Source organism: Grammomys surdaster, unplaced genomic scaffold (genome assembly GCF_004785775.1).
Source record: "Grammomys surdaster isolate TR1022 unplaced genomic scaffold, NIH_TR_1.0 252, whole genome shotgun sequence".
Lineage (NCBI taxonomy): Eukaryota > Metazoa > Chordata > Mammalia > Rodentia > Muridae > Grammomys > Grammomys surdaster.
The window spans coordinates 521,691-593,575 of record NW_021604693.1 but is presented as its reverse complement, the minus strand read 5'-3'; the positions used below and the strand labels follow the sequence as shown (position 1 = coordinate 593,575).

At 40.6% G+C, this 71,885-nt stretch overlaps 3 protein-coding genes and 1 pseudogene across 8 annotated transcripts; 3 read left to right on the top strand and 1 right to left on the bottom strand.

Moving 5' to 3' along the window:
* Positions 1-5,222: 5,222 nt before the first annotated feature.
* LOC114627319 (leukocyte immunoglobulin-like receptor subfamily B member 4) lies at positions 5,223-7,810 on the top strand. Of its 3 annotated transcripts, none has more exons than XM_028775048.1 (4): positions 5,223-5,329; positions 5,470-5,505; positions 5,700-5,984; positions 7,244-7,810. In XM_028775048.1, exons 1-4 carry the CDS (start codon positions 5,296-5,298, stop codon positions 7,387-7,389), a joined length of 501 nt encoding a protein of 166 aa, XP_028630881.1. In that variant the 5' UTR covers positions 5,223-5,295; the 3' UTR covers positions 7,390-7,810. The 3 variants fall into 3 exon arrangements, 2 of the variants coding, with proteins under 2 accessions (XP_028630881.1, XP_028630882.1); XM_028775049.1 differs by having other exon boundaries at positions 5,243-5,329; positions 5,470-5,608; XR_003712356.1 differs by lacking the exons at positions 5,223-5,329; positions 5,470-5,505; positions 5,700-5,984 and adding an exon at positions 6,121-6,427 and having other exon boundaries at positions 7,244-7,352.
* Positions 7,811-25,554: 17,744 nt separating this feature from the next.
* On the top strand, positions 25,555-36,411 carry LOC114627315 (leukocyte immunoglobulin-like receptor subfamily B member 4). Of its 4 annotated transcripts, XM_028775042.1 has the most exons (8): positions 25,594-25,648; positions 25,790-25,825; positions 26,030-26,314; positions 26,456-26,758; positions 27,836-27,871; positions 28,461-28,653; positions 32,305-32,406; positions 34,557-36,411. In XM_028775042.1, exons 1-6 carry the CDS (start codon positions 25,615-25,617, stop codon positions 28,604-28,606), a joined length of 840 nt encoding a protein of 279 aa, XP_028630875.1. In that variant the 5' UTR covers positions 25,594-25,614; the 3' UTR covers positions 28,607-28,653; positions 32,305-32,406; positions 34,557-36,411. The 4 variants fall into 4 exon arrangements, with proteins under 4 accessions (XP_028630876.1, XP_028630877.1, XP_028630875.1 ...); XM_028775043.1 differs by lacking the exons at positions 32,305-32,406; positions 34,557-36,411 and having other exon boundaries at positions 25,555-25,664; positions 28,461-30,575; XM_028775044.1 differs by lacking the exons at positions 25,790-25,825; positions 32,305-32,406; positions 34,557-36,411 and having other exon boundaries at positions 25,555-25,664; positions 28,461-30,575.
* A 21,899-nt stretch (positions 36,412-58,310) lies between these two features.
* LOC114627354 lies at positions 58,311-61,307 on the bottom strand (annotated as a pseudogene).
* Positions 61,308-65,154: 3,847 nt separating this feature from the next.
* LOC114627314 (leukocyte immunoglobulin-like receptor subfamily B member 4) lies at positions 65,155-70,669 on the top strand. The gene is made up of 11 exons (XM_028775041.1): positions 65,155-65,214; positions 65,356-65,391; positions 65,602-65,886; positions 66,023-66,325; positions 67,334-67,369; positions 68,170-68,289; positions 68,506-68,581; positions 68,657-68,694; positions 68,924-68,976; positions 70,154-70,219; positions 70,326-70,669. The coding sequence occupies exons 1-11, from the start codon at positions 65,181-65,183 to the stop codon at positions 70,383-70,385; spliced, it is 1,107 nt and encodes a 368-aa protein (XP_028630874.1). The 5' UTR covers positions 65,155-65,180; the 3' UTR covers positions 70,386-70,669.
* The last annotated feature ends 1,216 nt before the right edge of the window (positions 70,670-71,885 follow it).

The window sequence follows — 71,885 nt, the reverse complement described above, 5'->3', positions numbered from 1 at the left end:
CTATTAACCTTTAACAACCTACTCATCCTGAACATCTAAGAAGATAATTTAAAATGACACTTTTATTCCTGTTAGTTATGCCAACTGTATTCCGTTTCCTGTGGTCTTTAATGACCTTTCTCTTCTGACAAAAAAATGTATGTACTCTATTTACTTTATCAGTCTGATTGTGTTATGTAAAGTTTCAAGTTCTGTGTGAAACATGATGAGGAGTAAGAACACATTACATTCCTCATTATCTTCAGAGGCCATTTCTGACTTTATTAATTAAATATAGCATTACTCCAATGTATTCAAATATGATATCATTAAAAAGATATTCTACATTCCTAAGTTTCTGTGAGGTTTTATGAGGAATGGCCATGTCATAATGAAAAACACTGCTTTTGCTACGACCTCTGCTTTTGTCCTTTTCTACAGTTTGCTGTGATGAATGACATTACTATGTTTTTAGATGTTGAACAGATGTTACAAAGCCATTCCACACATTCATGTTGAATAATTATATTCACAGATCACTGGACACTGTTATATACTCATTGTGCCTCATTGACTTCTAATAGAAGATAGAATTAAAATGTACTATTAGACAATGCTTTAATTCTGCATGTATTATAGATAGGAAAAGTACCAAGAATATAAGAATTTCCACTCCAATCATTTTTTTTAAGCTTACAGGTTCACAGATGGCTAGGGCAGGTAATTAATCTTTTCTCCATTCTGGCATTGCCACCTTCTAATATGAAAGATATCAAGTAGATTCAAAGCTTCCAGAAGAGATTCTGACACTGGACATTTTGTTCCTTATTCTGTGGTGTCTAATATGGCAATTTCTGTTCAATATGCATCAATGTACATATTTTAGGAGGACCCTACAGTAGTACTTTTCTTCCATATGAACCTTCTGAAATGTATTTAGAGATACCCCTCTGTCTTGTCCATGTTCTATCCTATCCTCATATCTACCCCCTTATTAACTCTTCATGTACTTTGATTCTTCTTCATTCTGTGATAGTATTTTGTTTTATCTGCATCCCTTTAAGTTTTACTCACTGACTCATTTCCTTATGTATAGATGCATTCTATATGAAGCAAACACATCTGAGGTTATTCAATGCTAACACCGACAAATGAGAGAAAACATATGGTGTTTATATTAGCGGGTCTTGGTTTGCCCACTCTGAGTGTTTCTAGCTCCATTCATCTATCTTTGAAGTATATCTCATTCTCCACTCTTCCATAATGGAATCTGATGTGAGAGAAGCTGGTAATTTTGTGCCAGCATTGAGAAAAATACCCAAAGAATATATTTCTTTCATATATTTTCAGGTTTGTCTGCAGAAGTCCAAAAATACATTCTGACATGCACTCATGTTGTTGATGATAGTCTTTCCTTATTTAGTCTTCAGAGAGATGGCTTATGTTGAAAACATAGCATTTGTTTGAAAGAGCAGAGAATAAAGGAATGGCTAATGGGCCCAACTTGAAACCGACCCCATGGACAAGCATCAACCCCTGACTCTATTACTGATACTCTGTTATGCTTGCAGACAGGAATCTAGCATAAATGTCTTCTGAGAGGTTCTAGCCAGCAGCTGACTGAAACAGATACAGGGATCCACAAAAAACATTGGACAGAGGTCAGGACTCTTATAGAAGAATAGCAGAAGGATCTATGGCCCAGGAAGGGATAGGAACCTCACAGGAAGGCCAACAGAGTCAAATAACCTTGACACCTTGGAGCTCTCAGAGACTGAGCCACCAACCAAAGAACACACATGGACTGGAACAAGGCCCCCAGCATATATGTAGCAGACATGCAGCTCAGTGTCCAGGATTCCCCAACAGCTGGAGCTGTGGCTGTCCCTAAAGCTGTAGCCTGACTTTGGCATCCATTCTCCAACAGGTCTGCCTTGTCTGACCTCAGTGGAAGAGGATGTGCCTAATCTGGCAGAGACTTGATGTGACAAGGTGAGAGTTACTGGGGGGCTCCACCCTCTCAGAGGAGAGGGGGGAGGATGGGGTGGGGAAGGGCAGGTTGGGGGCAACACTTGAGATGTTAATTAATTAATGAGCTAATTAATTAATTAAAATAGCAAGCAAGACTCCATTAGCTCAGACTTAGATTATATTGATTTTTTTTTCAGTTTTGGTTTCTAAATGCCACTATTTTAAGTTTTTACATATGTTTCACATTCTTCCTCTACAAATTCACTAAGTACAAAGCCCTCAAATAATTTTAATTTTATTCTCTTTGAATTGAATTTTTTCCAAAGAATCACAGAATCTTTTCCATAGAGAGCTATTTTTCTTTGGTTTTGGAACAGCATAAAAGCTGGTGCTTGCTTCCTTGAAGTGAATGAAACTGTAACTTTCAGAGGTAATGAACTTAGAGCTTCTATTAACACCATGTAATGCTATGCAATTTTGAGATCTTAAAATGAAGAAGCCTAGATGAAGGGGATTGGGGGTAGAGAGTTTTAGAAATATGGGACAAGATGTATGAAAAGCCAGTTTTATGAAAGGCAGCAATCCTTGTCCCATCCTGTCTATTCTTTAGTCCTGAGATACAGGGCACCAGCCATCATTTTATCTGAGTCCTTTCAAATAAGCAGGGCTGGTGTCATTTCCTAATTGTTTCCAGTACTGACTGCAACAGTCTCATCAATTTTTATGATCTGCCTTTGACTTATCTTTTCCTGTGTAACAATGTACTTTAACGTTTAAAAGCCCGACTTGACAATTCTCGCATGGCTTTGCTTGGTTCAGGAATGACGTGCTTATCTGGGTATGTCTAGTACATTGTCCTCCTGAAATTGCAGGTTTTCGAAGTCTATGATGACATTTGAAGGCTCCCACAGAAATATTAAGAGAAAAAGCATGAAATTTGGAGCTGCATATTTACTTTAAAGCCTAACATCACTCCATATCTGCCATATTCTGCCAGAGTCAGTAGGTCCAGTCCAAAACTTTATTATCAGAAGGCAGGGTTTTCTGGGAACTCTTGTAGATGCTCACTTTGGTAGTTTGTCCCTAGGTCCTGAGACTTCATGTCTACCCCGTACATGAATAACTTTACCTGCCTGACATCTTTGAGGCGTCATTTCACTTTAGCTGCAGTTCAGATATCAGTAGCTTGTTCTGTCAGGCCAGCTGGGGACAGCGTCTTCAGGTTCTCCTCAGAAGTACGTACTCCATCAAACAGACAAACACCTGTTTTCTCTTTCCTCACACAAAGTATAAGGGTTGGGCAGACACAAGCTCTCTGTTGAAATGTTTCTGCACATAGACAGGGAAAGGGGAATGAATGTAAGTGTCTGCTTGATAGGATTATGAAGCCAAGTTGAATAAACATTTCAAGATTTAATAATGAATAAATAAAAATAAAAGAAAGATGAGATTTGTCATTTTCTTGAAAAAAAATCTATTTTTGGAAATTCCACAAACATAGTATACTTTATGTCTTCTAGGTAATGTAGAGGCTAACAGAGAATGGTGATTGTTTTTAGGCTAGCTTCTTTTTTCTTTTATTGGATATTTTTTATTTATATTTCAAATGTTATTCCCTCTCCACATCGCCCCTCCAGAAACCCCCTATCTCACCCCCCCTCCCTGCCTCTATGAGGGTGCTTGACTACCCACCCACCCACTCCTGCCTTCTCACCCTGGCATTACCCTACACTGGGGCATCGAACCACCACAGGACCAAGGGCCACTCTTCCCACTGATGTCCAACAAGGGCATTCTCTGCCACATATGTGGCTGGAACCATGGGTCCCTTTATGTGTACTCTTTGGTTGGTGGTCCTGGGAGCTCCAAGAGGGCCTGGCTGGTTGACACTGTTGCTCCTTGCACAGGGCTGTAACCCCCCTCAGCTCCTTCAGTTTCTTCTCAAACTCCTCCATCAGGGACACCACTCTCAGTCCAGTGGCTGGCTGCAAGAATCCTTTGTATTTCTCAGGCTCTGGCAGAGCCTTCCTGAGTCAATCCTATAGGTACTCCTCTATTACAAGAATAGTTGAAAGAACAATTTTATCAGAACATTACCTAGAGTAACAGGAACAAACCACCTCATACCCTAATAAGTCACCACTGGCAAAAACAAATAAACAATGTTATCCAAGTGTAGTGCAGTGAACTAATGAATTTATTGTGATTACTCAACCAAAGTATGGGTACAAGGCTGAGAACATGAGCTTAGGCAATTTCTAAACAGCTTTACCACTGAACAAACTTCTATTTCTTTCTCTCTTATCTCACTCTGTCAGCTTATAAATATGTCAGCATGAGGCCAAGTATTGTGAAACCCTCCTGTCTTCAATAATGAAATACTTATATGCACTGAACTGTGAATATCACATGCAGAAATAACAGCTACAGGAACTGAAAGAGGGAAATACTGTATCTATTTTATATCATCCACAGAAGATAGATTTCCCCAGTGCAGAAATATCCCCTAGAACTTGGTGCTTTTATTATATTTCTGGGATAGTAGAAGCAAGTGACCAAAGTTCAGGGGAAAGAATAGAAGTTTCATTTTTGGAACAGAATAATTGAATCAGAGTTGTCTGCATTCTCATTCCTAGAGCCTGAACTTCTGGGCCATGTAGGAATTAAATTGTGGATCTTGGAAGAGTACTTAGACATGGTGATCTCAACAAAATATTAACATTGTAATAATGGAAACAAGTAGACAATAAGGTTGATGTCACAAAAAGAAGTAAAAAGAGTCAAAAGAATTGGAAAATGCTGGTCCTTGGTTGTCAGTGGATCAGGGCATTGTGTGAAAACTTGTCAAACACAATTGGAGCTTAGGGAAGAAAAGATCAGAGTCTGCCCTGACACATGCCTTAAGGAATATTTGATGGTAGTTGATGAAGCCACCTTAGGGTTATGATCTCCAATAGATAGATCATGGAAATTTCTTGTCTTAGAATACTGTGCTGCTTTGGAACCACTTTTGCATAACCAAGATCTAGAATTTCTTTTCTTTGTAAGTTAAAATGCTGTGAAATGTGAATGTTGGTTCTCTGGCTTGGAAAACAGAGAGGATAGATGGAAAACTTTAGGAATAGAGAAAAGACAATTTTCTCTAAAGACTCCTCTGAGTCTTGATTATGTAAACAAGCTTCTGCACAGGAATAAAGAAAAGTTCCCCTTCCCATGATAGTGATGATGTGGCAAACCCAGAACAGGAAGAATCTGCCCTCAGAATGACAACAGCCTGTCTGCTGGTAGTACAGAACACAGTATACTGTCCCAGGAGCACTGCTAAGAACATTATCAAGATTCACCATGATCCCCATGCTCAGAGTGCTGCTGTATCTAGGTGAGATATGAAGAGGGGGGAGTGGACACTAATGTCTCCAAGGGGCAATACTCCACACAGGTTTGATTTTATATGTATTTCCCAGGGAATACACCCTGGTTCTCAGAGTGATAATGCTCTCAGAGAGAATTTTCTTTCAGGTCTTACTGAGGAACAAAGGACTGCAGTACTAGCAGGTGACTGTCTCCAGCCATCACAGTATTTGATACTTCCTTCTGAGGAACAGACCTCTTTATTGATCTCCAATGGGTTAATTCCTTAAAATGGGCATGGGAAGAGGTATTTATGCTGTGATTCCTGTGAATGTTTTGTGCTAAGTGCTGGTCTTAGGTAAGATTATACTGGAACTCGACTTTTGATTTCCTTGCAGGACCCCTCACAAAACCCATCATCTGGGCTGAGCCAGGATCGGTGATTGCTAAAAATACATCTGTGACTATTTGGTGTCAGGGGTCCTGGGAGGCCCAGGAGTACCTTCTGCATAAAGAGGGAAGAGTAGATCCTTGGGACAGACAGATCTCTATGGAAACCAGAAACAAGGCCATGTTCTACATCGAACACACAGAAACCATCTATACAGGATTATATAAGTGTTACTATAATAGCTCTGCTGGCTTGTCAGAATATAGTAGTACTCTGGAGCTAGTGGTAACAGGTAAGAGAACAGTCTGGGCTCCCAGCACAGGATCTCCCCTAAGAAGATCTACTAACCAGGAATACCTCTCTCAGTTCTCAAGCCTAGAGGACAACGTGGGTAGTTTAAGTTCATTTCACACACTGCCTCTCGCATCTTAGGAGCCTACGAAAAACCCAGTCTGTCAGTCTGGCCTCATTTTGCTGTGACCTCTGGAGAGTGTATTATCATGCAGTGTAGTTCATTACTTGGATTTGGCAGATTCATTCTGATCCAGGAAGAAAAATCTAACCTCTCATGGACCATGGACTCACAGAAACTTGTAAATCAGTCATTCCAGTCTCTTTTTCTTCTGGGCTCTGTAACTCCCAAAGACAATGGGACATTCAGATAGTATGGCTATTTTAGGAACCTGCCACAAGTGTGGTCAAAATCAAGCGACCCTCTTGACCTTCTGGTGTCAGGTAAGAACTCTTGACCCACCCTTTCTTAGTGTGTAGAGTCACTTGGGTATCTTTTCTAAGAAGATTTCTAGCCTAGAAAAAGAGTAAGGAAATTGTTCAGTTCAACAAACTTTCATCCCTCCGATAGAGAAAGAGCAACAGAATCTCCAGATACAAGTGCTCTCTTACATGATGCACTATAACTTATCTGTAACTTATATTATTTAAGAACCTGAAGTCACAAACATATGTCTACAACAGGATTATAGACAGCTGGAATTACTTAAGGTCCAAGTTGAAGTGGAAAGAGACAGGTCATAGTGAAGGGCTAAGAGTTCAAATATTCACCTCTCTATCCAGTTCTGACAGAATTCAAGAATAAATTCCTCACTCTCACTGAAAATGGTAGGTGAGGGCTCTCCTGGGAGAGTATATTAACTTGTGATATCATTAGGGGTTGGTGAAGCCTCTTCTGGAGTTGGTAAAGAGAAGCTGGACTTCCACCCAAATCAGAAACAACAGGGAAAATTCATGTAGACTCTACAAGATGAGATGTCATGAGAAAAACATGCTTTTCTAGAAAAATAACTAGCCAAAACATGAGGTTCTTAGAGGAATCAGCGTTTTAAAAGGCATTTCATATAGTCTACAGAAATATTTTATTTGGGGAAGCTCAAACCAATAGTACATGAAAAATTCATGAGCATTTAAGAATCATATAATTCTCAATTAAATATAGACACAAAGGATCTAGTTCTGTCATGACTGGGGACTGGCTGCACAACCATCTGTTTTAATTTCTTTTTTTTACTTGACTTCTTTGAACTCTTTATACAGAAGCCCCAGCCTTACAGCACCAAGGACACACAGTTGAAGATCTCACACAGATGGTAATGGCTGCCTTGGTTCTAGTGACTCTAGTGATTGTGCTGTTAGAGGCTTGGTACAGCAAGAGAGTGGAACAAGATGGAACCAGGACATAAACAAGAAGACCTCTGGTTACTACATTTGAGCAGACCATGGGAAAGAAATCTGATGATCTCACACAATTGTGTAAAGAAAAGTTGACATCCATTAAGGATCAGTACTCAGAGAAAGCTCAAGGAGCAAATGGATTCTGGGTGTAGGGTATTGTGGGGATTTCTGTCAATAACATTTTCCTTGCTCAGCTGTGCTCCTTTCCCCACACTTCACTGTATTTTTTCACTTCTCCTTCTCTTCTGATCTCCATGTGTCATGTATGCCATGGGCCATACAATTCTCTCACCTTCAAATAACATTTCCTTTACATTTTAAGAGTAACTATTGTTCATCCTGTGCCTTTACCTGTGTCGCTCAAGAAAAGAACATATTTCTTTTTTTTAAGATTTTTTATTATTTTAATTAAAAATACATAAAAAGGTGGGCAGAGGTGGCACATGCCTTTTTTTTCTATAATTTCTTTTTTTTTTTGAACATGAAATGCTTTTTTATAGCATGTTTTACAAGGGGAGGGGGTAAGAGGGGCCACGTGGTGGAAAAGTACAAAATCTTCTTGGCCTGTGCCTTGAAACATGTCATGGTCTATACGGTACACTGCCTTGAATTATGATCTACCTGCTGTTCTTCAGAAGATATGGTACACTGCTTGAGTTATGGTCTCCCTGCTATTCTTAAGAAGATATGGTACTCTGCTTTGAGTCTATCTGCAGTTGCTAAGCAGGATCTTGCAGTTGCCAAGCTTCAGAGGACATTGTGCAGGTGGGGAAAGGTAGGGGGTGAGGGTAAGGGCGAGGGTCCTGGCTTCTGGCATCTCCCCCTTCTCTGTTTAGTTAGAGAAGGCGTCTTATGATCAATCCCAACTATGTGAATTTTGAATTTGGATTTCTAATTATGGGGGGTCTTAGACAAGTTCACAACCCCAAAACACTGATTTGAGACGAGTCACATCGATGGTCGAAGGTTTTAGGCTGTTGACGATGGGCAACGTCAAGGGACTCAGATGTGGGTGAAAGGAGGGTGAGAGCCCTGTCTTAGGCCATGTAGGCTGCACCCACTCCCAGCACCACACACTCCTTTTCGGCTGCATTGGGTGGGCCCCTGGGAAGTGGACCTACAATAATCCCGTCATTGGGCTAACTCACAGCCATCCTAGTCTCTTGTAAATGTTCAAGTTACCAACCATTTGTCAGTTTGGGGTGCAATATTGTCATAAAGGAAGGCTCCCCAATGTTAGCGGCCATATCAAGGGCGGCCTTAGTTTAGGAAAAAGCCAATTTTTGTTGTGGTGATCAAGAGGCCAAGCTCTCTAGCGAGAGAAACGAGGGCAAAGCCAGGCATACCAGGAACCCTTCTGGAGGGCATGGAAGTCTAGGGGTCGACCGTAGGGGGAGGCAGGGGAGCTGGCAGCTGTGTCAGTCTCCTGCGGAGTCACTTCTGGATCCTCTTCAATTTTCAGCTGATGGTAATGAACTTCAACCGTCTTCTTGATGGCAGCATCAACCTGGTTCCGAGGACGACAGGTCGCGGGCTACGATCTCTATCTCGATCAATCTTGATGTCGTGCGCACATCCTCTCAATGAGGGTCCGTCCGGAGGGGTCTGTGCCTCGACCCCCACGTCTGAGTGCCACTTGACCTGACCGGCGGGTCCTAGTTATTCGTGGGGGCAAAGAGGACTGCAACCTGCTATTCTTCAGAAGATATGGTACACTGCTTTGAGTCTATCTGCAGTTACCAAGCAGGATCTTGCAGTTGCCAAGCTTCAGGGGACCTTGTGCAGGTGGGAAAAGGTAGGAGGTGAGGGTAAGGGTGAGGATCCTGGCTTCTGGCCCATCTGGATTAGAACTTCTAACAGCAGGCATCATGGGTGATTCATTTTTACCTGGAAAGAAAAAAGAAGGGGATTCTCAGGGAGATTTCTCTTCCCTGGATGTAAATTGTTATTCATTGTATTTATGGTTGGGCCTGGCTTTGTGAGGGTATCTATTTTTTTCATCAATATTTGTGGTAGCTGGTTAGCTGTGCCTTCTGTGGTATTGGACAGGCATATCAGTCCTCGGCTCCATAAGGGAACTGGATCTGGGGCATTCCCTTTACGGGTATGAGGGTCCTTCCCCATATCTGTGGTGTGGGAAGCTATCCTTATCACATCATTGCCATTAACAAGTCTGTGCGCATGCGCTGGAAGGTTTTCCCGCCTTGATTAATCTGACAGTTGGAACATGTCATGTGGCCTGAGGCAACAGGAGCCCATCAGAGACTGCCACGTCCCAGGCGAGCTTAGCTCTCTATATAAGGGAAGGGTTTTAGGCCCTTGGGGTCCCTCCTCGTTTGTGAAGCTTATGCTCTCCCTCTCAAGATGCATTAAAGCTTATACTGCAGAAGGATCCTGAGTGTGACGCGTCTTTCCTGCTGGCGGGAGGTTGTGCGGGACAACTGGTGCCAGAAACCCGGGACACTTGACCTTGCCATCGTCAGCACCTTGGAGGACCCCTCGATAGAGGAGGATTCAGAACTGCAGGGGTGAGTTCGGAGAGGTATGTCTATTCCTGAAATATTCGGGTTGTGCTTGGCTGTCATTTTCATGGTGCTTGTTTTGCTCTGTCTTCGCGGTGGCCATTGTTAGTGACAAAGTAGTCTGAAGTAAATAGCCAGTGACACTGGTCTTGTCTCTTTCTCCCTCCTGTAGATAAAGGTGGGACAAAGTTCCTCTTGACTCCCCGGCCGTTAGTCGGACGTAGATAAGCCGCGGCCGTCATGGGTTCATCACAGTCAGTAATCACTACTTTGGAGGCCGTACTCAAACAGCGGGATATTAAAATTGCTAACAGGACTTTGAGGAACTTCATAAAAGAGGTGGATCGCGTTGCCCCCTGGTTTGCCGTCTCTGGGTCTTTGGCTCTCCCCTCTTGGAATAAACTGGGAAAGGACTTAGAAAGGCACCTCGATGACAACGATTTGAGTAACGGCACAGTTGCGATCTGGAAACTTATTAAGAACTGCCTACAAGATGAAAACTGTAAGATAGCCATAAGGAAAGGACAGGCTACGCTAGAAGATGTTCAGGATAGCATGTCAGAAACCGAACGCAGTGAGAGGATGGGCACGCGTAGGAAAAAGGTACCGAAACAAAAGGAAAAGGAACACCCTTCAGCTGAAGAAAAGAACCCTCCTAAAAAAGGAGAGATACCCCCTAACGGGAAAAGCTCGCTTTACCCCAACCTAGAGGCACTGACTATCGACAGTGCAGAGAGTTCCTCTGGGGACTCCAGTGAGGAGTCATTAGATTCTACAGAGGAGGCGGAGTTAGACGAGGAAGCAGCAGAGTACGAGGCAGAGAGATACCATCCTGATGAGCGTAGAATCAGAAAGCCTCTGAGGAAGCCCCCTAAGAAAACGGTTCCCTCGGCCCCCTCAATTCCTCCTCCCCCATATGCTCCTCACTCGGGATATTCCCTGCTCTCAGAGAAAGTCAGGAAGAAGCTCAGGACAGCTTTCCCTGTTTTTGAAACAGAAAATGGAGGGCGAGTGTACGCTCCTGTAGACTTTACTCAACTAAAAGAATTGGCCGAATCAGTTCGTAAATATGGGCCCAACGCCAATTTTACTTTGGTACAATTAGATAGACTTGCCAGCAATGCCTTAACTCCCGCAGATTGGCAAGTGATTGTTCAAGTAGCCCTTCCCAGCATGGGTCAATACATGGAATGGAAGGCGTTACGGTACGAAGCCGCACAAATACAGGCTCGCGCCAACGCTGTCGCTCTCACTCCTGAACCGAGGGAATGGACAATGGACTTGTTGACAGGCCAGGGAGCCTATGCTGCAGACCAAACCCGTTACCACTGGGGGAGCCTACGCTCAGGTTGCAGCTACAGCCATTAAGGCATGGAAGGCACTCTCCAAGAAAGGAGAGGCCAACACACAATTTACCAGGATAGCTCAGGGGCCTCAAGAATCTTTCTCAGACTATGTGGTTAGAATGACAGAGGCTGCGGGGCGTATTTTTGGAGATACTAGTCCGATGGAGCCTCTGATTCAACAATTAATCTTTGAACAAGCCACACAAGAATGTCGTGCAGCCATTGCCCCACGAAAACATAAGGGGTTACAAGACTGGCTGCGGGTTTGTCGCGAGCTTGGTGGACCCCTTACTAACGCCGGATTGGCGGCAGCCATTCTCCAGTCACAGAGACGCCCAGTTGATAAAACTAATCTTAAGGTCTGTTATAGGTGTGGCAAGCCTGGTCATTTTAAGAGAGATTGCCCCACGACTAACAGGAAACCAGGTGTTCCCTCGCTCTGTGACAGATGTGGCAAAGGATACCATAAGGCCAGTTCATGCCGTTCCATTAGAGACATGAAGGGCCGGCTTCTCCCTCCTTTAGATGACAAAAAAAACGGAGTGGCGGGCCCTCGGTCCCAGGGCCCTCAAAGATATGGGATCCGTTGGACCAAAACCCAGGAAGTTCAGGAGAGAGAACGATCAGAGTCCCCCCAGGGCGACCGTGCCGATTGGACCTGCGCGCCGCCTCCGATTTCCTATTAATCCCTCAGATGGGAGTCCAGCCAGTCCCAGTTGAACCTGTAATGTTAACCCCTGGGGCCCTGGGACTTATATTGGGCCGAGCGTCACTTACACTAAAGGGCTTGATAGTCTTGCCAGGCATAGTAGACACTCAACATTCTACTGAATTGCAAGTCTTGGCCTCTAGCCCAAAAGGAGTGTTCTCCATCAGCAAGGGTGATCGTATTGCCCAATTATTGCTTATGCCAGGTATGGAAGATGAGACAGAAACAGACACAAGACAGATTGGCTCCTCAGGAAATGATTCTGCTTATCTGATGATATCATTAAATGAAAGACCCAAATTAATCCTAAAGGTACAGGGAAAAAGCTTTGAGGGAATTATGGATACCGGAGCAGACAAAAGTATTATATCCACACAATGGTGGCCCAAGACATGGCCTGTTACTGAGTCCTCCCATTCCCTACAGGGGCTAGGGTATCAATCTAGTCCTTCCATCAGTTCTACTGCTTTGTATTGGGAGGCACCTGATGGTAGGAAAGGAAGATTTATTCCTTATGTGCTCCCTCTTCCTGTTAATCTTTGGGGAAGAGATATTTTACAAGGTATGGGCTTCACCCTGTCCAATGAATATCCTATAGAGTCACCCCATATCACCTCGTATTCCTCACAGGCTAAAGCAATGATGACGAGAATGGGATACGAACAAGGAAGTGGTTTGGGCAAGTTTAGCCAAGGAAGGGTCAAACTTATTTCACCCTCCAATAAACAAGATAGAAAAGGTCTGGGTTTTTCCTAGGGGCCGTTGAGGGATTCCTGCCCATACCTTGGAAAACAGAGGATCCGGTGTGGGTTCCTCAATGGCCACTATCCTCTGAAAAATTAGAGGCCATCACAGAATTAATAAAAGAACAGATGACCCTTGGCCATATTGAAGTTTCTACTTCGCCTTGGAATACACCCATTTTTGCAATCAAGAAGAAATCTGGGAAATGGCGGTTGTTACATGACCTCCGGGCAATTAATGAACAGATGAATTTGCTGGGCCAAGTGCAGAGAGGGCTCCCCATCCTTTCTGCTCTTCCAAAAGACTGGTCTCTTCTCATAGTGGACATTAAAGACTGCTTTTTTTCCATTCCACTGTGTGTTCAAGATAGACCTCGGTTTGCCTTTACACTGCCTGCTATTAATCATGCTGGCCCGGTTTCAATGTAAGGTTTTGCCTCAGGGCATGGCTAATAGCCCCACCATCTGCCAGACTTTTGTGCAAGCTGCTTTAGAGCCTTTACAACAACAATTTCCTGCCATTCTTATTCTTCATTATATGGATGATATTTTGATTGCTCATAAAGAGGTTCAGACTCTGAAGAGGGTTTATCCACAGTTATCATACCTGTTAGGGCGATGGGGTTTACAAATAGCTACAGAAAAGGTGCAACTGTTTAGTACGGGAGAATTTCTAGGAACATCTATCTTTCCCACTTGTATACGTCCTCAAAAGGTTGAGATCCGCAGAGATTGCCTCCGCACCCTTAATGATTTCCAAAAACTGCTGGGAGATATAAATTGGATCAGGCCATTTTTAAAGATCCCCACAGTAGAACTTAAGCCTCTGTTCGCCATTCTTGAAGGGGACCCACATATTTCTTCTCCCAGAAGTTTTACCCCTGCGGCCCGTCAGGCTTTGCAATTAGTCGAAGATGCATTACAGGATGCACAACTTCAGCGTATTGATCCCTCTTTACCTTTTGCTCTATGTATTTTAAAAACAGCAAGTCTACCGATGGCTGTTTTGTGGCAACAGGGACCCCTATTATGGATTCACCCTAATATATCCCCAAACAAAAGAATTGATTGGTATCCAGGGGCGGTTGCACAACTTGCATGTAGGGGTGTTAAGGCAGCCATTACTCATTTTGGAATTGAGCCAGCCACCCTTTTTGTGCCTTATACAGCTGCCCAAATACAAATTTTAGCCGCTTCTTCTGATGATTGGGCAATATTAGTGTCTACCTTTCTGGGAAAAATTGATAATCATTATCCTAAACATCCCATATTACAATTTGCATCGAGACAGTCCCTTGTATTTCCTAGAGTTACTTCTACAGGCCCCATCAAAGGAGGGCTTGTCGTCTATACTGACGGATCTGCCACTGGCATAGGGGCATACGTGGTGGATGACAAGGTGGTATCCAAACATTATGCTATGACATCTCCTCAAGTGGTTGAATGCATGGTTGTATTAGAGGTTCTTGAGATTTTTCCAGGTCCCCTTAACATTGTTTCTGACTCTGCTTATGTGGTGAATGCAGTGAATCTCCTCAAAGTAGCGGGGGTTATTAAATCTTCTAGCCCTGTACATGACATCTTTTTGAAAATTCAACAAGCTTTGTTACAAAGGAGAGCCCCAGTGTTTATTACACATATTCGGGCTCATTCTGGACTCCCCGGACCTATGAGCAGAGGCAACGAGCTGGCAGACAGGGCCACAAGGGTGATGGCTATGGTCCTATTGTCCCCCTTAGATCTGGCAAAGAAGTTTCATAATACTTTTCATGTAATGGCAGAGACTCTACGACGCCATTTTTCTATCACCAGAAAAGAGGCAAGAGATATTGTTGTGCAATGCCAGAATTGCTGTGAATTCTTATCAATCCCTCATGTGGGAATTAATCCCAGGGGCATACAGCCGTTACAAATTTGGCAAATGGATGTGACTCACATACCTTCTTTTGGGAAGTCACAATATCTACATGTCTCCATTGATATCTGTTCTGGAGTTCTGTCAGCTACACCATTGACGGGGGGAAAAAGCTTCCTACGTAATTCAACACTGTCTTGAGGCATGGAGTGCTTGGGGCCAACCTAAGATTCTAAAAACAGATAATGGACCAGCTTATGTGTCCAAAAAGTTTTCCCAGTTTTGCAGGCAGATGGGGGTTACTCATCTGACAGGTCTACCTTATAATCCACAAGGACAAGGCATTGTTGAACGTGCACATCGTACTTTGAAGACTTATCTATTAAAACAGAAAGGGGGAATGAAAGACATCCTTCCCCCAGTTCCCAGAGTAGCCATATCTATGGCACTCTTTACTCTCAATTTTTTAAATTTAGATGATCATGGTCGCACAGCGGCTGACCGCCACTTCGCAGAACCTGATCGACCAAAGGATCTAGTGAAATGGAAAGATGTTCTGGCTAATAAATGGAAAGGACCGGATCCTATTTTGATAAGATCCAGGGGAGCTGTTTGTGTTTTCCCACAGAATGAAGAAAGCCCATTTTGGATCCCAGAGAGATTAACAAGGAAGGTCGGAGAACCGGACCAAGATGCTGCCAGCGACCAACAGCCCAGTGATGCTGTGGATCCTCCATCTCTGGGTTCCTAGTATTTTGGGGGTTCAGAGATGGGCCATAATGAATACATTCCCTATTCCTATGCCAGTGATGCATAATGCTCAGGTGTTTCCATGCTTTTTTTCCAATAAGACGCTGTGGAAATTAACAATAGTTATGTTTTGAAGGGGAGCCTATGTTTTATGATCATTCCCTCCCCTAATAAAACCAGTCAGTATATCCAAATTTATAACCAGTCCACAGCATGGTTGCTAATCCCTTTGATCAATGGCTTCTTTGTGGCATTAACAGAAGCTGCACAGATTTATCTTCCATGGTTATGATTAGTGGAAGCAAGGCTGCCAAAGGACAGTTAAAATACGATTGGAAAGGACGGGCAGGGTCAAGAAGTGTTTCCTGGACGACCTCAGTCATTTCTTATTCTCCTTTTAGGGAGTTGGCCTTTAAACCCACACCAGTATGTGTTTGGCCCCCTTTTATCTGGCTTGTTAGTAATGATAGTACTATTTGGAAAGATACCCTACGATGTATTCCTAAAATTTGTTTTTATAGACTTTGTTGGAATGCTACTGCCTTTCCTTTTGCTTTGGTAATTTGGCTACCTAGATTTGTATCTGTGCCGGTTGAGGCGCCTAATAGTTTAAGCACTTTTAGAGTGAAGAGAGATTTTGGTATCTCTACCATTATAGTTGCCATCATTGCCACAACATCTGTGGCTGGCACGGTTACCACCTCTCCTTTGGCCCTTTCCTCTTCAGTACAGACAGTAGACACTATTAATCATGTCTGCCTCGGTCACGTCAGCACCAGATGAACAGGTCTCTGCCAACTCACAAATCCTGGGAAGATTAATGCTAGTGAATCAACGCATTGACCTCGTTCAGGAACAGATTGACATGTTGTGGCAATTAGCCCAATTGGGCTGCGAACAAAAAATGGCGGGACTTTGTGTTACCTCTATTCAATATGAAAATTATACTAGAGCAGCAAATTTTTCTAAAACTTTATCTCAGTTTTTATTACAGAATTGGACTGTAGAGTTTGAAGAGACGCTTCGGAAGTTATGCTTTGCGATTATAGAAGTGAATTCTACCAGACTTGATTTGTCCCTGACCGTAGGACTGTCTACCTGGATCTCTTCAATATTTTCTTATTTTAAAGAATGGGTGGGGGTGGGTCTTTTCGGAGCCTTGCTCTGCTGTGGGCTGGCGCTCGTGTTGCGGCTCCTTTGCAAGCTCAGGTCACAGTGACAACAGGATAAGGTGGTGATTGCCCAGGCACTTGTAGCACTGGACTAAGGGACTGGATAGCCATGATTAACAACCGCCCCAAAGACCTGTTAAGACAAGGCCATAATCTGTAATACCATCTCCTCCCCCTGCCAAATGGCCCTGGCACCTCTGGGAGTTTTTCTCCATTGCACAAGAGTTGGGCATTTTGGCTTCCCTAATTCTTCCTCTCTATCTGTCCCAGGAACCAAATCCAGACTCAAGAAGGGCTCGGGTTCCCATTGCACCTTGAGGACTGTGATATGGTTGTTCTCACACTCGTTAAGCTCGGGAGGGCTCGAGTTCCCATTGCACCCCGAAGTGAGTGTAGAGACACGGGCCTGCCTCACTTATTGAGGAGGAGAAAATCTAGACCTCTCTCCTTTTGATTGGTTTGTGTCTGCCCGGCCTGAACTCTCTCACTTTTCTATGGCCTCTTCTTAGGGTCACTTTTAAATAAAAAGGGGGCAGATGTGGGAAGCTATCCTTATCACATCATTGCCATTAACAAGTCTGTGCGCATGCGCTGGAAGGTTTTCCCGCCTTGATTAATCTGACAGTTGGAACACGTCATGTGGCCTGAGGCAACAGGAGCCCATCAGAGACTGCCACGTCCCAGGCGAGCTTAGCTCTCTATATAAGGGAAGGGTTTTAGGCCCTTGGGGTCCCTCCTCGTTTGTGAAGCTTATGCTCTCCCTCTCAAGATGCATTAAAGCTTATACTGCAGAAGGATCCTGAGTGTGCCGCGTCTTTCCTGCTGGCGGGAGGTTGCGCGGGACAACGTGGCAAACAAAGTTTTGTTGGTCTTGGTGGTGCCCGAGGTCACCAACATGGTCAGCAAGAGATTTGCCATGAGTTTTCAGCTTTAGAGAGAGAAAAGTGAACAAGGCATGATGGAGAGTATTTCAGGGGGACTCCTTCTGAGGGGGTACCATTCCCCCTCTTTTGTTTTTAAAGCCAATTTTTCAGAGAAGAACATATTTCAAACACAAAAAATATAATGGGTAAAGCCAGGTTCCAGAGTACAGAAGTAAGATGAATGAAAATGATGCCTCCAAATCCACCTGCAACCTCAGTGTCTTCAGTGTCCATCTCTGGAATTATCTGATGACTCCAAAATTTTTGTATTTGTCTTCAATTAAATGACAATAGTTGGGAATAAAGAGTTGGGAAATTTGGATGTGATTTTGCATGTTGTCATATCTTTGAAATACGGAATTTTCTAGCATGTGTTATTTTAAAACACTTGTATATAAAACAGGACCCATTGAAATTAGCCAAACCTGAAATCTGTAGATCTTGATGAATGTCTGTGAATTTAGACAGTTACTCTGAAACTATTTACTTTTACACATTTTATGCCTCCTCTCAATTAATATAATTTTATTAAATAGGTTCTGTACTTGGCATTTGCTGATTTCTGTGTGTATTCAATTCTTGGCACAGCAAGAAAGTGAAAATGAAACCAGGAGATAAACAAGAAAGACCACTAGAATTCACATGAGCAGACCATGGGAAACGAATTTGATGCCCCATACAACTGTGTAAATAGTACTTTGTGTACATTAAGTATTTCTAGTCTAGAAAGTCCAGGAAGCAGATGTGTTCTGGGTTTAGAGAATTCTGAGGATTGCAGTTAAGAACAATTTGCTTGTTCATCTGTGCTCCTTTTCCCAAAACTCACTGTGAATATTTGCTTACTTCTTGTTCTCTTCTGACATCCATGTGTCATGTATGTCACTGGCCTGCCTGACCTTTCCCTCACATTCAACAACATTTCTCTTTACATTAGTCATCATGAGCCTTTACATTTACCACTGAGAAGAGAACATATTCTAGCTATAAAAACAATGGGGAAAGTCAAATTCCAGAACGAACTAAATGAAATAAAAATGATACTCTCAAACTCTCTTTGCAAACTTCAGTATCTTCAGTTTTCATTATCAGTATCATCAGAGGACTGCTTTTGAAAATTTCATATTTATATTCAATGAAATGACAATAGTCAAAAATGAAGAGCTGGGATATTATTGTCTTGAGTTTGAATGGTGTCATGACTTTGAAATATAGTATTGTATAGCTTTTGGTATTTTAAAACATTTGTAAATAAAAAGCAGGACACACAATTATCCGGAACGTAAATCTATACATCTTCACAAAATCATGTGAACTTAGACAGTTATTCTGAAGCTATACACTTCATATTATGTTTTACTCAAAAATATAATTTTACTAAACAGTTTCTAGACTTGGCATTTACTAATTGTGTGTATTCCATTCACAGTTACTGTCATAATCTCAAGATCAGGTCACATGTGTGGAGTTCAGGAGTGATGCAGAAGTGATATCTTCCTTGTAATTTGAAATCTCACTGGTCATTGATGTTTAAAACAAAGGCAATTGTTTTGTATGTGATCTTAGTCTACCTTGATATAATCATTAATTGTGAATATTAACTTTTACCCCAAATTGGAAAGTATGTTTCTTTTCTTTTATAGAAATGTTGAAAATGTGACATTTTATTATTTATTTATTTATTTATTTATTTATATTTACACCAGACACTGCCATACTACCCTATTATGCCCAATCTTGTCTGATCTTGGAAGCTAAGCAGGGTCAGGCATTGTTAGTACTTGGATGGGAGCATATTTCTTTTAAATATAATATTTTATTAATTATTTGAGACTTTCACACAATTTGTTTTAGTCATATTTTACATTCTCCCTAGTTCCTCCACAACTGACCCTCAGCCCCCTCCCCATTCAGAGCTTCTTGCAACACAATTATTTCATCTAAAATGACACTTTTATTCCTATTGTTAACTTGTGTTTCCTGTACTTTTCACAACCTATCTTTTCTGAAAGAAAAATGTTCACACTCTATTTACTTCTCTGATTGTCTTTGCTAAAATTTCAAGTGCTGGGTAGAACATGAAGAGAAGGGGTTACATTAAATTCTTCCTTCTCTTCGGGGGACACTTTAGACTTCATCTATTAATTATAATGTTAACTCCAAGTTATGGAAATATCTTATTAAAAAGATATTCATAAGCTTCTGTGGTAATTTATGAGTAATGCCCATATCACAATGATAACACTGCTTCTGCCATGATCTTTGCATTTATTCTTCTCTACAGTGTTGTTGTGATGAATGACATTGCTGTAGTTTTACATGTTAAATAGATGTTACAAAAACATTCCATAGATTCGTGGTATATAATTCTACTTACACATAACAGGATACTGCTATATTAACCTCTGAGTGTGTATCATTCCATTCTAAAAGAAAATAGCATCAAAATGCACCATTAGGTGATGTTTTTACTATCCACATATCATCAAGTGCACAAAGCACTAAGGACAAAGTTTTAAGAAAGAACATTTTGTACCATCTCCACATATGTGGCTGGTTGCAAATGAGGCATCACTGTGAAGTACATAAATATATATTATTGAGGACTTTTGAATTTTTATTGTTTGACTAATTTATACATTAATATAATGCATTTAGTCATTGTTACCTATGCTTTTATTATTGCAGACCACGCCTCCTCAAGTGAAAACCTAGTTCTCACAATGTTGCCTTCTTTCATTGAGTTCTTTTTGTGAGTTTTCTTCTGAATTCAATAAGAATAGGTTATTCACTGGAGCAAGGACAATTCATTTGTGGCTATAACATTGAAGGAAAGGACAGGTTCACTTACAATCATGACTAATTGCTAATTGGAAGGGTATGTTTTACATTGATTACTAACTATTATATATTATATAACTATTACTAACACATTTATTTGAGATATAAACATTCAGGTCATTTTTTGCAAAATATGTTTAAGGTGTTCCGCTTAAGCATTTTTGCTAAAGAAGACAGTGAATGTGGGAAAATAGGAGTACTTTCACATAAATGATGGAAAGTTTTACTTTTTTTTTAAAGAAAAGACTTTCTGCTTTTTCTCCGAATTTTTATGCTTACAGAATTTCTGATAAGAGCAAAACAATGTTTTCTTTTGTTTGTTTTGTATGTATACTTTATCTAAATGCCTTTCTCTTTTAAGTTTTTAAAGTATAAATGTGTCATTTCTCCCTTCCAACCTCCTCAGGACTAAACTTCCCATATCCCCGATCCCCACCCTTCATTTCCAAATTAATGGCCTCTTTTATTCTATTAATTGTTACTACAAATACAGATAAACCAACAAATTATATGAATGCTACTTTTGAGTTCATTCAATGTTGTCTATGTGTACAAGTTTTTATGGATGACTACATGGTGTTTTGCACTTTTGATATTTTGTTTGATGCCTTACATTTATAGTCAGTTTTGTTTTGAGAGAAGTATACATAGAAGTAATTTGCAGTCATTATTTAGCTTTGATATTCATAGACCAAAGAGTAAATAAAATTGTTCATCCTAAGAGAATAAAGGTATTTGTCTGGTGTGATGCACAGGAAAATATTGAGTTCAACTGTGTATTACTCAGAGTTTTATAAGTAAAAGAACTTGTATAATGAATCCATCTATGTATACAAACAGATGAGGTAATATTGTGGCTTACACTACTACAGCAGATCCAAGAGTAGTTACTTTTGAATAGAGGTTCCAAGAATTCCAAAGTTGTTCAAACCACAATACTGGATGTCTCTGATGGTTTGGCTAGCATCCTAAAGAATCAGGTTCTAATGCCAGTGAAGCAGTGGACATGCTAAGGAAAGAAAGACTAAGTTAGCAAAGTGAGAATAAGTTTCCTTCTTCCATGCCATTTACATAAGCTACAAGAAGGTATATATTAAAAATGTATATACCAACTTCTAAAAATCTTAATTGAAGGCCTATTTTTCCATCTCAAAGATTCAGAGTAGAAGAAATTTTTTCTTTTAAACTTGTTTAAATAAAAAAAGACCATAGAAGCTTACTATCCCAGGGGGATCTCCATTCTCCCACCACAACTCCACCTCCCTGCGTTAGTCCAGTGTATCCTGAACCATACAGATAAACTTCCCTTCCCATACTCATTTCCCTGCTTGCTGATTCTTCTAGAGAAAGCCAAGCTTCCCTGAGTAATCTGCTACCCAGGAGGACCTTCATTCTCTCCCCACCTTTCTTCCCACCTTCATCAGACTTGTTGACCCTGAAACATACAGGTAAGCTTCCCTTTCTCCACCCTCTGTCCCAGCCAAGAGGACCAGGCATGGGGTGGAAGGGAAGTGGTATTCCGGAGGGGTGGGGTTTGGGTGGCTGACGGTTCCTGAGCACCCCTGGCTCCCAGTTGTAACTCTGAGGCATGGGGTAGTAGGCAAGGTTTCTTACCGGCTGCTCTGAGTGCAGTGGCTCCTCTAGGATGGCTCAGGATAAGGTGTCTCCACAGGAGCAGACCAGCTAGATGTCTGCCCCAGCCAAAAGGACCAAGCATGGGGAGGAAGGGAAGTACTTTCTGGATGGGTCTTAAATTGGGCAATTCATTGGTTTTCCATTCAGTAAATCTCTGCTCCATCTTTATTCATGTGAATCTTGTAGTCAGGAAAACGTTTGGTCCAACCTTGATGTTTTGTTATGGTACACTTAAACAATGGAATACTCTACAGCTATTAAAAACAAAGATATCAAGAATTTTGAAGGCAATTTGATGGAGCTAGAAAATATCATTGTTTCAGATATTCCTGTTAGGAAGAAAAAGCATTAAAAACTTGGGTTAAGTGTCTCAGGTGTGCTTCATTGTTGTCCTTGGCAGGTTTAGAAGCAGTGGGGGAGGGGCCTGCTCTGTCATGTGGTGGCTGGGTACTCTAGCAGAGAGGCCTCCTGTATTCCTTGTTTGTTTTTCTTAGCCAGTAAATCTTAAATGTAGAGGAGAAGAAAGGCCAACGCTGAAGAAAAGCTTAAAGGAATAAGCATAGAGGCTTGATAGGAGAGTCAGAGCTAGAAGGAGTCTGTGTAAGAGACTGAGCCATGGGGGAGACACAGGAGGATCTCAAGTTCAAGGCTAAGCCTGGGCGACCTAGTGAAAGTGTCTCGTGGAATCTGGGTTGGAGCCGGCAGTTCCTGGGAGCAATTCTTCCAGGCCCAACCTGGAGTTCTCAGCCTCGAGAAAGAAACTACCTCAAAACAAAAGGGAAATTTTTCACCCAAGGGGAGAAGTCCTAGAATGAGGGTCTACAAAACACAGGGGTGGCAGGAGCAAGCAGGGTTCCAGGCCTGCTGCTTCAGGCAAACCAGCTGAACTAAGTGGCTGCAGCTGGCTACAAATGACAGAGGAGGAGGGGGAGAAGCCTACACTAGCAGGCAGAGCACGAAAGACTGACCCCTGGGGGACACACGCTGGGGACTAGAGGTTGGAGCCGGTACTCCTGAGAGAGAGGGGACAGTCTGTCTAGGGCTGGCCTGCAGTTCTCAGCTGTGAGAAAGAAAACTGCCTCAAAAGGAAAGGGAATCTCTCACCCAAGGGAAAGAGTCTTAGAACGAGGCTCATGTCAGGTGCTACGGCCTGGAAGACAACTGTTAGCTGTGAAGGAGCCCTCTCTGTGGGGCTGGTGGACGGGCAGAGAGTGGAGACTAGGGGGTTGCCATCATCTTGCCCTTGAGCTGGAGACAGTAGCTTAATGTCAAAGGAAAGAAGCTGGCCAGGAACACATGGAGAAAGAGAGAGAGAGATACACAGAGAGAGGCCTAGTCTTTAGTACTAGGCAGGAGTTAGACGTTAGCTAAGGGGAGACACTGACCAGGAACACATGGAGAGAGAAAGAGGGGGAGGGGGGATAGAAAGAGGCCTGCCTAGTCTTTTGAACTAGGCCGGAGTTACTTGCTGTCCTTGAGTTCCGTGGAGAGGTTCTTCATGGGCGCCAGTGGGAGGTACTCTTGGAGCTGACTTTGCCCACATCCTCCACCAGCTGTGGGGCTGTTAGCTCATGTGTGGGCAGGCATAGGTCTTGTTGAGCAGAGTCGTGATTCCCGAGTGTCTGCCTCCTCAGGTGGCTGCACGAGGCTCTGGGGAGCAGAAACAAGAGAATTTGACTGAGTTCACTCCACGGGATGCCTGGTGGATGCTGGGCTGTGAGAGAAGCCACCAAGGCTTCACCCAGGCATAGAGAGGTCTCAGTCAGAAGTCCCCCAGGGGCAGGGCTCCTGAGTGGGGATCTCCTGGACGAGGCAGCTGATTGGGAGACCGGTGGTCTCTGTCTTTGGGCTCCCAGATGCAGCTGGAAACCACGGAAGAATAGAGACTGTGGGAATATGGGTGGGACTGGCCCACAGCCGAGAGGGACTAGAGGGAGAAGCCCCAACAGCACCCCACAGGTAGAGATTCATGGTTATCATGACTCGCTTGACACTAGCATGGCACTTGCTTGGCTGGGTCGGCTAGCTTAGTTGAGTTGACAGGCCTCCATGGTGAGAATGTAGAGAAGTCCTCCATGAGAGATTAGGTGGTGGCTCAGTAATCAAAGTCCTCCTCCATGGTTCATCATGGCGGGGCCCCAAAGACACGAGGAAGTCCATGGTTTAAAAGGTTTATTGTCATGGCAGAAAGTGGATGAATCTGGCTGCACACCTCCCTCCCCCACCCTGCTTTTCAGGGCAGACTTGAGTTAAATAGGGAGGGAGGAGGGTCTGGGAAAGAATGCTTTACTGGCTATGCCCTCTGTCCTTTAGATATCTCATTAATATGGAAATCTCTTGAGGCTGAGGCCTGTAGTGATGCCCTCTACCTGTGCTGGGTGACACAAACCTCTTTGGGAGGGGCTGTAAGGGCATTGCCCTACATGACTGAAAGGCGCAGATCAATGGAGGTCGGCCATGTGTCAGGAGCCTGGAGTCTGGAAGTGTGGCGAAATGTATGCCAGCCCTTGTAGAGTCTCTGACCATTTCTAGCCAGTGCTCCACCAGAAACCAAGCTATCCTTTCATAGTCCCACAGTTTTAAAGGTTTTATTTTCATGATGGAAAGTGGATGAATCTGGCTGCACCCCTGTATCCCCAGGGTGGGCCTTTGGTTAAATACTGTTTGTAAGGAGGAGGGTCTGGGAAAGAATGCTTAACTGGCTATACCCTCTGGCCTTTAGGTATCTCATTAGTATGGAAATATCTTGAGACTAAGGCCTGTAGTCATGGCATCTACGTGTGCTGGGTAACACAAACCTCTCTTTGGGAGGGGCTGTGGAGAGCTGAAGCTATGTGAAAGGAACCAGGGGCCCAGGAGCAAAGCCAAACACCTTCTGTCCCATTAGGGTCTGGGGTTCAAAGCCTGTGCTCAACCAGGCACCCAGCTGCCTCTCACAGCCCACTGCCCCACAGCCAGTCACCAAAGTTCAGGTGGAATAATGGAAAATTACAGTACTGAACAGAATAATAAATTCAAAGGTTCCTATGTTCTCATGCCCAGAACCAAAACGCAAACCTCTGGAACCAGAAAGACCTTAAATTAAAGATCTTGGATGAAGACTTAAGCCTGGTAGACTCAACACAATAATATCTTGATAACGAAAATGTGTAGACAAAGGGATCAGCCTCACAGAAACAAGTGAAAAATGAGTAGAGACTTGGTAATATATTGGTCCTTAGTTACAGTGTATCAGATCAATTTAGCAAAAGTTGTAGAAGACCACTGGAGCTTAGTAAAGATGAGAGATCTGCTATGAGACATACCTTAAGGAACATGTGACTTGAATCAGTGGAGCTACCTTGAGATTCTGTCCTCCAATTGAAAGAGCATGAATGTGTCTTGATTTAGAACATTGTCCTGGTTTTAACCAACATTGTATTTCCTCCCCTGGATCTGCAATTGTTTCTAGGTTCAAATAAAATGCTGTTACATGTGAATGTACTCTGGCTCAGAAATCAGAGAGATAGCTAGAAATCTGTGAGGAATAGAGAAAAAAATTCCTCTTAAAGAAATTTCAGAGAGCTGTGTATTTATCCAATCCTCGGTACTGGGGAAAATACAGAAATCTCACTTCCCATAATAACAATGATGTAGAAAACCCATGACAGGAAGGACCTGACCTCAAGATAACAACTGCATATCTGCTAATTGTTTCAGATTGTTTCAGGACACAGCTACGAACATTACCAGGACTCACCATGATCACCATGCTCACAGTGCTGCTATACCTTGGTGAGATATGAAGAGGGTGAGTGGACACTTAAACCTGTAAAGGAACCTACTCAACAGCTAGGTTTAATTTCATATGGACACCCCTGGGGATCCACTCTGGCCCTTAATGTTAAAGAGCTCTGAGAGAAACTTTTTTTCCAGGGCTTATTGTGGAACACAGAACTGCAGTACAGGCAGGTGAGTGTCTCTAGAGATCCCAGGATTTGATTCTTCACTCTGATGAGAAAACTTCCATTTTACTGTTAGTGGGTCAATTCCTCCCAATGGTGATGGGGAAAAAGGCATTTATGAGGTAAATTCTTGTTCTCTGGGAATGCCCTGTATTAAGAGCTTGTGTCTACAGAAAGATGTACTGGGGCTCAGCCTTTGATTTCTTTGCAGGAACCCTTCCAAAGCCCATCATCTGGGCTGAGCCAGGCTCTGTGATTGCCATGTATAAACCTGTGATTATCTGGTGTCAGGGATCCTGGGAGGCCCAGGAGTATCTTCTGCATAAAGAGCGAAGCATAGATCCTTGGGACATTGGATTCCCTCTGGAAACCAGAAATAAGGCGAAGTTCAACATTGAATTCATGACAGAAACTTATGCAGACATATATAAGTGTTCCTATAAGAGCACTGCTGGCTTTTCAGATCACAGTGATGCCATGGAGCTGGTGATGACAGGTGAGAGGACACTCAGGGGACCCAGTACCAGGTCTCCCTTAAAAAAGATCTATTCTCCAGGAGCACTTTTCTCAGAGCCTAATCCTGGAGGACAATGTGAGTAGCTCTAATTCATTTTATATACTACCCCTTTTATCCTAGGAGCCTATGAAAATCCCAGCCTGTCAGTCTGGCCAAGCCCTGATGTGACCTCAGGAGTTCCCATAGCCTTTAACTGTAGCTCATCCTTGGGATTTGGCAGATTCATTCTGATCCAGGAAGGAAAACCCAACCTCTCATGGATTCTGAACTCACAGTATCAGGCTAATCAGACATTCTATGCTACTTTTGTTCTGGATGCTGTTACTCCCAACCACAATGGAACCTTCAGATGCTATGGCTATTTTAGGAATGAACCCCAGGTGTGGTCAAAATCAAGTAACCCTCTTGACCTCATGGTCTCAGGTAAGCACCCACACCTATCATCTTTTTGTGTATTTGATCACTTTGGTTTCTTTCCTAAGATGATTTGTAGCCTAGAATAGGGGGGAAAGTGTTCCTGGAGAGTAGATCTTTTTTAGGAGAGACCTCATACTGGGTCCCCTGAGTGTCCTCTCACCTGTCATCACCAGCTCCATGGCATCACTATGCTCTGAATAGCCAGCAGCACTTTTATAGGAACAGTTATATGCTCTGAGGTTAAAAAATCTCTTTGTGTCAAAACATTATCTGCTCATTACAATATTAGTGTACAGAATACACTAAAGTAAATAAGTTCCTCGAGGATTCACTGTAATTTAGAATATATAGTTGAAGGTGACATAAAATTCACAAAATAATTAGAAATTGTCTCTGTCCTACTTAGATTCTACTGTTGTGGTAAATCACCATGATCTAAAACAACACAGTGAGGAAAATGTTTATTCCGTATGATTGCTTATAGTCCATTATGAAAAGAATTAGGGAAGATTGCTTTTTTCCCTAACATCAAGATCTAACTATCCAGGATCATAAATACCCATGGTTGTTTGCTGTTCTACAGCAATTATCATTAAATCAGAGAAATCATCCCACATTTTGCCTCCAGACCAATATGGTACACATTTTTTAATTGATGTTGTCTCTTTCTAGATAATTATAGCTTATATCAAGTTAGCAAATATCTAAAGAGAACATCTCGTCAATGGTAGACTTGGTCCTTTATTCTTATTTGTCTTTATTTCATAAAATACTGTGCCCAGACTCATGGTAATAACTGGTCAACAGAGGCATTTGGTACTTGTAGTGCTCACACTTAAACAAGTAATTCTCAGTTCCTCAGAGTTTCTATCCTCTTCAGAATTCAGTGATATGCTTTATAGAAGATTGGTGGGCAGAGCTCTGATCTTCACAAATGTCCAAGGATCCAGATGCACAAAATTTGTATACAACAGCATGATAGCCAAGTGAACTTACAGTGCAGATCGAGGACCCAGAGAAAAAGACAGGGCATAGACAAAAGCTGGGAGCTCAAACATTCACTTCTCCATCCATCTTTGGCAGATCCTGTTGACCAGTCCTCTACCCACATTGAAGATGGTAAGTGACGGCTCTCCTGACAGGGGTTGAAGCAAGTGTTAAGATCATTATGTGTTGGTTTATCCTCCTCTGAAGTTGAGAGGTGGGCTAACTGGACCTGCTCTCCACTTAGATGACCTGTTCCTTACATAGCTTAGGCTTCAAATGTAGGCTCTACCTACATTTCAGATCCTCCTTTACTCCACCTTTTATTGCCTGCTTTCCTGATATCTTTGATGCGGTTTCCTTCTAGGCTTTGGCTCCTTGAACAAATTTTAATGAGTGATGGACAGAAATCACAATGTTCTTTTAAGATTCATGCATGAGGAAAAACATCTTCTCTGACCTTTTCTCTTATTTCTCCATGATAAAGCAACGGGTTTTCTCATACATTCATATAATTTTCGCAAATTTTTGATTCTCTGCTGAAACTCAGACAATGAGAACATGCAAAAAGCATGATCTTATAAGAGTCAGGGGAGAAGGAACTTTCCAAATAAAAGATAGACATAAATGGTTTAGTTCTGTCAAGGGGAGGGGAGTTTTGTGCATAAAAACTTAGTGTGAGAAAATTTTGGTGTGACTGTACTTCTTTGACCTCTTTATGCAGAAGCCCCAGCCTCACACCACCGAGATCACACAGTTGAGAATCTCATAAGGATGGTTTTGGCTGCCTTGGTTCTTGTGACTCTAATGATGCTGCTGTTAGAAGCTTGGAACTTCAAGAAATTGGAACAAGATGCAACCAGGACATAAACAAGAAAGATCACTAGGCTCCACACTTGAACAGACCACGGAAATAAGTTGAGTGATCCCATACAGCTGTGTAAAATCAAACTAGGTGTACCTTATGGTTCTACATTCAGAGAAGGTCAAAGCAGTAAATGTGACCTGAGTGTAGGGAATTCTGGGGATTTCATTCAAGAGCACTTTGCTTGTTCCACTGTGCTCCTTTCCCCACTCTGCACTGTGAATATTGGCTCACTTCTCTTCTGACCCCCATGCGTTATGTATCCTATGAACCATCACTCTCCATCAGCTTCAAATAACATTTCCTCTACATTGCCTGAGTCAATACTCTTCAGCATGAGTCTTTAATTTTATTACTGAGAAAGAGAACATAGTTGAAACAAGCACACATATTGGAAAGAGCCAGATTCCAGAATGAACAAAATTAATGACAATGATGCTCTTGAACTCTCTCTGAAATCTTCTTTAACTTCAACGCTCATTACTAGAATTATTTGATGACTCCTTTTAAAAATATCATATCTGCCTTCAAGTCAACGACCCTATTCAGAACTAAAGAGATTGCATACTATTGCCTTGATTTTTAATGTTGCCACAACTTTGATTATGTTCTTTGTTATTTTAAAACACTTGTACAGGAGAACAGGACAAACTTACATTAACCATACTCACAGTTTGTACATCTCCACAAACTTCAGTGAAATTAGGACAGTTATTCTGCAGCTGTGCGCTTTACATTTTATACTTCCACTCATAAAATACCACTTTATTAAACAGGGTCTACATTTAGTATTTGCTAATCATTGTGTACATTACTTAATAGTAACTCTTAAATCCTAATTAAAGTCACATGTGGGTAGTTCAGAAGTGATACATACTTAATGTTTTCCTTGTAATTTCAAATCTCACTATTCATTGATATTTACTCAAAAGGCAATTGTTTTGTAAATGAATGATACAATCATGAATTTTGAATATTAACTTTTCCCCTAATTTGGGAAGCATGGTTTCTTTTTAAAGATTTTTTTAAATTTATCAAAAAAATTTCGTGTAATGTATTTTGAACATATACTCTCCACAGTCCCTTCTCAATATTCTCTCATCTCCATATACATTGAGAGCTTCTGAGAAGATAAATAGTTTATTTAAAATTACATCTTTATTCCTTTGTTAGCTTATGTATAGTGGCATATCTCTTTGACAATTTATCTCTTCTAACAGAAAAATATGCATACTTTTTGACTTTATTTACTTTATTTGTCTGAGAAGGGGCACGTTGTATCTTATCTTTAGGGGACATTTCTGACTTTATCAATTAATACAATGTCATTTCCAACGTTTTCAAATGTGATATCTTTAAAAAGATATTTTACATTCCTTACTTCCTGTGAGAATTTATAAGTAATTGCTATTTCACAATGAAAACGCTGCATCTTCAATGATCTTTACATTTGTTCTTTTCTACAGTGCTGTTGCATTGAATGTCTTTTCTGTGTTTTTAAATAGTGAATATTTATTAACTAACAATTCTATACATTTATGGAGTATACTTGTATTTACATACCACTGGAAACTCTTATTTTTTTCATCATGTATCATTAAGTTGTAATATATGACCAAATGCACTCTTAGATAATATTTTCATTCTGATGATGTAATAGGGCAGACAAAGCACCAGGGCAGAGTTTCAGAAGGGAACATATGGAACCAATGTTACGTATGTGTTCAGATGCAAGTGAGATATCACTATGAACTGTATAAAAAAATACTGTTGGAGATTTTTGAATTTTATTGTTTCACTATTTCATATATTGATATGATGCATTTAGTAATTGTCAAGCATGCTTTTGTCCTTATGGCTTACTCAACTCCTTACAATTAAATATAAGGCAGAGCCATAGAAGGCTTTCAGGAGAAAACTGGAAGCTTTTTCAACTGCTAATTAAACATGAATAAAAGGAACTTGTGAGAAAAATTGCACAGTGTGCACTCAATCAGCTAATGGTATCAAGGAGCTCTTCATTTATGCTTTTTACAGCTGGTGGAATTTACAGTTATGGTAGATCTTATCTTATTCTTTCATTGCAGAAGTTTTCCATATTTACTAGAATGCAAGTATCTACCTTACAGTTCATTATACAAAGAGAAACAGAGAATAGAAACTCCACTGGCACCATTTAGACCAAATACACACCTGTAATATAAGAGCTTTTTAAATCTCATCTTGAGACACAAAACTCGACACTGATCATATTTGAATTGATTTTTCAATTACGAATATCAAAAACATTATTTATAATGATTTACAAAAGCAGCAAAGAAACCAATGACATGTAATGACAATTCTTCTTGCTGCTTCCTCATTCAGATGGCAAAGCAGGACACAAATACTTCTTGCTAGGTAAGCCAACAACAGTATGAAGCATAATAATTACATGTAGCATTTAGATAAGTAAAAATAAGCAATGCTTTCATTATTTTTCTTTCATTAATTTATTTTTTCTTCACTTTACATTTAGGATGTTTTCACGTTCCTTTTCTCCCAGTCCCAGCTTTACAAATTATTCTCTCATTACAACCTCCCCTTCTCCTCAGAGAGTAAGACCCTTTTAGGTACCATGCTGCCATCAGATACCAAGTCTAAGCCGGACAAATCATCTCTTATCCCACAGAGACTCAACAAAAAAGTTCAAGTAGTTGTGGATGGTTCTAATGACAGCCCTGTGACAATTGTTAAAAGATCCAAATGAAGACCATGCTGCATTCTGCCACACATGTGTAGGGGACCTATGTCCAGCCACTGCATGATGGTTGGTTGTTGGTTCAGTCTCCTTGAAACCCATGGACCAAAGTTTTTTGATTCTGTAGATATTCTTTTGGTATCCTTGACCCCCTTTAGGTCACTTAATACTGTCCCTGATTCTTCCACAATACTCCCCAAACAACACTTGATGTTTAGTTGTGAGTCTTCGCATCTATTACAGCCAGCTACTGAATGTCTCTCAGGAGACAGTTATGTTAGGCTCCTGACTGCAAGCATAACAGAGTATCATTAATAGTGTCAAGGTTTGGCTCTCTCCTATGGGACACGTATTAAGTTGGGCCACTCTTTGGTTGCCCATTCACTGAATCTCTGGTCCATCATTATTCATGTGAATCTTGTAGTCAGTGCAAAATTTGGGCCCAAGATTCTGTGAGTGGGTTGATGTCTCCCTCCCTCCACTGGAAGTCTCACTTGGCTGTGAGTGGTGGCCACTTAATTTTCCATATCCCCCATGCTATGAGTCTTAGTTATGGTCACCCCAACAAACTCCTGGGAGCATCCCCATATCAGATCTCTAGTTAATCCCGGAAACAAATATTTTTATTTGGTAAGCCAAAAACAATATGACTCATAAAAGTCCCATGTTTCATTTAGGTAATTGAAATTATGAGATATTTACTTACTTTCAAATGGCAAGCTAACCATTCAAACTCAGATCAACTCATACCAGAAGGCTGTATGTATTCTATGTTCTGGAGATTGGATAACAGCATATTGAGTTCTCACTATAGTTACTATAAAGGAACAAAAACATGTTCATAATTCCCTGGCTCTACGATAAATGAAATAATGTCATTTTGATTAATTAACTAATTTATTTATATCCTAATTGCTTCCCCATCTGGTTTCCCTTTATGGTTCTTCACTTCATCCATCTAAGAGGGTTGCCTCCCTGGATATCCCCTGACCCTAGTGCATCAAGTCTCTGCAGGATTAGGCACATCCGACCCCACTGAGGCCACACCAGGCAGCCTTCTGCTATGTAAGTTCCAGGGGCCTTGAGCAAGCTCCTGTTTTATCTTTGATTTGGGGCTTTCAATCCTTTTCTAAGCTCATTCATGGGGTTCTTTACCCCCATCCAATGTTTGGCTGTGGGTATCTGAATCTTAGTCAGCTTCTGGGTAGAGCCTCCCAGAGGACAGCTACGCTAGGCTCCTCTCTGCCACCACAACATAGTATCATTCATAGCATCAGGGATTGATGGATGGCCATGGGATAGGTTTCAAGTTGGGCCTGTCACTCTTTGGCAGTTCCTTCAGTTTCTGCTCCATCTTTGTGGCTGCATTTCTTTTTTTCTTTAACATCTTCTTTAATAAGACATTATAGCACAAGTGAAGTGGCAAGTGTGTCAGTTAAACATGGGGATGAAAATGGAAACATGTTTAATGTGAACCTCATTCCTTTTGACAACTAACATAAATACAGAATACAAACAGATCAGTCCCCTCTTGCTATTTTATATCACCTTTGAAGACACCAAAACAGTTTTTAAACAAACTTTTTTATTAATAGAATCTCCAAACAAAATTACAAAGATGTTTGAGTTGTCACTTTCTCCTTACAACAGATTTAACTGGAACACAAATTAGGACCATGCTGGCAATCCCCATGTTAAGAATGAAGATCTATCAACCAATCCCTATCACTGAGATACAGGGTGAAATATGGTGTCTTCAGCTGCTCATAAAACAGTTAAATACAGATTGAAAAATGTTTTATTCTGCATTACAATTTTTGGTATGTGTGACTAGCACAGCCATGTATAAGACCCCACTTTAAGTCATGTGGGGTCAAGAGCAAAATTCTGTGCAGTATTATAATAATGTGCTTTTCTCTCAGATCCAACATTCATTTCTGTTTGGGAGCTTATGTGTAAACATTCACTTCATTGACTTCTATGCCGTAAGATGAAATACGTTCTATATTTCCTGCTGTCTCAGTTTCCAGTTCTCCCTCCCACCCAAGTTTCAATTCTTGAGGAAGATGTTTTATTAATTCTTTTATGCATAAGAGAAAAGAGGATATGAGAATTCAGTGCCTACACTTGACCACTGGAGCACACTCATACTACTTGATCATATGCCAGACATGTATTCTTGGAATTCAACAACAACAACAATAACAAAAAACTGTCCAATGCTTGATTTATTCTCGGCCTTGTGTTCCTCTGTGCTTTCATTATCTAGTCTTATATTTTGAAATTATTTATACATTTCATTTGTTTTTGAAAGAGACAATATTAATATTATTTTCTGAGAAACAGAGTGGCTTTAATAGAGATATACATTGTATAAGAAATAATCTATAGGACTGGATCTACCAAGGTGGAACAAACTCAGCTGAAGTGTACCCCCAGCTGGCGACCCACAAAGACTCACATTGGAATTCTGTGAGTAACCCCTGACCTAGTAAGAAAGACTAGGCCTTCCTCTGATGTCTCTCTTTCTCTTTGTATCTCCCTGTCCCTCCTCCTCTCTCTCTCTCTCTCTCTCTCTCTCTCTCTCTCTCTCTCTCCTTCTCTCCCTCTCTCCCTCTCCCTTTTCTTCTCTCCCTCTCTCTCTTGCTCCCCTTATCCCTCTCTCTCTCTTTCTCTCCCAGCATGTTCCTGGCCAGCTTCTCCCCCCCCCCCCCCGGGGGTGACGGGGGGGTACGCGGTCCAAATCTTATTTTGAACTTAACTTGCTCTACTAGATGGCTACTAGCCTTTTCTTTCTTGCCCTCCCCCAACCCCACAATGAGGGCTCCTAGATAGCTAGTGGAGCTGCCTTTCAGAAGGCAGAGCCTGCCCTGAGCTCTCTGCTTCCTGTGTCTGCAAGTGGACCAAATCCACATTCCCTGAGGTTCCCTGCAGGCCAAAAAGCTAGATCCACCATAGTTCTCTTGCACTGGTCAGCAGGCAACTGCCACTGGGGCTAGAAACAGACAGAACACAATCTACTTTCACAGGTCAAACCAACTATGATGATTACCATTATTCAGTTTGTAATTAACACCCAGTTTCCTTTTACCGACAAACTGTTACTGCCTATCCCAGATACATAGTTAACATGCTATTTTCTTCCACAGCCATCCAAAGCAGACTTATAGGATAATTTCCTTGACTAAATTCTTCAAACACCCTTGCTTTTCTAGGATCATAACAGCAGACCATGATGTGCTCATGAGCAAATCATCACAGGCTTAACAAACTACCCACCCTATGCAGACATCTTCCTGCTGGGGTTCTGCCCCTCTGTTGTGATTACCCTACAGGCTTATCCCCACAAAAGAAAAGGACAATGCTGCTACCACAGATCCAGGGGAAACAATGCCATCTCCTGGCACTTGCCTGGGACAGCAAAGCTGCTTTCCTTCAGACACCTCATCTGACTGAAGACTCCCAAGATACATGCTGAGATCCAGAGATATGCATTGAGTCTCACAGAAGACAGACTTGGGACCTTCCAGCTACAGATGAACTCTCTTGCCAAAGTCAAATGGCTATTGAACTTGGGGAAAGTTACATGATAGTAGGGAAAACACGATGCCTACTTAGATTAATCAAATGTTTAAAACTGATGTTAATACCCTCAAACTGTACAACCCATGGAAGATTTATTGGTTCAATAATCCCTTGTCTTCCCAACCTGCACCTTCACTCCTCTTTACCCATCTGGCTTAGTTGTGCTAGATTCTGGCCTGTTTAGTGTTTTCTTTTGGTACTTCTACCTCACTCAAAATTTTCATGACAAATGACACAGTCACTCCAGTGACCTCTCTCTTTTAAAAAAGTAAAAGGGGGAAGATGTAGGACTGTGAAAGGCAGCCTGGTTCCTGGTCGAGCACAGGCTGGAAACCCTGGTGATCTTGAGTGAAGGAAGGTGCTTTGCCACGCTCCCAGATACCAGGCTCCTAACATGAGTCCACAGCCTTCCATAGTATTGTGGACATCAGTCACATAAGGGCAATGTCCCAAGACCCTCCACAGGTAGAGGATGTGACCTGTGGAAATGTAGGCTCAAGACAGATCTCCATTTTAATGAGGTAGCTAAAGGCCTGAAGAGCTTAGTCAATTAAGTTTTTCTTCCCAGACACTCCTCCTTGCAAAAGGTATTTAACCTCAGGCCTGCCCTGAGAAACTGGGGTACTGTTTTACTCATCCACTTCCTGCCATGACAATAAACACCTGGTCCTCCATGAGGAGCAACGGAGAAGGCCTTCACCTAAAGAGCTGGCCATCTAATCTCCTGCAGAAGGCCTCTCAACATTTCTAGTCACAGCCTCCACCAAGTCAAGCCAGCCATCCACCAAGACTCTCCCAGAGGAACCCAGCTGGAGCTCCCCGCTTTTCACCTTTGGCCCTGGGCTAGATCCAGCCTGTGGATCCCCACTCTTTTCTCTGCTCTTCCACAATTCCCAGCAGTACCTGGTTGCCCAAGAGCCCAAGAACAAGATGGCCCCAGCTTCTCTGCAAGCCCAGAGACCCCTATCCAGCTCCAGCTGGTCCTGCACCTCACATGCTTTCCTGACTCCAGAAGCAGTGTTCTGCAACTTCCCATAGCCTGACACTCTCCCAGTGCCAGTGTTGGGTAAGCACAGTCTAAACTCCCATGTCCTACCTCCCTGAGTGGTCCAAGTCCTGTGGTGGAGGGGACGTTGGACCCCAACTAACTCTACAATAATCCAAGACAATATATCTCTCAACAAATATATTCCATTTGTGAACACCTAAATGCTATATAGGTGTTACTGTACATAACATGTAGCACATTGAGCAACTGCTGTCTAAGGTATATTCTTCCTGAGGAGTAAAACCTTATTAGTCTCTGTGCAATTCCTTCCTCAGCTTACTGCCCTCATATCTGTCATCTTCTTTCTGCTCCTAAGTGTTTGGCATCTTTAGGCTCCACACTAAAGTTTTCCTCTGCAATAGTCCTATTTTCCATCAACTCTTCAAAGAATTCTCCAGAATCCATGTTCTCAGAGTAAAGATATTTTATTATTGTAATTTTCTTTGTTTCATTTATTTCAGGCATTGCCATCTATGAGTCAAAACAACAGACTCAGATTAATTTGTGTTTTAGGGTTGGATTTTTTTCCTATTGTAATTCTTATTATTTTACATACACTATTATTTTGTTTGTTAGGATTCTTATGGGCTTCAACAGCTTAGTGTACTCATCGTATCAAATTCATAGATAGATAGATGATAGATATAGATATAGGTATAGATATAGATAGATATAAAGAGAAAAACTCATCATGTGTCAATTACAAATTTGGAAGTATACAAAAACTTTATTTGACAAGATTTGTCCTCTTAATTATATATCTTCTTGCCAATTTTATGTTTTTGGGAATCATTCTTTGCCTAAATGTGCAGGAAAATTCAGCCAGTAGCATAGAAAATGTAAAATAAGACTTAAATATATATAATCATTTCTACTATCTTTTCACTTTAGCCTGCACTACAATCCCAGGCATCACATGCATCATACTTGCCATTTTGCTGCTGAAGGATGGAACAGAAAACAGAGCTAAATGTAAAACTCCTTTGTGAAGAATCAGGATGGCAAGGTTACCATGTGGAGCTTAAAGTGTTGGGAAATGAGAATGGAAAGAGTCTTAGTGCTAGTGAGCATGGACTAATCATCCAGATGGTCCCAGGACAGTCTGCAAAACACTGTCAGTCTTTAAATTCAGCACACATAGTACACACACACACACACACACACGAGGAGAGAGGGAGAGAGGGAGAATGTGAGTGGGAGAGTGTAAAGTAAGATAAACCTTTAAAACCCAGGATATGTGTTTTAAAGGATGAGTCATTTCTTAGGAATGGAAGATAGTAAATTGTGAAAGATTGTCTATTTCTCATTGAGCTTGGTTATTCACACCAGGTACTCTTAGACACCAAAAATTATTATTATCTAGGCAGATTTTGGTTCTAAACACAATGTTTGACCCAATTTTAGGTTTAAATCAGAAAAATAGAAATTCTAATGAGGAATGAGAAATAAAGCTGGAAGAGAGATTGACAGTGAAAAGATCAGGAGCTACTGATGAAAAACAGTTGGGTGTAGATATGCTCAATATGTATTTTGTATATTTATTACAGTCTGAACGAATAACTAAAAGCCATCATTTTAAAAGAAATTATAAAATCTTATATGCATGTACACTTGTGACTCCCAAATACTTCTGATGGAGACTAAACCTGTAGTGAAATAAGCTGTTAAGTGATCTTTTTATTGGGTAAGAATTTAAATACAAGTGTTCTCTTAAACTCAATTACTCATGAAAGACAGTCCTTAATAATATGCCAATACACTTATATTTGGGATAAAGCAAGTGAGTATTAAAGTACATATGAATAGTAGCAATTTGCTTACAGTTAAGAGATAGGACAACACATAGAGGAGTACCTTAATTAGGATTTAAAGCACCACTGGGACTCTGGCATTCAACTTGATGCTGACCTGGAATACATAAAACAAAGCAACACAGAGCCCAGTCTACATGGTCTAAAGAGCATACAGCTGGTGATAGAGACAAACTCTGCCCTCAGAACAAGGTAAAATATACAGGAAAGGGTTCTAATTAAAACTACAATTCAGCTTCAAATGAGTCACAAGCCTATTCATATAGATGCATGCAAACGAGAGCCAAAGAAAGCATATGTGAAATGTTCATACAGAACAGACTGAATCTATGATTAAAATGCATATGCAATGCCAAGTATTATAAAGAACACCACAACAAATATGTCACTAGTTTGACTTTTTCAGTCAAAGAGAGACATGACAGTCGTCCATCCATTCATTCCAAGTTTTTGCTTTAATGATTTTGGTTCCCAAGAACTAACATACATAGGAAATATCATGAATAAACAATTCCCAGGTTTGCTGAAACAAATGAAGACTCTCTATATATTATCAAAACAAGAAAGTGCATTTAAAAAAGCCTCAGTAAAGAATGTGACCACTGCTAGGACAAATGGCCCCATACTCATGCACATATGAGCAGTACTCACAAACTTTAGTGAGTTATTAAGAAATACATGAAGTTGGAAAGGGACTTAGTGCTGAACAGAACTGTCCTCTCAGCCAATATTACCCACCTACACCCATACATCTGTGTCTCTTTGTAAAAGGCAATACCACCTGCACTTGTTGACTGTTGATACTCCCTCATATAAGGAAGGGGTGGACAACTCACTTGAGTACACAGTAACTCTACCGATCCACTTGTACACACTTCTGCCTTAATTGTGTGTGTCTATGGAATATCTTGGAGGAAGCCATTCTCAGTGAAGGGACACAACTTTCCTGTGAGGATGCTTTTGGGTGACCATGTCTTTTGCTGGCAAACACTCACGAGGTCACTGTACTCAAACTCAATAAATTCATGGGTTCTTCAAGGGCAATCTTGGTGGGATCAAGCCTTGGTTTGTTAAAACTAGAAAGACTGCTCCATGATTAAGGACACCGGATGCTGTTTCTGAGGACCAGACTTTGATTCCCAAATTCCATATTGTATCTCATATCATCTATGATATTTATGACTCCAATTCCAGAGGATCATATTCTCTCTTCTGTCCTCTGTTAGTAGTCCATCCACACAGTACAGAGGCAATCATTCAGGCAAACACACAGAGACATAAAATAAAAATAAAACAAAGTCTAAAGTCCCTCCACTCATGTTGGTTTGCTATCAGGACCCTGAAAGGAGTGGAAGATTTTACTGAGCTCCACTTACCCCGAGGAAAATTCTTGACAAAAGGGGGGGCATGGAGAGATGAGTTCAAAGGGGGAAATGAAGAATAGATATGATTCTATTTTTTATAAATGTGTGAGAAAATTTCAAAAATACAGAAAAACTTAAAAATGAAGAAAGCACACATGAACAGAGTATGATAATTGAAGAAAATATATGTTCTATGTGGAAATATGAAAAAGAGAAGAAAAGAAGTGTAACAGTTTTGCTCTAGTAATCTGTGAATATTGAAATGTGTGTAGGAAAGCTGAGCACAACTGCAATGTTGACAATTTCTAAAAGAATCAATGGTCAAAAATCAATAGTTGGTTACCAAGTGCTAGTGCCCCTGTTACAAGGGAGAAAGCTGAAGCATTCCAAACTAACCAAGCTAGTGAAACAGTCAACAAAGAATCAGCAATAACTGCATATAACATTCACAATAAGGGCTTAACTTCAAGTTCTGGGAGGCAAGCAAGGGCAAGGGCAGTAATCTGTATTGTTTTGGAAGTGTTCTGGAGGCACTGACCAACAGTCAATTTGAAGTAAGATTTCCTCTGCTTGACTATGGAGTTTTTTGTTTTGTTTTGGTTTGGTTTGGTTTTGGTTTTGGTTTTTTTAACAAATGCAAGTTTCTTAGAAATGAATTATAATTCCATGAGAAATAACTCCATGTTAATATGTGGGTTATGAGTATTCTTAAGTAATATTTAAAATGATAAGCTTCCTTATGTCTTTTCCGTGCCTCTTTAATGTTCTCTATTCTTATACAGACATTTATATTCTTTTTCTTAACCTCCTCATGTACTTTTGGATGACAACAGTATCCTCCTGTATCCTGTGGTGTATATCTGGTGTCCTGTATGTGATTTGTTACCTCTTTTATGATAACTCCAACTAAGTGCTCAGTATATGTCTGGTGTTGCAGTAAATATCCAGCCCAAATAAGCCTGATAAAATAAAACACAATAATTATGAATATAAGCTGCACACCAAGATTGGACAGAATTACCACTACACTACCCTATTCCCCATTTATAAGATCCCCTATAATTTGTGGGTTTTCCAGGCTATGTATTTTGGTTCCATTGTTCTTCCACCTTCTCCTCCTCCTCCTCCTCCTCCTCCTCCTCCTCCTCCTCCTCCTCTCCCTCTTCTTTCTCCATCATTCTCTCTCTCTCTTCTACACCAAACTTTTCAGCTCCACCTTCCCTTCTACTGCTCAATCCCTGGCTCTAGCCTGTTTATACAAGTTAAGGTGGGCAGAAGGTTCACAAGAAGTCACCTGTATCTGTGATTCACTCCTTGTTTGCAGCCTCTCTGGGGAAATCAGAATTAGCATCAATATACAAGACCAGGGCTATCCACAACATGACTATGTGTATATTTGAAGAAAATCCTACAGCAGTAATTTTCATATGAAAATATTGAGATGCCTTTAGTTCCACACATACACGCACACATACACACACCACTTTGCCCAAGTTCTGCTTTATCATCACTCACACTCTGCCACTAATCTTTGCTGTACCTTGATTTCCCTTCATTCCAAAATGGTAGTTTATTGTATCTACCAACAGTTTAAGTTGTACTGAGATGGCCCCTGACTAATTTACTGATATCCGTGGGTATGCTAAATTGTGGGGCCTTGAAGGGTGTCTTGGTTCTTGGCTGGGCATGGACCTTGAACCCCGGCCCCAATGAGGCAATGGCAGGTGTTTGGCTATGCCCCCAGAACCCAGGGTCCTGACACATGATCTAAGGCCTCCATTTGATCTTCACCATTCAGTCATGTAGGCTTATGTAGCCCCTCCCAAAGAGGTGTCACCAGAACACTTAGAGGGCGTGACTACAGACCTCAGCCCTAGAGAGATTTCCAAATTAATGAGTTACCTAAAGGCCAGAGGGCGTAGCCAATTACCTATTACCCTCCTCCTTCCCCCTCCCTATTTAACTCACATATGCCCTGAGTTTCGGGTGTGTGTGTGGGGGTGCACATCCAGATTCAGCTATCATTGGCAACTGCCATGCCAATGAAGCCGTTTTGGAAACCCACGGAATTTCTCATGTTATTGGGGCCTGCTACCATCTTGTGGTCATTGTGGAGGACGTCTCTGCATCCCACCCACTGGATCCCACAGCCTAAATTCCCACCCACCCTGGCTCTACCAACATGGGGCTTAAACAGCAACACAACTGCAGGAACAGATGCCGTGGGTAAGAGTGGAGAAGGTCTCAACTATGCAGCCATAGTGGAAGGCTTCTCTGCATTCCTGTGGCAAAGGCCTACATCTTTAAGCAAGCTAACCTGGGCACCTGAGACCACTAAGTGAGTACAGTAACCGAGTCTCTTCCTGTGCAGCTCCAGAGCTCTCCCATCCCCCCTTGTCTCTCTCCTCCGCCCTCAACTCTCTAGGTTTCACAAGCCAGCACTTCTCACAGCACAGCATTTGTGAGCCCACCATCTCTGTTCTGCTGGCCGTCCCAGTGGCATCTGAGACCCCGAGAATTGAGACCAATCAGTCCCCGGCCGCCTCTGGCCAGGGAATTCCCACCCAAGAGACCTGCACACCTCATGGAATCCCAGACTGAGTTTGCTCCCTGCCTGGGTGGGAGCCCTGCAGAGTCCACACAGCACAATGTGAGATGGACACAGCCAAACTTTCCATGTGTGCTCCTGTTGTCCAGAGTCACAGTCCCAGCCAACTGGAGCAACAGAGCCACGCAGGACTCACAACGCAACGCAACAGAGATCCGAGTGCGAGTGCCTGCCCGCACGCTAGCAGTACACAGGCCCTTCAGCTTTCATGGAGGGCATAGGCAAAGCTAGCTTCAAGAGCACTCCCACTGGTGCCTGCGAAGAGCCTTTCCATGGAACCGTGAGTAAATCCAGACTGACTAGGTCTCACTTTCTCTCTCTCTGTCTCCCCTCCCCCTTCTTTCTCTCTCCATGTGTTCCTGGACAGCTGTGCCCCTGTTACAAGGGAGAAGGCTGAAGCATTCCAAACTAACCAAGCTAGTGAAACAAATAGTCATGCTAATAACAAGTCAACAGAAGCGTTTTGTACTTGTAGTCCACAAACTCAATCAAGTAATTCTCAGTTCCTCAGAGTTTCTGTCCTCTCCAGAATTCAGTGATATGCTTTGTAGAGGATTGGTGGGCAGAGCTCTGATTCACAAATGTCCAAGGACCCAGAGGCACCAAATTTGTATACAACAGCATGATATCCAATAGAATTTACAGTGCAGACTGAGGACCCAGAGAAAAGACAAGGCATAGTCAAGAGCTGGGAGCTCCAATATTCACTTCTCCATCCATCTTTGGCAGGTTCTGACCAGTCCCCTACCTATACTGAAGGTAGTAAATGATGGCTGTCCTGGTTGGGGGGGGGCGGGGATACAGAAAGAGTTAAGATCATTATGTGTTGATGAAGCCTTCTCTGAAGTTGAGAAAGTCGGCCAACTGGACTTGCTCTCCACTTAGATGACCTGTTCCTTATATAGCTTAGGCTTCAATATCTTTCTCTACCTACATTTTAGACCCTCCTTTACGCCACTTTTCATTATCCACTTTCGTGACATATTTGATGAACTATCTTCCTATGCTCAAGCTCCATAAACAAATTTTAATGAGTGATGAAGGAAAATCACAATGTTCTTTTGAGATTCGGGCATGAGAAAAAACACATTTTCTGACCTTTTCTCTTATTTCTCCAAGATAAAACAACAGGTTTTCCAATACTTTCATATAATTTACTCAAATTCTTTGATTCTCTATTGAAACTCAGACAATGAGAACATGCAAAAAGCATGACCATGTAAGAGTCAAGTGAGAAAGACCCTTCCAAATTAAGAGATAGACACAAAGAGTCTAGTTCTGTCAAGGAGAGAGGAACACTGTGCAGAACAATTAAGTATGAGAAAATTTTCATATGACTTTACTTCTTTGATCTCTTTATGCAGAAGCTCCAGCTTCACTCCACCGAGATCACACAGTTGAGAATCTCATAAGGATGGTTTTGGTTGCCTTGGTTCTTGTGACTCTAGTGCTGCTGCTGTTAGAGGCTTGGAACTTCAAGAAAGTGGAACAAGATGCAACCAGGACATAAACAAAAAAGATCACTAGGCTCCACACTTCAACTGACCATGGAAAATAAATTGAGTGATCCCATACAGCTGTGTAAAGAAAACTGCATGTACCTTAAGGTTCTATAATGAGAGAATGTCAAAGTAGTAAATGTGTTCTGAGTGTAGGGAATTCTGGGGATTGCATCCAAGAGCACTTTGCTTGTTCTACTGTGCTCCTTTTCCAACATCTCACTGTGAGTATTTGCTCACTTCTCTTCTGACCTCCATGTTTTATGTATCCTATGAACTATCACTTTCCCTCAGCTTAAAAAATCATTTCCTCTACATTGCCTGAGTCAATATTGTTCAACATGAGTCTTTAATTTTATTACTGAGAAAGACAACATAGTTGAAACAGCACACATATTTAGAAGAGCCAGATTCCAGAATGAACAAAATTTAATGAAAATGATGCTCTTGAACTCTCTCTGAAATCTTTAATTTCAATGTTCATTACTAGAATTATCTGATGATTCCTTTTGAAAACATTGTATTTGCCTTCAAATCAATGACTCTATTAAGAACTAAAGAGGTATCATACTAATACCTTGATTTTTAATGTTGCCATAACTTTGAAATATAGAATTTTAACATCTTTGTTATTTTAAAATACTTGTACATGAGAACAGGGCATACTTACATTTACCATACTCACAGTTTGTACATCTCCACAAACTTCAGTGAAATTAGGACAGTTGTTCTGCAGCTGTGCACTTTACATTTTACACTTCCACTCATAAAATACCACTTTATTAACAGAGTCTACACTTGGTATTTGCTAATCATTGTGTGCATTACTTCACAGTAAATCACAAATAAAAATCACATGTGGGTAGTTCAAAAGTGACACATATTTGATATTTTCCTTGTAATTTCAAATCTCACTGTTCATTGATGTTTAATCCAACAACAATTGTTTTGTAAGTGAACTTAGTCTACCTGGATTCAATCATGAATTTTTAATATCAACTTTTCCCCTAATTTGGGAAGCATGATCTCTTTTAAAGATATTTCATTAATTTATTGAAAATCTCATTTAATCTACTTTGAATATATTCATATTCTTTCCACAGCTTCTCCCCCATAGTCCCTCATCTCCATACACATGGAGAGCTTCTGAGAAGATAAAATAATTTGTCTAAAATTACATCCTTATTTCTTTGTTAGCCTATGTCTAATGACATATCTCTTTGACAATTTATCTCTTCTAACAGAAACATATGCACACTTTCTTACTTTATTTACTTTATTTGTCTGAGAAGAGGTGCATTGTTTCTTATCTTCAGGTGGCATTTCTGACTTTATCAATTAATACAATGTCATTTCCAATTTCTTGAATTGTGATATCATTAAAAAGATGATGTTTTACATTCCTAACTTCCTGTGGAAATTTATCAGCAATAGCCATTGCACAATGGAAACACTGCTTCTGCTATGATCTTCGTATTTGTTGTTTTTTACAATGTTGTTGCACGAATGACATTTTCGTATTTTTAAATATTGAATATTTATTAACTAACAATTCTATACATTTGTGGAATATACTCCTATTTACACACCACGGGATACTCTTGTATTTTTCATCATGTGTCATTTCATCATGTGTATTATAAGATATGACCAAATGCACCCTTGGACAGTGTTTTCATTCTGATCATGTAATAGGGTGAACAAAGCACCAGGGCATAGTTTCAGGAGGGAACATATGAAAACAACTTTACATATGTGGTCACATACAAAGGAGATATCACTATGAACTGCATAAATAAATATTGTTGGGGATTTTTTTTGAACTTCATTGTTTCACTGTTTCATATATTGATGTGATGCATTTAGTAATTGTCAAGCATACTTTCATTCTTATGGCCTACTCACCTCTATATTATTAAATATAAAGGAGAGCCATAGAAGGTTTTCAGGGGAAAACTGGATGCTTTTTCAACTGCTAATTAAACATGAATAAAAGAAACTTGTGAGAAAAAATTTACCATGTGCACTCAATCAGCTAATGGTAACCGGGAGCTTATCTTTTTTCCTTTTTACAGCTGGTGGAATTTACAGTTATTGTGTATCTTATCTTATTCTTTCATTGCAGAAGCTATCTATTTTACTAGAATGAAAGTATCTTCCTTAAAGTTCATTTATCTACCTTGCAATTCATTATACAAAGAGACGCAGAGTATAGAAACTCCAGTGGCTGTCATTTAGACCAAATACACACCTGTAGTATAAGAGCTTTGTAAATCTCATCTTGAGACACAAAAATCCACACTGATCATATTTGAATTATTTCTTCAGTTACAAATATCAAAAATACTATAAATAATGGTTTACAAAAGCAGCAAAGAAAGCAAGACATGTAATGACAATTCTTCTTGCTGCTTCCTCATACAGACTGGCAAAGCAGGACACAAATAGTTCTTGCTAGGTAAGCCAACAACACTATGAAGCATAATAATTCCATGTAACATTTAGATAACTGAAAATAAGCAATTCTTACTTTCTTTATTTTTTCTTTCATTATTGTTTTCTTCACTTTACATCCAGGGTACTCTGATAACTTCACAGCATAACTTGACTATAACTCATAAATACAAATTAAAGTCTCATGTGGGTAGTTCAAAAGTGATATATATTTGATGTTTTCCTTGTAATTTCAAATCTTGTTGTTCATTAATGTTTACTCTAAAGGGAATTGTTTTGTAAATGAACTCAGACTACCTGGATACAATCATAAATTTTGAATATTAACTTTTACCCTAATTTGGGAAGCATGTTTTTTTAAAGATACTTTATTAATTTATTGAAAATCTCATGCAATGGATTTGAACATATCCTCTCCTCAGCCCCTCCCAAATAGTCTCTCATCTCCATATACATTGAGAGCTTTTGGGTAGATAGAAAAATTGTCTAAGCTTACATATTCATTCCTTTGTTAGCTTATGTCTAGTGACATATATCTTTGACAATTTATCTCTTCAAACAGAAAAATATGCACACCTTTTTACTTTATTTACTTTATTTGTCTGAGAAGAGGCACCACCAACACAAGGAGGGAAATTATACCCTAGAAAAAGGAAGAAGGCAATCTTCTAAGAAATTCAGAAGAAAATAGCCACACAAACATAACTCCACCTTTAACAACAAAAATAACAGGAGGCAATAATCACCTCTCCTTAATATCTCTTAACATCAATGGACTCAATTCCCCCAATAAAAAGACATAGGCTAACAAACTGGATACATAAACAAGACCCAGCATTTTGCTGTGTACAAGACAGGCACTTCAGTGACAAAGACAGAAAGTACCTAAGAATAAAAGTCTGGAAAGCAATTTTCCAAGCAAATGGTTCCAAGAAACAAGCAGGAGTAGCCATTGTAATATGGAATAAAATCAACTTTCAACCAGAAGTGTTAAAGAAAGATAAAAAAGGACACTTCATATTCATAAAAGGAAGAATCAACCAGGATGAACTGTCAATTCTGAACATCTGTGCACCAAATGCAAGGGCACCCACATTCATAAAAGAAACTTTACTAGAGCTCAAAGCACACATTGCACCTCACACAATAATAGTGGGAGGCTTCAACACAACATTCTCATAAATGGACAGATCATGGAAACAGAAACTAAACAGAGACACAGTAAAATTAACAGAAATTATAAACCAAATGGATTTAGCAGATATTTATAAAACATTTCATCCAAAAATAAAAGAATATATCTTATTCTCAGCACCTCATGGTACTTTCTCCAAAATTGACCATAAAATTGGTCATAAAGCAGGCCTCAACAGATACAAGAAGGCTGAAGTAATTCCATGCATTCTATCAGATCACCATAGACTAAGGCTGATTTTCAATAATGATAAAATCAATGGAAAGCACACATACACATGGAAACTGAACAATGATAACTTGGTCAGGGAAGAAAGAAAGAAAGAAAGAAAGAAAGAAAGAGAGAGAGAGAGAGAGAGAGAGAGAGAGAGAGAGAGAGAAAGAAATTAAAGACTTTTTAGAAATTAATGAAAATGAGGACACATCATACCAAAACTTATGGGACACAATGAAAGCAGTGCTAAGAGGAAAACTCACAGCTCTATGTGCCTACAAAAAGAAACTGGAGAGAGCATAAACTAGCAGCTTGACAGCACACCTGAAAGCTCTAGTACAAAAAGAAGCAAACACAACCAAGAGGAGTAGATGGCAGGAAATAATCAAACTCAGGGCCAAAATCAACCAAGTAGAAACAAAAAGAACTATACAAAGAATCAACTAAACCAAGAGCTAGTTCTTTGAGAAAATCAACCAGATAGATAAACCCTTAGCCAAACTAACCAGAGGGCACAGAGACAGTATCCAAATTAACTGAAAAGGAAGACATAACTACAGAAACTGAGGAAATTTCAAAAAAATCATCAGATCCTACTACAAAAGCCTATACTCAACAAAACTGGAAAATCTGGAGGAAATAGACAACTTCCTAGACAGATACCAGGTACCAAACTTAAATCAGGATTAGATGAACCATCTAAATAGTCCTATAACCACTAAAGAAATTGCAGCAGTCATTAAAAGTCTCCCAACCAAAAATAGCCCAGGATCAGATGGATTCAGTGCAGAATTCTATCAGACCTTCCAAGAAGGCCTAATACCAATCCTCTATAAATGATTCCACAAAATAGAAACAAAAGGAACACTACCCAATTCATTCTATGAAGCCACAATTATGCTCATACCTAAACCACATGAATACCCAACAATGAAAGAGAACTTCAGACCAATCTCCCTTATGAAAATATACTCAAAAAAATTCTCGCAAACCAAATCCTAGAATACATCAAAACAATCATCCATTATGATCAAATAAGCTTTATCCCAGTAACGTTGGGATGGTTCAATATATGGAAAACCATCTACATAATCCATTATATAAACTCAAAGCAAAGAAAAAAACCACATGATCATTTCACTAGATGCTGAGAAAGCATTTGACAAAATTCAACACTTCTTCATGGTAAAAGTCTTGGAAAGACCAGGAATCCAAGGCCCATACCTAAATATACTAAAAGCAATTTACAACAAGCCACTAGCCAACATCAAACTAAATGAAGAGAAACTTGAAGCAATCCCACTAAGATCAGGTACTAGACAAGGCTGCCCATTCTCTCCCTACTTATTCAATATAGTACTGGAAGTCCTAGCCAGAGCATTTAGACCACAAGAAGAAGTCAAAGGGATACAAATAGGAAAGGAAGAAGTTGAAATTTCACTATTTGCACATGATATGATACTATACTTAAGTGACCTCAAAACGTCCACCAGAGAACTCCTAAACCTGATAAACAGCTTCAGCAAAGTGGCTGGTTATAAAATCAACTCAAACAAATCAGTAGCCTTCCTCTATGTGAAAGATAAACAGGCTGTAAAAAAAGTTAGGGAAGCGACACCCTTAACAATACTCACAAATAATATAAAATACCATGGTGTGAATCTAACCAAGCAAGTGAAAGATCTGTATGACAAGAACTTCAAGTCTCTGAAGAAAGAAATTGAAGAAGCCCTCAGAAGATGGAAAGATCTCCCATGCTCATGGATTGGCAGGATTAACATAGTAAAAATGGCCATCTTACCAAAAGCATTCTACAGATTCAATGCAATCTCCATTAAAATCCCAACCCAGTTCTTCACAGAAATAAAAAGAGAAACTCTCAAATTCATTTGGAATAACAAAAAAAAAAAAAACAGGATAGCTAAAACTATTCTCAACAATAAAAGAACTTCTCGAGGAGTCACCATCCCTGATCTCAAGCTGTACTGCAGAGCAATAGTGATAAAAACTTTATGGTATCAGTACAGAAACAGGCAGGAAAATCAGTGGAATAGAATTGAAGACCCAGAAATGAGCCCACACACCTATGATCACTTGATCTTTGGCAAAGGACCTAAAACTTTCCAGTGGATAAAGGACATCATTTTCAACAAATGGTGCTGGTTCAACTGGAGGACAACATGTAGAAGAAGGCAAATAGATCCTTTCTTATCTCCTTGTACAAAGCTCAAGTCTAAGTGGATAAAGGACCTCCACATAAAACCAGATACACTGAAACTATTAGAAGAAAAGGCAGGGGCACAGGGGAAAAGTTCCTGGACAGAACATCAATGGCTTATTCTTTAAGATCAAGAATTGATGAATGGCCCTTCGGCCCCTGCCTGGTCCCTTGGACTGGAGCAAACACAGAGTCGGTCTGCTCCTGTCCTGTGGAGAAACTGAATCCTGAGTCATCCAGGAGCCACTGCACTCAGAGCAGCTGGTAAGAACTCCATCTCACTCCCTAAGCCCCAGAAATACATCTGGGAACCAGGGACATCCAGGGCACAGCAGCTACCCAAACCCCGCCCCTCCAGAATTCCACTTCCCTTCGGCCCCTGCCTGGTCCCTTGGACTGGAGCAGACACAGAGTCGGTCTGCTCCTGTCCTGTGGAGAAACTGAATCCTGAGTCATCCAGGAGCCACTGCACTCAGAGCAGCTGGTAAGAACTCCATCTCACTCCCTAAGCCCCAGAAAAACATCTGGGAGCCAGAGACATCCAGGGCACAGCAGCTACCCAAACCCCGCCCCTCCGGAATTCCACTTCCCTTCGGCCCCTGCCTGGTCCCTTGGACTGGAGCAAACACAGAGTCGGTCTGCTCCTGTCCTGTGGAGAAACTGAATCCTGAGTCATCCAGGAGCCACTGCACTCAGAGCAGCTGAAACTGAATTCTGAGTCATCAGGGACCCACTGCACTCAGAGCAGCTGGAGCCACTGCACTCAGAGCAGCTGACACAGAGTTGGTCTGCTCCTGTCCTGTGGAGAAACTGAATCCTGAGTCATCGAGGAGCCACTGCACTCAGAGCAGCTGAAACTGAATCCTGAGTCATCGAGAACCCACTGCACTCAGAGCAGCCGAGGAGCCACTGCACTCAGAACAGAAGGATTACCAGATCCAAGAGGTGGCCTGAGTCCCAGGAGTTCTTCCACCCGGGAGATTAGGGGCATAAGACCACAGAGACCTCTGGACTCCGAGGAGCTCTGCAATAAGCAAGATAACTGGAAATACAGATTCCAATCTTACACAGAGAGGGCAGGTACCACTAGAGTTACCCAGATGGCGAAAGGCAAGCGCAAGAACATAAGCAACAGAAACCAAAGTTTCTTGGCATCATCAGTGCCCAGTTCTCCCAATATAGCAAGCCCTGAACACCCCATCACACCTGAAAAGCAGGATTCAGAATTAAAATCACTTCTCATGATGATGATAGAGGATTATAAGAAGGAATTAAGTAACTCCCTTAAAGAAATACAGGAGAGTACAAGTAAACAGATAGAAGCCCTTAAAGAGGAATCACAGAAATCCCTTAAAGAAATGCAAGAAAACACAAAGAAGGAATTAAACAAAAACATTCAGGATCTGAAACTGGAAATAGAAACAATAAAGAAAGTTCAAAGGGAGACAACCATGGAGATAGAAAACCTAAGAAAGAGATCAGGAGTCACAGACGCAAGCATCACCAACCGAATACAAGAGATAGAAGAGAGAATCTCAAATGCAGAAGATACGGTGGAAAATATTGACACAGTTGTCAAAGAAAATGAAAAAAGCAAAAAACTCCTAACTCAAAACATCCAGGAAATTCAGGACACAATGAGAAGACCAAACCTAAGGATAATAGGTATAGATGAGAATGAAGATTCCCAACTTAAAGGGCCAGTAAATATCTTCAACAAAATCATTGAGGAAAATTTCCCTAACCTAAAGAACAAGATGCCCATAAACATACAAGAAGCCTACAGAACACCAAATAGACTAGACCAGAAAAGAAATACCTCCCGTCACATAATAATCAAAACATCAGATGCACAAAACAAAGAAAAAATACTAAAAGCAGTAAGGGAAAAAGGTCAAGTAACATATAAAGGCATACCTATAAGAATTACACCAGACTTCTCACCAGAGACTATAAAAGCCAGAAGAGCCTGGACGGACATCATACCGACCCTAAGAGAACACAATTGCCAGCCCAGATTACTATACCCAGCAAAACTCTCAATCAATATAGATGGTGAAACCAAGATATTCCATGACAAAACCAAATTTGCACAATATCTTCCCACAAACACAGCACTTCAAAGGATAATGGATGGAAAACGCCAACACAAGGAGGGAAACTACAACCTAGAAAAAGCAAGGAAGTAATCTTCCAACAACCCCAAAAGAAGATAACTATACAAACATAACTTTACCTCTAATAACAAAAATAACAGGAAGCCACAATCATTTTTCCTTAATATCTCTTAACATCAATGGTCTCAATTCCCCAATAAAAAGACGCAGACTAGCAGACTGGATACACAAACAAGACCCAGAATTTTGCTGCATACAAGAAACACACCTCAGTGACAAAGACAGACACTACCTCAGAATAAAAGGGTGGAAAACAATTTTCCAAGCCAATGGTCCCAAGAAACAAGCTGGAGTAGCCATTCTAATATCAAATAAAATCGACTTCCATCCAAAATTAATCAAAAAAGATAAGGAAGGACACTTCATACTCATCAAAGGAAAAAGCTACCAAGGTGAACTCTCAATTCTGAACATCTATGCCCCAAATGCAAGGGCACCTACATACATAAAAGAAACTTTACTAAAGCTCAAAACACACATTACACCTCACACAATAATAGTGGGGGATTTCAACACCCCACTCTCAGCAATGGACAGATCATGGAAACAGAAACTAAACCGAGACACTTTGACATTAACAGAAGTTATGAACCGAATGGACTTAACAGACATCTATAGAACATTTCATCCTAAAACAAAAGAATATACCTTTTTCTCAGCACCTCATGGTACCTTCTCCAAAATAGACCATATAATTGGTCACAAAACAAGCCTCTACAGATACAAAAAGATTGAAATAATCCCTTGCCTCTTATCAGATCACCATGGAATAAGACTGGTCTTTAATAATGACAAAACCAATGGAAAACCCATGTGCACATGGAAACTGAACAACTCTCTACTCAATGAGGACTTGGTCAAGGAAGAAATAAAGAAAGAAATTAAAGACTTTTTAGATTTCAATGAAAATGAGGACACATCATACCAAAACTTGTGGGACTCCATGAAGGCAGTGCTAAGAGGAAAACTCATAGCTCTAAGTGCCTACAAAAAGAAACTGGAAAGAGCACACACTAACAAGTTGACTGCACAACTAAAAGCTCTAGAACAAAAAGAAGCAAATACACCCAGGAGGAGTAGAAGGCAGGAAATAATTAAACTCAGGGCTGAAATCAACCAAATAGAAACTGAAAGAACAATACAAAATATCAATAAAACCAGGAGTTGGTTCTTTGAGAAAATCAATAAGATAGATAAACCCTTAGCCAGATTAACCAGAGGGCACAGAGACAGTATCCAAATTAATAAAATCAGAACTGAAAAGGGAGACATAACAACAGAAACTGAAGAAATTAAAAAAATCATCAGATCCTACTACAAAGGCCTATACTCAACAAAACTGGAAAACCTGGATGAAATGGACAATTTCCTAGACAGATACCAGGTACCAAAATTAAACCAGGAGCAGATAAACCATCTAAATAGTCCCATAACCCCTCAGGAAATAGCAGGAGTCATTAAAAGTCTCCCCACCAAAAAAAGCCCAGGACCAGATGGTTTTAGTGCTGAATTCTATCAGACCTTCAAGGAAGACCTAATACCAATTCTCTTCAAACTATTCCACAAAATAGAGACAGAAGGAACACTACCCAATTCGTTCTATGAAGCTACAATTACACTCATTCCCAAACCCCACAAGGACCCAACAAAGAAAGAGAACTTCAGACCAATCTCCCTTATGAACATCGATGCAAAAATACTCAATAAAATTCTAGCAAACCGAATCCAAGACCACATCAAAACAATCATCCATCATGATCAAGTAGGTTTTATCCCAGGAATGCAGGGATGGTTCAATATTCGGAAATCCATCAATATAATCCACTATATAAACAAACTTAAAGAAAAAAACCATATGATTATCTCACTAGATGCTGAGAAAGGATTTGACAAAATTCAACATCCCTTCATGATAAAAGTCTTGGAAAGATCAGGAATTCAAGGCCCCTACCTAAACATAGTAAAAGCAATTTACAGCAAACCAGTAGCCAACATCAAGCTAAATGGAGAGAAACTTGAAGCAATCCCACTAAGATCAGGGACTAGACAAGGCTGCCCACTCTCCCCCTACCTATTCAATATAGTACTGGAAGTCTTAGCCAGAGCAATTAGACAACAAAAAGAAGTCAAAGGGATACAAATAGGAAGGAAGAAGTCAAAATATCGCTATTTGCAGATGATATGATAGTATACTTAAGTGACCCCCAAACTTCCACCAGAGAACTCCTAAACCTGATAAAGAACTTCAGCAAAGTGGCTGGTTATAAAATCAACTCAAACAAATCAGTAGCCTTCCTCTACATGAAAGATAAACAGACTGAAAAAGAAATTAGGAAAATGACACCCTTCACAATAGTTGCAAATAATATAAAATACCTTGGTGTGAATCTAACCAAGCAAGTGAAAGACCTCTATGACAAGAACTTCAAGTCTCTGAAGAAAGAAATTGAAGAAGATCTCAGAAGATGGAAAGATCTCCCATGCTCATGGATTGGCAGGATTAATATAATAAAAATGGCCATCTTGCCAAAAGCAATCTACAGATTCAATGCAATCCCCATTAAAATCCCAACTCAATTCTTCACAGAGTTAGAAAAGGAAATTCTCAAATTCATATGGAATAACAAAAAACCTAGGATAGCGAAAACTATTCTCAACAATAAAAGAACTTCTGGAGGAATCACCATCCCTGACCTCAAGCTGTACTACAGAGCAATAGTGATAAAAACTACCTGGTATTGGTACAGAGACAGGCAGGAAGATCAATGGAATAGAATTGAAGACCCAGAAATGAACCCACACTCCTATGGTCACTTGATCTTTGACAAAGGAGCTAAAACTGTCCAGTGGAAAAAGGACAGCATTTTCAACAAATGGTGCTGGTTCAACTGGAGGACAACATGTAGAAGAATGAAAATTGATCCATTCTTATCCCCTTGTACAAAGCTCAAATCTAAGTGGATAAAGGACCTCCACATAAAACCAGATACACTGAAACTAATAGAAGAGAAGGTGGGGAAAAGCCTCGAATACTTGGGCACAGGGGAAAAGTTCCTGAACAGAACTCCAATGGCATATGCTCTAAGATCGAGAATTGACAAATGGGACTTCATAAAATTGCAAAGTTTCTGTAAGGCAAAGGACACTGTCAATAGGACAAAACGACAACCAACAAATTGGGAAAAGATCTTTACCAATCCTTCATCTGATAGAGGGCTAATATCCAATATATACAAAGAACTCAAGAAATTAGACTCCAGGCAACCAAATTACCCTATTAAAAAATGGGGTATAGAGCTTAACAAAGAATTTTCAACAGAAGAAACTCGAATGGCCGAGAAGCACCTAAAGAAATGCTCGGCATCCTTAGTCGTCAGGGAAATGCAAATCAAAACAACCCTGAGATTCCATCTCACACCAGTCAGAATGGCTAAGATTAAAAACTCAGGTGATAGTAGATGCTGGCGAGGGTGTGGAGAAAGAGGAACACTCCTCCATTGTTGGTGGGACTGCAAGATGGTGCAACCACTTTGGAAATCAGTGTGGCGGTTCCTCAGAAAATTGGACATAGCATTACCCGAGGATCCAGCTATACCACTCCTAGGCATATACCCAGAAGGTGCTCGAACATATAATAAGGACATATGCTCAACTATGTTCATAGCAGCCTTATTTATAATAGCCAGGAGCTGGAAAGAACCCAGATGTCCTTCAACTGAGGAATGGATTCAAAAAATGTGGTATATTTACACAATGGAGTATTACTCAGCTATTAAAAACAATGAATTTGAGAGGTTCCTAGGTAAATGGATGGAACTAGAAATTATCATCCTGAGTGAGGTAAGCCAATCACAAAAGAACACACATGGTATTCACTCACTGATTATTGGATATTAGCCCAGAACCTTAAAATGCCCAAGATGCAACTCACAGGCCACATGAAGTCCATAAAGAAGGAAGACCAAGTGGGGGTGATTCGGTCCTTCTTAGAAGGAGCAACAAAATACTCAAGGGAGCAAATATGGAGACAAAGCGAGGGCCAAAAACTGAAGGAGGGGCCGTCTGAAGACCTTTCCACCTGAGTATCCATCCCATGTGCAGTCACCAAAGGTAGATGCTGATGTGGAAGTCAGGAAGTACATGCTGATAAGAGCCTGATATGGATGTCTCCTCAGAGGTCTTCAAGAGTCTGACATATTCAGAGGCAGATGCTCACAACTAGCCATTGAAGTGATTATGGGGTTCTCAATGGAGGAGTTAGAGTGAAGACTGAAGGAGCTGAAAGGATTTGTGGCCCCATGAGGAGAGCAACAATACCAACCAACCACAGCTCCCAGGGTCTAAACCACCAGCCTGGGAGCACTTATGGAGGGATCCAGGGCCTTAGCTGAATATATAAGAGTGGAGGGCCCTGCTGGGCACAGGTGGAAGATGAGATCCTTGACCTCATGAAGGCTGGACGCCCCAGGGGGTGGGAGTTTTGAGGGTGGGGAGGTGGGAGTGGGGGGGTAGATAGAGGTTACATCCACAAAGAAGAAGGAGGAGGTGTGAGGGGATTGGGGGTTCCTGGGTGGGTGGGGGATGGGGTAAGGGGACAACATATGAAATGTAAATAAAACATCCAATAAAAAAATTAAAAAAAAATAAAAATAAAAAAAAATAAAAAAAAATAAAAAAAAAAAGAATTGATGAATGGGACTTCATAAAATTGCAAAGATTCTATAAGGCAAAGGACACTGTCAATAGTTCAAAATGGCAACCAACAGACTGGGAAAATATCTTCACCAATCCCACATCTGATAGAGGGCTAATACCCAATATATACAAAGAACTCAAGAAATTAGACTCCAGACAACCAAATAGCCCTATTAAAATGGGGTATAGAGCTTAACAAAGAATTCTCAACTGAGGAAACTTGAATGGCTGAGAAGCACCTAAAGAAATGTTCAACATCTTTAGTCTTTAGGGAAATGCAAATCATAACATCCCTGAGATTCCACCTCACACCAATCAGAATGGTTAAGATTAAAACTTAGATGACAACAGATGCTGGTGAGGATGTGGAGAAAGAGGAAGACTCCTCCATTTTTAGTGGGAGTGTAAGCTCATACAACCACTCTAGAAATCAGTATGGCAGTTCCTCAGAAAATTGGATCTAATATTACCTGTGGATCTAGCGATACCACTCTTGGGCATATACCCAATAGACACTCCAACATATAACAAGGACACATGCTCCAGTATGTTCATAGCAGCCTTATTTATAATACCCAGAAGCTGGAAAGTACCCAGATGTCATTTAATAGAGGAATGGATTAAAAAAAAATGTGGTACATTTATATAATGGAATACTACTTAGCTATTAAAAACAATGAATTCATGAAATTCCTAGGCAAATGGATGGAATTGGAAAATATCATCCTGAATGAGGTAACCCAATCACAAAAAAAAACCACACGCGGTATGTACTCATCGATAAGTGAATGTTAGCCTAAAATCTCATAATACGCAAGACATAATTCACAGACCACATGAAGCCCAAGAAAAATTAAGACCATTGTGTGGGTGCTTCGGTCTTTCTTAGAAGGAGTAACAAAATACTCATAGGAGCAAATATGAGACAATGTGTGGGGCAGAAAGTGGAAAAGAGCCCATCCAGAAACTGCTTCACATGGAGATCCTTCCCAGATTCAATCACAATATGCAAACACTGTGTGGATGTTGGAAGAGCATGCTGACAGGAGCTTGATATACCTGTCTCCTGAGAGGCAATGCCAGAACCTGACATATACAGAGTCAGATGCTCACAGTTAACCATCAAACAGATCACAGTGTTCCCAGTGGAAGAGTTAGAGGGAAGACTGAAGGAGTTGAAGGGGCTTGTGACCCCATGGGAAGAGCGACAATACCAGCCAACAAGAGCTCTCTGGATCTAAACGGCTAGCCTGGGAACACACATGTAGGGACCCATGTCTCTAGCTGTATTTGTAGAGGAAGATGGACTTGTTGGGCATCAGTGGGAGATGATGGCCTTGGTCCCTTGAAGGCTGGATGCCCCAGTAAGTGGAAATTTGAAGGAGGAATGGTGGGAGTGGGTGGGTGGGTAGGTGGGAGCACACCATCATAGAAATATGAGGAGGGACAATGTATTAAGGGGTTTCTAGGGATGGGGAATGGGAAAAAAGGATAACATCTGAAATGCAGATAAATAAAGTACCCAATAATAAAAGAAAAAAAAAGAAAAAGAAAACAAACAGATAATGGAACTGGCTATCCCAGTCGAACATTTGAGACTCTCTGGCAGCAATTTAACATTACCCATATTACAGGGATTCCTTATAATTGTCAAGGACAAGCGACTGTGAAATGGACCCATGGAACCTTAAAATAATATCTTCATAAAATAAAAAAGGGAGAGATATACCCCTGTATGCCACAAATTTATTTAAATAATATTCTTTTTATTTTAAAGGTTTTATTTTTTAAAATTTGGATGCCAAGGAACTTTCTGCTGAGTGTCTATGGCACTCTACAAGTAGGCATACTTATGCATAGGTGAAAGGGAAGGATCCACTTACTGGCATAAGGCATGATCCTGATCAGGTATTAAATACTGGGAAGAAGGCATGTTTGTGTTTTTTCTTCAGGATGCTGAAGGAGCATGGTGGCTGCCAGAGCAATGGGTGAGACATGCTGATGCCAGGACAAAGAATGATGCTGACCTGTGAGCTTGCTGAGTGCTCTGACAATGGTGACTGGGAAGCTGTATTGAACATAAGTTCAATACTTCTAATACTTCAATACTTGCAATACTGGAAGAAACGAGTCAGGCTTTAAGCAGAAGCAAGAGGGTAGTGGGCTCGATTATTGCTGGTAAAACAGCTTTAATTACATTAATTGCTAGCACCACTGCTTCTGCAATTGCTGTGATACCAAAGTTAAGACAGCTACTTTTGTTAATCATTTAGCAAAAAATGTTACTAATGTGTTAAGTATACCAGAGGATTTAGATAGACATTTGGAACAAGAGATTGATGCTCTTTATCCTATTCAAATTACTGGAAGGAGGTTCAGAATTTAAAGGTAAGGAGCTATCTTGAGTGTCATGCCAAATATCATTGGATTCATGTTAGCTCTACAATTTACAATAGTACTCATTATAATTAGGAAGAAGTTTAATGACATGTGCAGTGTATTTGGCATAATTCTAACACCTCTTGGGATGTTTTAACAATATATAGGGAGCTTATGAATTTCAAGAATGATTCTCTGCTGAGCATTGATGTGGTAGATACTACAAATAAAATTACCAATGGCCTGGGTTCAGTATTTCTATTTTGGTCAAGCTTTTAAAATGGCATATATAGCTTGATCATGCTAGCCCTTTTTGTCCTGGGAATACTTTTATTCCTGCACATTGTGTTAAAGTTTTTCTTCAACAACATCAACTTGCTGGCAGCCAAGAACATGGCTTGAACCTGAAAATGGACCCCCAGACAGAGTTCTTAATTTAACAGGCTGACAAATGACCTAAGACAGACTCAGTCTTGTTAATGAAATAAAAAGGGGTGGGGAAGGTGGAGAGCCTTGGCCAAGGACAATGAAATGGGCTGCTTATCATGAATATGATATTGTCAAAGGACAAGGAATTAGACTTCAGGCAGGAATATGACACTGGTCTAGAACAAAGAAGTAATTTCAGGTAGGAATCTAAATCATAGGCTACAACAAAAAAAGTAATCTCAGGAAGGAACCTAAATATCAGGCTAGAACAAAGAAGTAATTTCAGGGGTTTGCGGCCCCATGAGGAAAGCAACAATACCAACCAACCAGAGCTCCCAGGGTCTAAACCACCAGCCTGGGAGCACTTAGGGAGGGATCCATGGCTTCAGCTGTATACGTAAGAACGGAGGGCCCTGCTGGGCATAGGTGGGAGAAGAGATCCTTGGTCTCATGAAGGCTGGACACCCCAGGGGGTGGGAATTTGAGGATGGGGAGATGGGAGTGGGGGGGTAGGTAGGGGTACATCCACAGAGAAGCAGGAGGAGGGGTGAGGGGATAGGGGATTCCTGGGTGGGTGGGGGATGGGGTAAGGGGATAACATATGAAATGTAAATAAAACATTCAATAAAAAAATTAATTAAAGAAAAGAAATAATTTCAGACAGGAATCTAAATTTTAGGCTAGAATTTTAAATTTTAGGAAGTAGTTTTCAGACATGAAAATGACCTTCAGCTAGGACAGGGAAGTAGGTTCAGATAATACTTTGGTCATCCTGATAAGCCCTTAGAAACAGTGATCATGGGAGTGTTCACGTAATTGGGTTTAATGCCTTGCTTGTTCTTTGACTATTTGTGTTTATTGTATTGCTTGTTCCTTGACTATTTGCATCTATTGTATTGCTAGTTCCTCAATCTAGAACTGACCTTAATACATGCATGTAATTAAGATGGTATAAAAGCATAAAGGAAGTGGGGGGATGGGATAGGGTGTTCTAGGGAGGGAAAATTGGGAAAGGGGATGACATCTGTATTGTAAATAAATAAAATATCCAATGAAAAAAAGAAAACACTGTTTTTGCCATAATCTTCACATTTGTTGTTTTCTACAATGTTGCTTTGAATGGATTTTCTGTATTTATAAATAGTGAATATTTATTAACTAACAATTTTGTACACTTATGGAGTATAATCCTATTTACATACCACTGGATACTCTTATATTTTTTATTCCTAAAATGGCCATAGAATCTGAAGTTTCCATTGTGTTTGGGAGTAACAGCATCCAGAACAAAATAGCATGGAATGACTGATTGACCTGATGCTCCCTTCACAGGTGCCATGAGAGGTGATGTTTTCCATCCTGGATCAGAATGAATCTGCCAAATCCTGTGGATGAGATACAGTTAAAAGCTATGGGAACTCCAGAGGTCACATTAGGGCTTGGCCAGACTGACAGGCTAGAATTTTCATAGGCTCGTAAGATAAAAGGGGTAGTATGTAAAATGAACATGAGCTACCAAATTGTCTTCCAGGATTGGACTCTGAGATAAGAGATCTTGGAGAATAAATCTCCTTCTTAGGTGAGATCCCAGTTCCCTGAGTGTCCTCTCACCTGTTATCACCAGCTCCATGGTATCATTGTGCTCTGAAAAGCCAGCAGCACTCTTACAGGAACACTTATATACATATGGGTAAGTGTACGTCATGATTTGAATGTTGAAGTTCATCTTATTTCCAGTTTCCAGAGGGAATTCAATGTCCCAAGGATCTGTGCTTCAGTCTTTATGCAGAAGATACTCCTAGGCCTCCCAGGATCCCTGACACCAGATAATCGCAAGTTTATACATGGCAATCACAGAGCCTGGCTCAGCCCAGAGGATGGGATTTGGGAGTGGTCCTGTAAAGAGATCAAAGGCTGAGTTGCAGTACATCTTTCTCAGACACAATCTCTTAGCACAGAACAACCTCATGGAACAAGACTTTAGCCTATAAATGCTTTGATCCCCATCGCCATTGTGAGAAATTGACCCACTAAAGAGTAAAATCGAGGGTTTTCTCATCAGAGTGAAGAATCAAGAATCAACCTATGAACACTCACCTGCCTGTACTGCAGTTTTGTGTTTCAAAATAAGACCTAGAAAAAACCTTTCTCTCAGAACCACAGTGGATCCCCTAGAGTGTCCATGTGAAATTAAACCCAGCTGTTGAGTAGGTTCCCTGGCAGACTTAAGTATCCACTCCCCGTCTTTATATCTCACCAAGGTACAGCAGCCCTGTGAGCATAGCAATCATGGTGAGTCCTGGTAATGTTTGTAGCTTTGCTCCTGGGCCAGTCTGACCATATTCTGTAACATCAGCAGATATGAAGATGTAATCTTGAGAGCAGGTCCTTCCTGCCATGGGTTTTCCACATCATTGTTGTTATGGGAAGGGAACCTTCTCTATTTTCCTCACTACAGACAACTAGGTAAATACTCAGGTCTCTGAAGTTCCTTTAGAAATTTTTTTTCTCTTCCTCACAGATTTCCAGCTATCCCTGTTTTTTCTAATCCAGAGTACATTCACATGTAACAGCATTTTATTTTAAACTAGAAACAATTGTAGATACAGGTTAGGAAATGTGATGTTGCCCAAAACCAGCACAGTGTTCTGAGATAAAACATGCTCATGCTCTTTCAACTGGAGGACACAATACTAATGTGGCTCTACTGACTCAAGTCACATGAGGTGTCTCCTAGCAGGTCTGCTCTCATTCCTGACTAAACTCCAGTGATCTTCTTGAAACCACCACGATTTTATATGTTTGTGTTTAAGTTCTGGGCATGAGAATATAGGCACCTTTGTATTTAGTATTCTGTTTAGTAGTAGAATTTTGCATTTGTCCACATGAACTTTGGTAACTTGCTCCTATTATTGCAGAAAGATAATAGTAGCACCAAGTCCTGGGGATGCCTGTGGATTAATGATTCTATCTTCTAAGGATGACATGAAAGAAAGATGGTGTTTCCCTTTTCCAGTTTCAGTAGCTGTGATGTCAATATAAGTTTTTCATTGCCTGGACTTATAAGTACTTTATTATGGAAGATGAGAGGTTTTCACAATGTTAGTCATCATGCTGATATTATTTTTCCTTGAAGCAGTAAGAAAAGAGAAAAAAAAGTGTTTTTTTGGTGGGGGGGGGCAAAGATTTTTTTTACTTTTGTTCCCCAAGACCTGATTTCCAAGAGATAAGAGAGTCTGCACTTGTTGAATGAGACTTATTCCCAAGTAGAATGTGATTATTTGTTGCTACATTATGTATTTATTTTGTTTATTTGCTATAATGTGCTAGTTGATGTAGTTTTCCAGGCCAGGCATGTATTATCTCTCAGTATTCACAGGCAATTGGACAGGTGATTACTATTCTTCACCACACTTACCATGTCACCTTTTAATACACTAAAAGCCACCTAGGCGAGTTGAGGCTTCCTGAAGAGATCCTGACTCTGGGACTTTATTTCTTATCCTGTGGTGTCTCGTATGAGATATGTTACCTCTTTTATGATAACACCAACTAAATGCTCAATATATGCCTATGTTGCAGTAAATATCCAGCCCAAATAAGCCTGGTCAAATAAAACACAATGATTATGAATACAAGCTGCATGCCTAGATTGGGAAGAATTACCATTACACTACTCTATTCCCCATTTATAAGATCCCTTATAACTTATGCTTTTTCCAGGCCATGTGCTTCTGCTCCATTGTTCTTCTACCCCATCCTTCTCCTGATCCTGCTTTTGCTGCTGCTGCTCCTCCTCCTACTCCTCCTTCTCCTCGTCCTCCTCCTCAATAGTTATCTCTCTCTCTCCTCTCCACCAAAATTTTCAGCTCTACCTTCCCTTCTACTGCTCAATCACTGTCTCTAGCCTGTTTATACAAGTTAAGGTGGGCAGAAGGTTCACAGGAAGTCACCTGGGTCTGTGATTCACTCTTTGTTTGAAGCCCCAGTGGGGAAATTGAAATTAGCATCAAAATACAAGATCAGAGTTATCTACAACATGTCTACGTATATATATTTTTTAAAAATCCTACAGCAGTAATTTTAATATGAAAATAATGAAATGACACACACACACACACCACATTTGCCCAACTCCTACTATATCATCAAACACACCCTACCATTAATCTTTGCTGTACCTTGATTCTCTTCATTCCATAATGGTAGTTTGTTGTATCTACCAACAGTTTACCTTCTATGGATATGGCCCCTGACTAATTTACTGATATCCATGGGTATACTAGATGAAGCACAAACATAATGTTTCAAGGGTAATACCTGCACATAGGAGAAAACATGTGGTGCTTCTATTTCTAGGTATAAGTTTGATCACTCAGAATGAGTATTTCAAGTTCCATACATTTATGTATAATATTTATCTTCTTCACTCTTTCAGGATAAGATCAAATGGGAGAGGAGATGGTGATGTAGTCTCAGCACTGAGAAAAATGCAGATAATGCATTTCTTGTTTAATTTTTCCTTTATGTATGCATAATTCCAAAAATACAATCTGTAATGCACTTACATCATTGCTGACAGACATAACTTCTTTACTATGGAGAGGCAATAATTGTGTTCAGACAATAATATTTGATTGGAAGTTAAGATTTATCATGTTCTTGAAATATCTGACTACCTGGACCCTTATTAGTTTAATAAGAAACATGTCCCCTGTTGAGTTTTATAATTTTGGTATTCATTACACACCATTAACTATGAATATTACCAGTTCTGGAGACTCCATAACCACTATGTGCTTTATTCCCTCTGTGTAATATAAAGGCAAATGGCGATTGGCAATTGTTGATATTCTAGTTAGGGATGCCTGAAATGAGCTTGCATGTATTCCAGTAGTCTCATAATGATTACAAACACAGTTGTTTGGGCAATTTCATTTGGGTGGGAGGAATAAACATTCTAATACCCCCACATAAGTCATCACTGCTACAAACAAATAAATGATGTCATTCAAGTGTGGTGTAATGAACCAATGACTGTAACTGGTATTATACACCCAAAGTATGGGTGGAAGTACAGATGAACTTAGGAAATTATTAAAATTCTATGCCACCGAAAAACCCTCTAACTTTTCTCTTATTTATCTGCTTCAAAAAATATATCATCATGAAGACTAATTCTGTGAAAACCTTCCATCTTTCATAATACAGTACTTAGATGTCCAATCAATGAAAAACATGTTTTGACATCACAGCTAATGAAAATGGAAAAGAGAAAACAACACCTTTCTTTCATGTCATCCTCAGATAATAGATTTACACAATGACCAGGCATCCCCAGGGCTTGGTGCTACTGTTATCTCTCTGGAATAATAGGAGACAGTCACCAAAGTTCAGGTGGAATAATGGACAATTCCAGTACTAAACAGAATAATATATCCAAAGGTGCCTACATTCTCATGCCCAGAACCTAAACTTAAACCTCTGGAACCAGAAAGACCTTAAGTTAAAGATCTTAGAGGAGAACTTAATTCTGGTGGTTTCAACACAATAATAACATCATGATAATGAAAATGTGTAGACAAAGGTGTCAGCATCACAGTAACAAGTGAATAGAGAGAAAAGACTTGGTAACATGCTGTTCCTTCATTTCAATGGATCAGGCAAATTTGGCAAAATTTGGAGAAGACCACTGGAGCTTAGTCAGGAATGTGGGCCGACCTGCTATGAGACATAACTTAAGGAACATGTGATATGAGTCAATGGAGCCACCTTGGGATTATATCCTCCAATTAAAGAGCATGAATGTGTCTTGACTTAGTACACTGCTGGTTTTGACCAATATTACACTTCCTAACCTGAATCTACAATTGTTTATAATTTCAAATAAGATGCTCTTATATCTAAATGTACTCTGGCTTGAAAAACAGAGGGATAGCTAGAAATCTGTGAGGAATAAAGAAAAAGTTCTCTTAAAGCTTCAGAAAACTGAGTATTTACCCAATCCTCTGTATTCAGGAAAATACAGAAGTTTCCCTTCCTTTAGTAACAATGATGTAGAAAACCCATGACGGGAAGGACCTGACCTCAAGATGACAACTGCATATCTGCTGATTGTTTCAGATTGTTTCAGGACACAGCTACGAACATTACCAGGACTCACTATGATCACCATGCTCACAGTGCTGCTGTATCTTGGTAAGATATGAAGAGGGGGAGTAGACACTTAAATCTGTAAAGAAACCTACTCAACAGCCAGGTTTAATTTCATATGGGGATCCCTGGGGATCCACTCTGGCCCTTAATGTGAAAAAGCTCTGAGAGAAACTTTTCTTCCAGGGCTTATTGTGGAACACAGGACTGCAGTAGAGGCAGGTGAGTGTCTCTAGCGATCCCAGGATTTGATTCTTCACTCTGATTAAAAAAAAAAAACCTTTATTTTACTGTTAGTGGGTCAATTTCTCTTAATGGTGATGGGGAAAAAGGCACTTATGAGGTAGGTTCTTGTTCCGTGGGAGTGTCCTGTGTTAAGAGCTTGTGTCTACAGGAAGATGTACTGGGAGTCAGCCTTTGATTTCTTTGCAGGACTCCTCCCAAAGCCCATCATCTGGGCTGAGCCAGGCTCTGTGATTGCCATGTATAAACCTGTGATTATCTGGTGTCAGGGGTCCTGGGAGACCCAGGAGTATTCTCTGCATAAAGAGAGAAGTGTGAATACTTGGGACAATCAATTCCCTCTAGAAACTACGAATAAGGCGAAGTTCAACATTGAATTCATGACAGAAACTTATGCAGACATATATAAGTGTTCCTATAAGAGTGCTGCTGGATTTTCAGAGCATAGTGATGCCATGGAGCTGGTGATGACAGGTGAGAGAACACTCAGGGAACTGGGCTCTCACCTAAGGAGGAGACCTATTCTCCAGGAGCTCTTATCTCAGAGTTCAATCCTGGAAGACAATTTGGTAGCTCATGTTCATTTCACATACTACCCCTTGTATCCTAGGAGCCTATGAAAATCCCAGCCTGTCAGTCTGGCCAAGCCTTGATGTGACCTCTGGAGTTTCCATAGCCTTTAAGTGTAGCTCATCCTTAGGATTTGGCAGATTCATTCTCATCCAGGAAGGAAAATATAACCTCTCATGGACCCTGGACTCAAAGCAAAATGATAGTCATTCATTCTACGCTACTTTTGTTCTGGATGCTGTTACTCCCAACCACAATGGAACCTTCAGATGCTATGGCTATTTTAGGAATGAACCCCAGGTGTGGTCAAAATCAAGTAACCCTCTTGACCTCATGGTCTCAGGTAAGCACCTCCCACCCATCATCTTTCAGTGTGTTGGGTCACTTGGTTCTTTTTCCTAAGATGATCTCTGACCTAGAATAAGAGGAAGGAAGCCCTGAGGTTAAAAATACTGTACAGTTCAAAAGACAGTCACCCCTCAATACAGGAGTTGCAGTCAGAATCCCCTGCTCAAAGTGCCTTCCTCTTTGTAGTTTAGCAGTTGCAGTTGTGAGGAACACACAATTGATGAAGTGATCAGATAATGTCTCTGTACTAGTTAGATTCCTATTTTTGTTGTAAAGCCCCATGATTGAAATAAAGCAACTTAGTGAGAAAAGGATTTATTCCATCTAATTTTGTATGGAGCATCATAAAGGTAATTAGATGTAGGCATGCAAGCAAGAATTGAAGTAGGGATTTTAAAGAAGCACTGCTCACAAGTTTACTTGCCAATGGCTTTCAGTATTGCTTTCTTATACCATCAAGGTCTAACCACTTAGGATTAGAATAAACCACAGTGGTCTGGGCCCTCATAGATCAATCAGTCAGGAAAATGTTTCCACAGACATGCCTATAGTCCAACAATATAGATGTAATGTCTCTATTGCAGCTGCCTCTTTCCAGGTTACTCTAGCTTGTATCAAGTTAGCAAAATCTAATGAGAACTGTCTTCAGAGGCAGACACTGTCCATTTTCCTTTTGTTTTTATTTGCTAAAATCATGTGCCCAGATTCATGGTAATAGCTGAACAGCAGAAACTTTTGGTACATGTGTTGCACAGATTCAGTGGGGGCAGTTCTGAGTCCCCCAGAGTCTCTACCCTCCCTATATATTCAATGATAAGCTTTGTATAAGATTGATAGGCTGAGCTATGATTTTCATAGACATCCAAGAACCCAGAATCACAAAATCTTGTCTGCAACAGGATAATATTCTTTTGAAATTAGTATCCAGATTGAGATAGAAAGAGACAGGACATAGTAAAGTGTTGTGGACTCTAATGTTCATCTCTCTATCAACCTCTGGCAGAAACCAAGGACCTGTCCTCTACACCCATTGAAGATGGTAAGTGAGGGCTCTCCTGGCAGGTGGGTATAACAAGATTTGAGATCATTATGAGTTGGTGAATCCTCCTCTGAAGTTAAGAAAGTGGGAGATCTGAACTTAGTTGTGAATTAGATGATATGTTCCTTGCATAGCTTAGGGTTCAATATCTGTCTCTACCTAAATTTCATACCCTCCTTTACACAAGCTTCTGATTTCTTGGGTTCCTGAAATTTCTGATAGTATCTTCCTAGGCTCCAGCTCCATAGACAAATTTTATTGAACAATAATGGAAAATAAAAATGTTCTTTTGATATTCAGACATGAGAAAAAACCTTTCTCTGAGTCCTTTCCTTGATTTCTGCTAGTGTAAAGGAAGAGGTTTGTCCATACCTTTCAACTGACTTCCATTGCTTTCCTTGGTGTGACATCCTAGGTGAGGAGTCCCATGCATTGAACTCCAGTTCTGAAATGACCATGTCCCCTGTGCCACAAGGATGGTGACACAGTCCACTGGAAAAGACTCAGAGATGATACTAGGCATTCACCTGCTTTCATGCTCAAATAGTTTATGAACTGTAGTGAGGACAAGGCCGGAAGTCAAATACTGAGTTCAAACCCCAGCTTTTTATATTCATTCTAAATGACCTGGGCCAAGTGAACTTGTCCCTGTGAGCTTTAATATTCTCACCTATAACTGAGTGGGTAAAATATAACAATTCCATGTTGAATGATTGTGATATTGGAGGCTATGAATGAGCTAGGCGTGTGCTTGTGTAAACAATATCATTCTATCATCCATGATGTCAATTGTGCCTAAGGACTGGAAACATACCAGAAGATTTTGACTGGAGTCTTGGTGTCATTCCTCCTGCTTTTCTTCCTCCTGCTTCTTCTCATCCTCTTCCGATACTGGTGTAGTTGCAAAAAGAAGAAGGCTTGTAAGTAGAGTGTGAGTGCATTGGGTGTCTGGAGGTGGTGGGCAGAGAAAACATGTAGTCTCAAGACATGTACAAATTCAAAGATATTGTAATATTTTTCCATCTTTTAGAGTATTTGTATGGTCATAGCAAGGGATTTAACAGTCTCTAACTCCAAAAGTTTCTATTGGTGGAGGCTTTCCATCCTCCTAGTTGATGCTTTTTCAATTCATACAGCTCAAAGAGAAGCCAACTTTCAAATGCTTTCAGGGGCACCAGACCCAACACACAGAGATAGACTTCACCAGAAGAGGTAATTCCTGCCCATAGACACAGTCTTCCAGCTGGCATATACCTTACTTCCACCTGATTATCCCTGTCTTCACAGCTCCAGCCCAGATGCTACCATCAATGAAAAACACCTGTGTGAGAATAAGAGGGCCCTGGGGAGGAGGATGCTCTAGATCTCAGCATCACAGGATTGGTGGGGAGGGTCTTGGGTTACCACTCAGGGGGAAAGAACATTTACAATGGTTCTAGAGATGTAACCACACTCTCTGATTCACTACTCCTTATGGGACAAGGACATGGGTCTGAATTGAAGAGATCCCAGAGCCTCTGGCCAAGAATTGACTCCTTTCTTCCAACATGACAGATGCTTCTGTTAAGAACACACAATCTGAGGACAATACAGAGCTGAACAGTTGGGTGAGACTCCTGCTCCATTCATTGATAAGAGCTTATGGTCTAGCAGTACTTTGTGCCAGTAAGAACCACATGTGACCCCTCCATCTGGAAGAGTTTGACTCTGTGAACTATGATATCTCCTTTTTGGTTTCCCTATGACTGTGTGGACCTTCTCTCCAGCCTCTTTTCTGAATGTTTGTTATCTATCTGTTGCTTAGCATTAGGTGCCTAATATCTCAGAAGGACAAATGAGTCAGTGAGCCCTCACTACCACACCTAGTCCATCTATACTCATTCACCCTGTTATCCACAGAGAATTTCTTTTTTATTAGCTTGAGGATGATTTTATTAGGGTTTAAAGAAAAAATGTAGCACAGGCAATCAGTTAATCTTAGCAGCTGCCAGGTGGAGAAAGAGGAAATTAAGAAAAGAAATTGGGGGAAAACCATACTGTTTGAGTAGAACTGTGATGAAGAGAAACTATGTGACAGGAAGAACATACAAAGTAGGGCGATAAGATTTAAAGAAAGGGTGAGGAATCACAAAGTGTTGGGGAAAGTGTGTTTAAAATAGATATACAAAAAATTAATTAAAGTTATGAAATAACTCAGAGTAGTAGGCATATTTACAAAATTATGTGGCAGCAGCACTATAAGCTACAGCTGAGATTGTCTCTTTCTTCCAGCTCTTCATAGGGACTGTGAACAGAGCAAAGACCAGAGCTCCTCATCCAGTTTAAGCTCACCTCAAGCCTAGAAAATGAAATGTGTATAACTGAAGAATGTTAGTGGTGTGGCAAATGAAACAGAAAATATATAGTGTGTGAGACACACAGGGTCAGTGTGCCTCATAAGGGGAAACTGACTAGGTTTATTCTGGGGATAACTGTGAATGGAGAAGTCCAGACAGACATCTAATGAACCAGCACACATAGACAGAAAATACGGCAGATGCAAAGGTCCTCAGACATGAAGATGAGAATGTAGCTGGAGTTGAGCAAACAGGAGTCAGTGTGAGAATAAAAAGCTGGAACTATGAGAAGGAAGTGTCCAGACTCCCCAAGTTCTGGGGAAGCATCTGAAGGCCCCATCAGGAATGATACAATGTGACTTAAGTTTCTAAAGGATCTCTCTGGCTGAAGGAGATACTGGATGAAACCAGGAGTCACTTTGTCCACCTAATTGTCTCCTTGATGCAGAACCCACCTGATGAAGACCCCCAAGGAATTGTGTATGCCCAAGTGAAACCCTCCAGGCTTCGAAAGGTAGGGGTTAATTTTTTCCACTGTCAGGAACCTTTTCCCTCAGCTTCATCCCAGCCCCATAAGTTACTAACTCTAAATACCTTCTTTCAACTCTATCCTACTCCAGGATACTGCATCCAAAGAGACCCAGGTTGTAACCTATGCTCAGTTGTGCAGCAAGACTTAGGAACAGGACAACAGCTGAGGCCAACAAGCAGCCAACACAAGAAGAAGACCCAGATCCCACATTCCATGAATGAAAACTAAGGATTTTCTAAGATAGTATTTGTTCCCAGTGAACTCTGTTAAATTAATGCCAGCCATCATGAATACCTCATGTGTCATCAGAAGCTTCTCAGAATTTTGGGAATATGCATTATTCTTTGTTCTGAGATAACAAATGTCCTTATGTTTTGTAAATAAAGCCAAATCCTTCTCAATAAACAGTTTATGAAATGAGAAACAAATGAAGTGAGATGCTCTGAATTGAATGACAATGTAACCCGGGCATACTGATCAATGAAACTGGAATTTTCAGAACCATGTATAAATCCATGAGCAAAGAAAATGTCTTCAGAAATCAGTGTCCTCATCTATTATAATGTGAATATAGAATGATAAAGAGTAATCAACTATCTCAGATGAAGTCATAGGAGAGGAAAGTGTGATATAAGAAAAGCCACTGGCCCTGCATGATGGCAAGCCATCCCAGGCAAGTAAGTAGAAGACCTGGGATCAATGCCCTACCTACCATATTAGAAAGATCCTGTCTCAAAGTAAAAATGACCCAACACATATAGCCAGGACTAGTTAGACTTAGTAAGCTATTTTTATTATTGGATATTTTATTTACTTACAATACAGGTGTCATCCCCTTTCCCCATTTCCCCTCCCTAGAACCCTCTAACCCATCCCCCTCCTCTTTTATGCTTTTATACCATTTTGATTACATGCATGTATTAAGGTCAGTTCTAAGTTGAGGGTCTAGCAATACAATCGATGCAAATAGTCAAGGAACAAACAATACAATAAACACAAATAGTCAAAGAAAAAGCAAGGCATTAAACTCAATTATGTGAACACTCCCATGATCACTGTTTCTAAGGGCTTATCAGGATGACCAGAGTATCTGAGCCTACTTCCCTGTCCTAGCCCACGTTCATTTTCATGTCTGAAGCCTACTTCCTTGTTGTAACCTAAGTTAATTTTTTAAGACATGAATTTGGGAGGAGCTATTGAGGCATATTTAGGCAGTGCTGCAGGGGGAGCTAAGATTAACTATAATCATATTTTATTGTATAGATGTATGAACTCAAAAATAAAGGAAAAAAATTAAATGGGCATCTCTGGTGATTAGCTGGAACCTTTGGATAGAGGAGGATATGATAAGCCTATAGAGGTGACCTTAGCTGAGGTTCCTACCAGAAGAAGATATAGAGACTTAAGTGGCCACCTCCTATAGCCAGGCAAGACTTCCAGAGGAGACAATGAGACATCAATCCACCTACAAAACCTTCAACCCAAAATTTGTCTTGCCTACAAAATGTGCAAGGGATAAAGATAGAGCTCAGCCAACCAGTGACTGCCCCAACTTGAATCCCATCCCATGGAAAAAAGCCACTCTCTAACCCTATTAATGATACTGCGCTATACTTGCAGACAGGAACATGGCATAACTGTCTCCTGA

What these genes read in the sequence shown, in the direction of transcription:
- LOC114627315 (XM_028775042.1), top strand. Translation starts at nt 25,615, where the DNA reads ATGATCACCATGCTCACAGTGCTGCTATACCTTG. An exon ending in CAGAACTGCAGTACAGGCAG is followed by an intron (nt 25,826 to 26,029) that starts GTGAGTGTCTCT and finishes ATTTCTTTGCAG; the next exon opens with GAACCCTTCCAAAGCCCATC. An exon ending in TCTTGACCTCATGGTCTCAG is followed by an intron (nt 26,759 to 27,835) that starts GTAAGCACCCAC and finishes CATCTTTGGCAG; the next exon opens with ATCCTGTTGACCAGTCCTCT.
- LOC114627319 (XM_028775048.1), top strand. Translation starts at nt 5,296, where the DNA reads ATGATCCCCATGCTCAGAGTGCTGCTGTATCTAG. An exon ending in AAGGACTGCAGTACTAGCAG is followed by an intron (nt 5,506 to 5,699) that starts GTGACTGTCTCC and finishes ATTTCCTTGCAG; the next exon opens with GACCCCTCACAAAACCCATC. An exon ending in TCTGGAGCTAGTGGTAACAG is followed by an intron (nt 5,985 to 7,243) that starts GTAAGAGAACAG and finishes CTCTTTATACAG; the next exon opens with AAGCCCCAGCCTTACAGCAC.
- LOC114627314 (XM_028775041.1), top strand. Translation starts at nt 65,181, where the DNA reads ATGATCACCATGCTCACAGTGCTGCTGTATCTTG. An exon ending in CTCTACACCCATTGAAGATG is followed by an intron (nt 67,370 to 68,169) that starts GTAAGTGAGGGC and finishes ATTGTGCCTAAG; the next exon opens with GACTGGAAACATACCAGAAG. An exon ending in CATCAATGAAAAACACCTGT is followed by an intron (nt 68,695 to 68,923) that starts GTGAGAATAAGA and finishes CCAACATGACAG; the next exon opens with ATGCTTCTGTTAAGAACACA.